We start from the raw sequence: 72,089 nt of genomic DNA on the forward strand, positions 1-72,089 counted from the left end.
TACTTTTTTTTAAGAAAATTTCGAGAATAGTTTCCCGATATAGTATGACTTTCGGCCGAAGGTTTTCTTCCCTAAATGTTGTTTAAAGCCATTCTTCTATCTCCCTCGGAAGGAAGAAGGCGGCTTCATTTTCCTCAGTAATTTGTGGCTGATGGGGAACATTCACCGGGACTCCTTGCACCACCCTTTACGGAGGCTCTTGGTGCATGGCGTACCACTCGGCCGGAATGATGACCTCGGGCACCACGTTCCATGCCCTTTGGGTTATTATAGGTAGCAAAGGCGGGGAGGCGAGAAGGTTTAACCTCTGGTGCAAGAGGTTTACCTCTGGGAGACAACCCTCCAGCCCCACTGTTAGATGGTTGATACGGTCGACCAATGCTTCCTCCACTCCCGTCATTTCATCAATAGCCTCCCTTAGGGCGTAAACATAGTTTACAAGAGAGTCTTCTGCCGTTGATGATCTCCTCCCTTGTCGGTTATTTCTTGAAGATGTTCTGCTTGTTCTGCTTGCCATTTTCTGAGAAAGAAACCGAAGAAAGCTAAATTTTTACGAAATAGTGCCTCGGACACGGCCCCGTGCTTGCTGAGCACGGCCCCGTGGCCACTTGTCTGCAGGATTTTAGGCAAAGGAGTCTTGGAGTTTTAAATTATTTTCATGATTTTCAGCTGGGTTTTAGCATAGATAATTTAAAACAAAGTTATACAACTAACTTTAAACAAGAATCCTTAGCATATAATCTTACAAACTCCACATAGAAGGTTGGAATCATGGAGTTTCCAAGCTTCCATGGAGGAAATGTTGAAAAAATTTGGAAGAAGAGGAAATGAATAAAAGTGGAAGGGACAAGATGGTCCTTGGGAACCTTCTTTTAGCACTTACCTAGGATGGTATGAGTGAAGATCCCAGGAATCTCTGTCTTTTTGTTGGTGCAGTCATCTGTCGTCTTCGTCTTATGTCGAGTCCGGGTTGCGTTGCGAATCTGATTAAGCATGATGTCATCATGTTTAATGATGACATCATACTTATGACATCATCATAATATGTCATCATCTTTGAAATAAGTAAACGACAACAATCAAATTGGTTTTGTAATTGTTAAAGTGACCATTTGATGATTGGACCATATGAGGGTCCCATGAAGTGCTTTCATTGAGAGGTCCAATGAAATGATTCCATTTGATGGTTCAATCAAGAGTTCACGTGAAGATAAAATCACAACAAAGAGGTTCGCTTTTACGGCAACTTGGAGGTTCGCTTTTGCGGTTAACAGGGAGGTTCGCTTTTTAGGAAGTTAAGGGTTCGCTTATATTGTCATACATGTGGTTCGCTTATGTGGTTTGTCACTTCGAGCGAACCGGCTTTAGTATAAATAGGTAGAATGTCATTTCATTTGTAACATTGTTCAAATCTAATACCGAGGAATTTCCTGAAGTATCATCTGATTTTTGGAACATGGAAGAGAAATTTTACAATGCTCTTGCTACACCGGTTGATACAGTTTCAGCTGCGTTATTGAAGAAATCATTTGATACATTTGTGGCTTTTGAAGATGAAACAACAAAGCAGACAATTGATAGATATTGTCATCTGGTATTGGAAATGGGTAGATTGGACATTAAGAAAGAGGATGATGAGTGGGTCGATAAGCTAGCTGAGGCTTTACCCCAACAGAAGTGGGGAACTTATCTGTTGATTGTAAAACACATGAGGAAGTCTCAAGATATGAATCTGGCACAGTTTATTCAGAAAGTTGAAGAGCATGAGTTGGATATCCAGAAAAAAGCAAAAGTTGAAGAAAGTTCAACAAAGGAAGCTGAAGGACAGAAAGCTGAAAAAGAATCTGATGAACCAGTGACTGAGAAAGAAGTTGAAAAATTAGTGGATGTCGAGAAACTTGTTGAAGTTGAAAAGATTGTCGAAACAGAAAAGATTGTCGAAGTCGAAAAGATAGTTGAAAAGGTGGTCGAAGTCACAAAGCCTTGTGAGGAATGTTCAGAATCTTGCAAAGAATGTGATGAGAAAGACAAAAAGATTACTGAGTTGGAGAAAATGAACGAAGATTTATTGTCTGATGTGAAGTATGTTAAAGAGTCATACGATGTACTGAACAGGACAGTTGACAGTTTGAAAAGAGCAAATGCAGAATTTGAAAAAGCAAATGACAAGATGAGTGCAACTTTGATGACAAAGCAAAGTGTCATTAATGATTATATCGAAGATTGTGCTAACTTGAAGAAGGAGTTGGAACTTGAGAAGATCGAGAGTGAAAGGATCAACCGATTACTTTTGAGTTATACTACTTGTGATTATCTGATTGATCGTGTTTATCCTAGTGTCGCAGGTCTTGAAGCTTTCAAGAAGAAAGAAAAAGAAGAGGATACTGGTAAGAAACCAAGTGTCAAGTATAACAGATGTCCGCCTCCTATCTTTGAGAGTTATTCCCTCAGGAAACCAAATGAGGAACAAGTAGACAAGGCTCTAAACATCAAATTAAAGTCTGAAATCACTGATGAATTACCAGACAATATTGATGTTACATTCACAGCGTCTGACACTGATCATGAGTCTGAGTTAGTCAAAAGAGTTGTCGATCAGGTGTTGGATATGGATGAAGAGTCAAAGTCAGAGTCTAAGTCAGATAGTTTGAGTTCGTCTGAGAAAAGTCCGAGTTCACCGGTTAAGAGGGTTTATAATAAAGAATTCTTGTTATCAAAGAATAATTTGAATGACGAAATGTTTAAGGTTGCTTATACCTTGAATAATTCGGACAAATTATTTTCTGATGAGGAATTCCCAATAAGAAGTGTCAAAACTGAAATGATTAAACAGGTTTTCAAATTAACCGAAATTAATATTTCTGAAATAAAAGATTTAAATCTTGCTGAAAAACCTAAAAAGTACACTTCAAGAGTTCAACAGAGATTGAACAAGAAAAAAGGTTATGATTATGGTTCAGGTTATCGAAAGAAACCAAACCATAATGGTAATCTCAAAAAGAAAGGTCTTGGTTTCAATTCTTCAGAAAATTATAAAAATCAGAAAACTTATAAACCAAAAACAAAATTTGTTTCAGGAGGAAGTTCAGAGGATGAACAGAAGAAACCATTCTGGAAGCAGTTGAATCAAGAGTTTCTTGCTGAAGTAAGGAAGAATGTGAGAAAATCTGCTCAAAGAGTTGACAGAAGAACCTGTTTCAAATGTCAAGAAGTTGGACACATAGCATGGAATTGCCCCAAGACCAACTACCAAAAACAGGGAGTTTCTTCTAACTCTGTTTTGAGAAAAACTTGTGTTGATAAGAAAGAACAACCTGTGAAAAATGTTAAAAAGTTTGAAAATTCTACTTCTGAGGAAGGAGAAAGTTCAAAACGTTTTTACAAAAGAAGAGGTGATTTAAGTAAACAAAAATGGGTTGTTAAATCTGAAGGTAATTCTGACAATGAATCTGATTCCATAAAATCAGAGGAGTCACTGGTTGATAAAAATATTGTGAATTCCGTTCTAGTGGTGAACGATGAGAATTTTCCGAAATTGTCAAAAGAAAATTTGATGAAGAAAGTTGGAAAGGTTGAGATCTCAAATCAATTCTTCGCTGATAAAGGAGAATTTGATGTTGAGAAGGCTTTCAACGGGAAAGTCAAGCACATTTGTGGGAAGATGGTTGATAAGAAGGTAAAGGGTGCTAAAGAATTTTATAAATCAAAATGTTGGTGGGACAGATGTGTTCCAAAGTCACCCAAGGCTGGTGAGGCCTGGGTGGACATTATGTTTGAGTAAAACACCGGACTTGCCGGAGATCCCAAGTTGGTAATCGTGGATCAGGAATCGGCATCTTTCATGTTTAATTAGGATGATTTGAAAGTGTTTGTAATTGTCAAAATTTTTACAGGTTAAAGGACTATGCCGGAGCTTCCAGGTTGGTAAGCGAGGAGCGGTATCGGCATCTTTCTTGAGGAATTTACTACGGTAATGTCAATCATGCAAATGGTAAAAAAGGTTTGTTTGTGTTTGTTTACAAGTGGTTAGTAGATTTGATTGTGCATAACTTGTGCATATGGTAAATCAAGGACATTAATTTGTACTTGCATTTTCCTACAAGTGATTGAGACAAGATGATGAACCGCATCCCCGAACTTAGTATTGATATACTTACAAGTGGTAAAATCAACCAAACTTATTTTCCGGAAAAATCATTTTGAATTAAAACAAACTTAAGTGTTTTGAAATCTAAATGAGAAAATAGTTTGTTGATAGGGGGAGTTCTGATTGTTTATGCCAAGTGAATGGCGAATTGATGCGATTTGATATCGGTTGTCATGTTTCTGTACAGTTTGTTTTCAATTTTCGTTAATGTGTTTGTATTTTAGGGGGAGTAGAAAATTTTCAGAAAATCCATCAGAAAATCCAAAAACATTAGAAAATTTGAAAAACACAAAAACATGATAAAAACCAAAAATGAGTTTGCTGTGTAAAAGAGGAAATGATAGTACATCAGCGGGCTATCACAACATGCTAAAGAATTGGAAAGTTTAAAAGTGATAAACAATCTTACTATGGATATGTCAGTAGGTTTTCGCACATTTAGTAAACTGTGACGAGATATAAACCTAAATTTCAAACTTGCTTGTTCTGTGGGTTAACTAAACTGCTTGGATATATAGGTAACCCCTGAAATCTTGTTTGAAAGGTCCCTTATTCTGAGATACTAGGTCTTTATGCTCAGTGATATCTGGGGTATTATCCCGGGACTTCTGCTGTATGAAAGTACTGACCTAGTCCCCGGATAATACTTTCTGCAAATGCTTGAAAAAGCGCCACCCTCAGCAAATCGATGAAACAATAAAATTGATAGTCATTGCTGTTGTAAAAAAGATCCTCTAAAGGGGACCCACCAAAAGTCGAGCCGTCATCTCTCTGCTGAACGGAAGTTCTGACCTGAGCTCTCACGGTTTCGCACCTAACCCCTTACAGATATCATCTGTGGTATATTCACCTGTAAGACTGAATATTGGGATCTGGATACGGGAGTATATTGAAGTAGTGGGACACACGGATAAGTTTAAGTGCTTTAAACATTAATATCGTATCTCGGATCAGTTGAACTTTGTGTGAAAATTTAAGTGGATCAGTATACTGACAATCTAGGTAAATTGTTTAGAACTTAAAATGAAATGAAGCTTAACGGTGTTGGTGATTTGTCTCATAAGCTGATATGATCCTCTTACACAAACTCACAAAAATATTGTCTGTAAATATTTCTTTACTGAATTTTATTTCTCTTATGTCAAAAATCCAAAAAGATTTTCAGTGTGTTTTAGCATAAATTTTTGAAAAATACAAAAAGATTTTCGACAACTGATATTGAAAAGTTGATTTTCAAAATTCTGAGTGCTAAACATGATGAACAGATGGTTTGGGAGAGTGTGTTGGTTTGAAAATAAAAATGATATATCTTCAAGTGGTTCTTCAAAGATTAACATTGTAAAATCATTCATTGATTGTATAATTTCTGCAAATGACTCATTAATTTTTTACAAGTTATCATCAGGAAATTTATTTTTGGGTAGAGGATGTGCAGGTTTCGAAGTGTTAGAAAACCAGGTTCCGATACCTGAAGACTTTGTGATTACAACATGCCAGACAGCGATCCCAGCATATCGAAAGGGGGAGTCTGAAGACATCTGAGTAGAGATTGTTCGTGGGGAGTCTGTTAATGATGATGTAAAGAGAAGAGAAAGATTTGAGGATGCTTACACTGTGAGAAAGACTGAAGTCGTTGAAGACTCGACACTTAAGACTCGTCAACATCTGAGGGGGAGTCTGTTGGTGCAGTCATCTGTCGTCTTCGTCTTATGTCGAGTCCGGGTTGCGTTGCGAATCTGATTAAGCATGATGTCATCATGTTTAATGATGACATCATACTTATGACATCATCATAATATGTCATCATCTTTGAAATAAGTAAACGACAAGAATCAAATTGGTTTTGTAATTGCTAAAGTGACCATTTGATGATTGGACCATATGAGGGTCCCATGAAGTGCTTTCATTGAGAGGTCCAATGAAATGATTCCATTTGATGGTTCAATCAAGAGTTCACGTGAAGATAAAATCACAACAAAGAGGTTCGCTTTTACGGCAACTTGGAGGTTCGCTTTTGCGGTTAACAGGGAGGTTCGCTTTTTAGGAAGTTAAGGGTTCGCTTATATTGTCATACATGTGGTTCGCTTATGTGGTGTGTCACTTCGAGCGATCCGGCTTTAGTATAAATAGGTAGAATGTCATTTCATTTGTAGCGATTCCAGATTTGATACCGAGGTATTTCCGGTGTTCCTTGTAATTGTAAACGCTGTAAAATCAATATACAAGAGGTTTAAAGTGTGATTCAAGCTGTGTACACGTCCGTTTCTTTGTTTCCGCCTCTGAAACGGATCTGAGCTCTTCCGAACGACTCGTTTAGGTCACAATCCGATCCTACACTTTTGAAGTGGTCAAAAATGAGTAGGGATCAGGCTGCATTTAAAGAAAACGACAGCGCACTGGACACGGCCCCGTGTTCGCTGAACACGGCCCCGTGTTCGCTGAACACGGCCCCGTGTGCAGAGGAAATTCTGACACATTTTGTCCGTATTCTGACAAAATCAGTAGAGAATCTTTAAGATGAGCACGGGGGCATGTTGACCTGGACACGGCCCCGTGTCTGGAAGCTGTCTTATGGAGTTTTGTTTCTTCTAAGGATCTCATTGCTATCGGGTGGTTCCTTACTGGTTGGAACAACCTCAAAGTGCCTAAGATACCTTAATTGTCCTAGACTAAGGCGAGAACGCAAGAGGTTGTCGGTGAGGGTAATTCCTATTTTCATTCTAGGTGGACAAGTCCAATCCTTTCCCGGGCTCTCGTTAAAGAAGGTGTATGCCGAATCGCTCAGGTCTATGTATGCACCGAACGAAGTCGATGAAGAGTCCTTCACGGCACAATCGGCACAGGGACGACTATCGTTCAAGTCTTTGCTAGGTATGAAGGTATTTTTGGGAGCAACGAGGTTGTCGAAATGCGATCCCAACATTTCTTCATGGTCAGTGTCTTGGGGTGGATCAATAAAATCCTTCCTAAGCTCTTTTGACCAATTTAAGATTAGCTCTTCTAGTTGAAATAACTCGTCAAGGAGCATTTCTCCTAGAATATCTGGCTGGGCGCATTCGAGGGAGAGATAGTGATTATTTTTACTTTCGCCCCTCTTAAGGTTATAAGGAATCGGTGGGTCTATGTAGTGGGGCCTATAATTTAGAAAGTAACATTTTACTTCTTCATGTTCGCCTCCACATAATTGACACCACGTACCATAAGAGTGCCGAAAGTAAAAGGAATTACTATCACTCATGTTTATGTCAGAAATTACCAACCGCCGGGATCTAACGGTTCTGTTTTCAGTAAGTGAATCTTGGGCACGGGGGCGTGTTGAGTGAGCACGGCCCCGTGTTCAGCTTACTGTCTGACTTAAAACAGGATTGCCAGTTCCAATTATTGAGCACGGGGGCGTGTTCAGCGGGCACGTCCCGTGCTGAGCTCTGCAGAAGCTGAAAAACTAAGAAAATCCTAAAAATTAAAAAGAAAAAATAAAAAGATGATTAGGCCGTTGATTTTAAGCTTTCTTAAAATCCTTGTGTCCCCCGCAACGGCGCCAAAAACTTGATGTGCGTGTAGTATAATATATTTTTGATGTATATTTTAAGCCCTTTTTACACTTTTAGCCAAGTTTTAAATTTATAAAACATGATATTTACTAACACTAAACACACATATGGGCAAGTGCACCCATCGTGGACGTAGTATAGTGTTGGTAAGATACCGAGGTCGTCCAAGGACACAAGAGCTTTTAGTACCAGTTTATCCTCAACGTCTAATCAAATCAAAATGTTAGAAAAGGTTTTTAAACTAAGAAAATAAAAACTAACTAAATGCTGAAAAATAAAAATAAAATAAAAACAGATAGACAAGATGAATCACTTGGATCCGACTCGTGTATTAGTATAACCTTTGATTATTTTCGCACTTTTGCACTTGTTTAAGAGATTATCTTAGTTATTGTAGTAGGCCCCTCTTTTGAAGGCGACGTTACCCTCAACCCAGTAGTTTGAGTCAGCAAGGATACAATCCTAAAGGGTTGGATTATTGGAAGATAATGAATTAAGTTATTAATGCAAATTATGGTAGGCCCCGCTTTTGGCGATGACGTTACCCTCGACTAAGTAGTCTGAGTCAGCAGGGATACAGTCCTAAATAGCCGGGTTATAGTATTAATAGTAGTTAACCTATGAGGGGGTCAAAGAGTTTGGATCCCCGCCATCCAATACCTATGGGCATTGAAGGAGATCCTACTAAATTTGACCCAGGTCCCTTGCAGGACCTCTAAACGCTGAACAAGGGCAAGACCCTTACCAAACCGTTCCCTTAACCCCCGACCAGGTAGCCAACATACCTCCATATAGACTGTGGAGATATGAATGGTGAAAACTCTAGTGCTTCCCTCATGAGTTGTTCGTTGACTTCAGGGTCGTAATGCTGAACTCGAAAGCTAGGTTCTTTTGTTTTATATAGACAGTAAAATAATGCCAAGACACCACGGACAAACGATAAGGAAAGATCACCTTCAACATAAGCAACTAGTTATTAAAGTCATTAATACAAAACCAAATAAAAAGTGCAAAAGATTAAAAATAAAACGTATTATACTAAACACTTGTCTTCACCAAGTGATGTAAGAGACTTAGGCAAACATGGCCTTGATTGTCAAGAACTCTTACGATCAATCTTGGATCCCGAGACGACTCACACACTCTATGATGGACAATGGATCATGGGGGTGGATGATGGTGTTATGGTGGTGGTGGGTGGTGGATGAAGTGTGAGAGAGGTGGTGTGCCAAGGGATGAGTTGCAATGAAACCAAGCACTCCTATTTATAGGCTGAACAGAAGGCTGGGCACGGCCCCGTGTCCGCTGGGCACGGCCCCGTGCCTGTCTGACACTCTCTCTCTTCATTAATTGTAATTCGCAATTACAATTAATGCGCCTGCTGTACTTTCGCCACGTCCCCGTGTCCGCTGGACACGGCCCCGTGGTGGGCAATAGAAGCTTCTATAGGTTTGTCTTTTCTGCTGCTTCTTGGGCACGGCCCAGTGCTGGCTGAGCACGGGGCATGTTCAGTCTTCTGCCTTCTCTATTTCGCTTGGGAGGATGCGGTTGAGGGGTCGGGCAATCCACTTATGTTCCTTTTCTTGTATTTATGTTAGATTTAGCTGTCTTTTTGCTTCTTTTGTGAATTTGAGCTCATTTAATCCTGAAAATACAAAAGGAAGACAAAAACACTCTTTTTCCAACATTAGTACTAAAAAAGGGTTAGTTTTATGCCTCATTTGATGTAATTTATATGTTGCATTTTACACACATCAACTCTCTTCGGTCTATTTCCCAGAAATGGCAAGCAGAACTAGCGGAACATCTTCATCAAGAAATAACCGACAGGGGAGGAGATCATCAACGGCAGAAGACTCTCTTGTAAACTATGTTTACGCCCTAAGAGAGGCTATTGATGAAATGACGGGGGTGGAAGAAGCATTGGTCGACCGTATCAACCATCTAACGGTGGGACTGGAGGGATGTCTCCAAGAGGTAAACCTCTTGCACCAGAGGTTAAACCTCCTCGCCTCTCCTCCTTTGGTTCCTATAATAACCCAAAGGGCGTGGAACGTGGTCCCCGAAGTCATCATACCCGCCGAGTGGTACGCCATACACCCAGAACCTCCGCAAGGGATAGTGCAAGGAGTCCCGGTGGTTGTTCCCCCTCCTCCACAAGATGTTGAGGAAAATGAACCCGCCTTCTTCCTCCCAAGGGAGATAGAGGAATGGCTTTAGCAACATTTAGGAAGAAAAACCATCAGCCGAGAGTCCTACTACATCGGGAAACTATTCCCGAAATTTTCCTAACAAACAGTAGAACTCTTTATGATAACTTTGTGTACCTCCTGACCTAATTAGTTAAGATTTTTCTTTTGTTTCTTTTTATTTTTCTTTTTTTTAGGAACGTTATGTAAGATCTCTCTATGATTTTAATGGAACGATGGCTTTAAGGTTTGAATGATGTTGTAATAAATAAAACACACTCATGGTGGTCAAGGATGACAAGAGAAACGAGAAACATGGCCCCATGCACAAAAACAAGGCCATCCGACAACAATTTCTCCATTACAGTAAGTTCAGCACGGGCCGTGCCCAGCCAACACGGCCCCGTGCTGAACACCCTGCAGACAAATGCCCAGTTCAGGTAACTGGACACGGGTCGTGTTCACCGAACACGCCCCCGTGTCCAGGCTTCTGTTTCTGTTCTTTAATTATTGTTAGTGGCACCTGAACACGGGGCCGTGCCCGGTCCCCACGGGGTCGTGTCCAGACTGCCAGTAACATAAATTTTTGCTTTTAAAACCATGTTACACATTCAATCAACCTAAAAATTTATTTTTGGGACACATTGAGGACAATGTGTAATTTAAGTGTGGAGGGATGCTAAAACCTTGAATTTTGCAAGTCCTAATAACAAGCCTTACACAAAACTCTATTGGAACCGCTAATCACCCCAAATTTTTTTCAAAAATTTTCATTTTTTTTACTTGTCTAAAGTTTAAGTTGGGAATTCTAAGACTAACAAGGTTATATTTTTACAAGTTTACAACCGATAGCGTCGTGATAAAAAGAACCAACATAAGAAAATTATGAAACGGCATGACAAGCTTAGTTAAAATTGGATTATATATACTTGATCACATAAAAACCCATTCCCACAAAAGTGAGTTTTAAGCCTTTATTGAGCATACAAATATACATCTTTACGCTAAATGCTCATTTTTCGTTTCTTGTGTGAATAGCCGCTTGGTTCTTACGACTCTAGAACTTGCCACGACAATTCATTCCCGGTCCTTACCAACTTAAATCCAAGTAAGTAAATGATGGAGGCATTAGGACTAACCCTTTTTCTTTCAAAGCCATTATTTTTATTTTTCTTTTCACCTACCCAAAAACTCCCCCTAGTTAGCCCCTTTGAGCCTAAACCTTTTCATTTCTTAACCCAAAAACCCTTTTTACCCATCAAAAACCCTTTTTATTTTTACCCTTTATTTTTAACAAGCTCGGTTTTCGTGTGACCAATATATATATATATATATATATATATATATATATATATATATATATATATATATATATATATATATATATATATATTTACAATGATGTTAGAAATAAACAAACAAAGCTCCTCAAACAAAAGCTTGTTTGAAGAAATACTTCATTTAAAATAAAAAGTCACAAAAACAAAATGTTTTACGAAAACCGACGCTTTTTACGACTTTCGCCCTTTTCTACTAACCACTAACCCAACTACCCACCTTTAGCCCAAACCTAACCCTTCACCCAAAAAGTCCTCTTGATATTTATAAAGGTATAAAGTTAAAAAGGAGGAGGATTGATTGCTTGGCAAGCTTATGGTAGGAATAAGTTCCATGCCGCTCTCGAATGATTCACTAAAAATACACCTTCGGCCGAGTGTGAGTGATTTCTCCCGTTAGGTATGTGAACTTGTATATAAATGGAATTTTAGAAAGGTATGTTATGCCTTAAAAAATAATTTACCTTATGAAAAGTTTTTAATAAATCATGACAAATAGGATTATAAATAAATAAAAACAAAACCCGATAAAGATCTTGGATTCCCGACACTCTATGACAAGCCAAAACCTTCTCTTCTACCCATTCCATTTGGGAGTGTAAGCAATATATTAAAGAGTTTTGCTTGAGGACAAGCAAAAGTTCAAGTGTGGGGATATTTGATGTATGTAAATGCAACAAATAAATTACATCAAATGGGGCATAAAACTAACCCTTTTTAAGTACTAATGTTGGAAAAAGTATGTTTTGTCTTCCTTTTGTATTTTCAGGATTAAATGAGCTCAAATTAACAAAAGAAGCAAAAAGACAACTAAATCTAGCATAAATACAAGAAAAGGAACAAAAGTGGATTGCCCGACCCCTCAACAGCATCTTCCCAAGCAAAACAGAGAAGGCATAAGACTGAACACGCCCCGTGCTCAGCGAGCACGGGGCCGTGCCCAAGAAGCAGCAGAAAAGACAAACCTGTAGAAGCTTCTATTGCTCACCACGGGGCCGTGCCCAAGAAGCAGCAGAAAAGACAAACCTGTAGAAGCTTCTATTGCTCACCACGGGGCCGTGCCCAGTGAACACGGGGCGTGCCCAGAGTACTGCAGGCGCATTAATTGTAATTGCGAATTACAATTAATGAAGAGAGAGAGTGTCAGACAGACACGGGGCCGTGCCCAGCGGACACGGGGCTGTGCCCAGGCCTCTGTTCAGCCTATAAATAGGAGTGCTTGGCTTCATTGCAACTCATCCCTTGGCACACCACCTCTCTCACACTTCATCCACCACCCACCACCATCACAACACCATCATCCACCACCATCCTCCATTGTCCATCATAGAGTGTGTGAGTCGTCTCGGGATCCAAGATTGATCGTAAGAGTTCTTGACAATCAAGGCCATGTTTGCCTAAGTCTCTTACATCACTTGGTGAAGACAAGTGTTTAGTATAATACTTTTTATTTTTAATCTTTTGCACTTTTTATTTGGTTTTGTATTAATGACTTTAATAACTAGTTGGTTATGTTGAAGGTGACTTTTCCTTATCGTTTGTCCGTGGTGTCTTGGCATTATTTTACTGTCTATATAAAATAAAAGATTTTCACCATTCATATCTCCACGGTCTATATGGAGGTATGTTGGCTACCTGGTCGGGGGTTAAGGGAACGGTTTGGTAAGGGTCTTGCCCTTGTTCAGCGTTTAGAGGTCCTGCAAGGGACCTTGGTCAAATTTAGTAGGATCTCCTTCAATACCCAAAGGTATTGGATGGCGGGGATCCAAACTCTTTGACCCCCTCATAAGTTAACTACTATTAATACTATAACCCGGCTATTTAGGACTGTATCCCTGCTGACTCAGACTACTTAGTCGAAGGTAACTTCACCTCCAAAAGAGGGGCCTACCATAATTTGCATTAATAACTTAATTCATTATCTTTCAATAATCCGACCCTTTAGGATTGTATCCTTGCTGACTCAAACTACTGGGTTGAGGGTAACGTCGCCTTCAAAAGAGGGGCCTACTACAATAACTAAGATAATCTCTTAAACAAGTGCAAAAGTGCGAAAATAATCAAAGGTTATACTAATACACGAGTCGGATCCAAGTGATTCATCTTGTCTATCTGTTTTTTTTATTTTATTTTTTTTAGCATTTAGTTAGTTTTATTTTCTTAGTTTAAAAATCTTTTTCTAACATTTTGATTTGATTAGACGTTGAGGATAAACCGGTACTAAAAGCTCTTGTGTCCTTGGACGACCTCGATATCTTACCAACACTATACTACGTCCACGATGGGTGCACTTGCCCATATGTGTGTTTAGTGTTAGTAAATATCGTGTTTTATAAATTTAAAACTTGGATAAAAAGTGTAAAAAGGGCTTAAAATATATACCAAAAATATATTACACTACACGCACATCAGTATCCTAATCTCTCCATCAAACCCAATGTTAATGCCTGGTTGACTTTGCTGTGTTTGCTCGTACTCGCCTGTATCACGTAGTATTTCTCTATATCATCTACGTTCATGTCTTCTCCAACCTCAGCATTTTTTCCCAGATTAACGGGAATTTCATCGACAACAGGCGTAGTTTTCGGCCCAATTCAACATCGGATTTCTTTTTCACATCAGGAGCAGCTTTCGCCCCAACTTTTTCAATCTGTTTTTTTTTTCGGTACACTTGACTCTGTAGATTTACCATGCGTTTTATTGGCTGCCTTCACAACAATCTTTTTCCTTTTCACCATTGCAATTTTGGTATTGGGTTTTATTTTTTTCGATACATCTTTCTGATCATCCTTCCCTTCACTTGCTTGAACCTTTTGTTCAGCCATCTTCACAGGGTTTGTGCCAGCTGATTCTCCATCACTTCTATTTTTTTCAAACGAATATCTTTAAACCGGATGCAGACCCTTTTCATTCTCTAACACTTGCTCAAACTGTACCGTGTCCAATTGATGCTAAGTGACTCGATATCATCCTGTGTGATATCTTCAATGAGATGAACTGATCTTGGCTCATCTTCCTTGAAATTCTTTTGGTCACCTATCAACGCCGCCTGTAAAGAAGGCGAACAACTGAAGTCAGTTTTTACTTGGTATATATAATGATTGTGTTTTAAGGATTTTTATATACATCAGGTTGTGTATTAACAGATCTTTTGCAATTTAACACTCTGAATGTGTTTTATGTTAGTGCCTATGTCACATTACATGACATTGTGTTTTATGATGTTCACATTACATCATAATGTGTTTTACAATAGGTTGTGTTTTAGTTTGGAGTTTAACAAATCCTTTGCAATTTAAAACTCTCTGAATGGGTTTTATGTTGTTGTATATGCCACATTACATAATATTGTGTGTTTAAGGGTTACCTTGTTTTTTTAAGGTGTATACTGTGACAACCCGAATACTTAAGGTTAGCACTTTTGGCGTGTATTTTTACGTTCAACTGCTTTTATATTACGATCATACGAGACCTAGTGGGTTACACTCGTACATCACTAAATATTTATGTGTGCTTGTTAACTAATCAAGAAACCGTTAAACGTATTATATGTGCTTGATTACTGGTGTTGCAATGGCGTGTTCATATGTACGTAATAGAGTAAATAAATGTTGTGAGCCTCATTTAGTTATACATTTGGGCCGGATTAGAACTCCCCACATGTAACTCACTTGTGTATTTCCTTAAAGCCCAAAACTTCCCTTAAAAGTCCAATGATCACCCAACCCGAATCGTCTAAGCGCAACTCACTTTGGGTCGCTGTCTCACTCCGGCCCAGTTGATTTGAAGCCCAAACGGATATAAACTCAAGGGAGATTCGGCCCACTTGTCCCCGATTATATACTAGGTTATACATAATTCTCATGTATTCCCCATATTAGTACAAGTATAACAAACCCTAAACCCCCTCCCACACGTGATCGACGGCAGTTTTGCTGACCAATCGAAGCCCTCTTTCTTAGTCTAGCAATCGACAGGTATGTATTATCTTTGATTGTGCCGATTATACATGTATGTGATGATTGTATGTGCATGTGTAGAGTGGAAACATGAGTTAGGGTATTATTGCAAATTGTGTTAATACATGATACTGCATTAAATTGTGTCCATGCATGATGAATGGCAAATAAATGGGTTTTTAATTTTGTTTGATTGGGCCGCCACATAATAGTCAACATTCACATGTCTGTAATGTATGACTTTGTAACTATGATCCGCACTTGTCACCAGTCATTCATGTTTAATTGTTCACATCTAATAATGGCTGCACATGGGAAGTCCATTTAAATTCAATTAAATTAGAATGTTCACTAAATTCACAAAAAGCCAAGCAAATCAATTATGATATATCAGTAGTTTATTGCGGTCCAATACATTTGAGGATGAGTGGGCTGACAAGTTGATATGATAACCTTTATTAAAAGTGGCGGCCATATGTTGAGTCTTGATCTAATCAAATAAAGTGGGTAACATAATATTATTGTCAGTGATAGAAGTATTAGGATGATTGTAACCTGCTGATATCTAGGAATTATAATCATATATGATATTGAATATCGTGTATGTTATTGAATATCTAGTGATCACATGTATTAATGAATGTGAAATTGATTTATTATATTAAAACTGTTATAACATGGCTTAGGATTGGAGGTTCATACATTTAGTAGCAATGTTTAGAATGGGCCGGGATGGGTGTATTGGGATCGCTAATAAGATACCGGCCCACAAACATCAAAGGAAACTCTAAACGCTTGGGCCAAACTAGCTGTTGGGCTGTGGTACATGTTAGGCTGCACTCCACATGCGTTGGGCTCAGCAAACAGGTCGCTTGGGCTCAGTAATAGGGGACTGGTTACATAACTGTTTGGGCTGGGTTGCATGAGTTTGGGCTGGGTGTAAAGGATTATGGTTGGCGCCTTGTAAATGTATGTCTGAAATACTTAAGTGTGTATATGATGTTGAGCTATGGATTCGGGTGTTGCTTGTTTAGATAAGTTGGTTCAAGGGGTTGCTCATGTACTCGTTTTAAGGGGCCGTTGGGTTGTGAACTGTTACCCGAGTTAAGGGCTTGTGTTAGATATGTATTATGATGTGAGTAATTATAATGTGATGAGTGATGATCCAAAGTCTAGTACATGCACTAGATCAAATAACAGGAATTGACGAATGCTTTCATGAGGCATGAATAACATTGTTGAACTGATGCAACTTGTACAATTTGTCTAAAATTGGTGCACTACTTGTGAAGCTTTTGACTTAAGTAAATATGGAACTGATTGTTATGTGAAATATCCTAGGACTTGGTTAACCACGGTTGTTATACGTGTAATTAATTCTACCGAGCAAATCAAAGGTGAGTTCATTACTTTTGAGCATGCGTCCCGGTGGTTGGGACAGTCAGTGGGTATCCCAGGGAGGGATAAGTCTTTTGGGTAAAAATTGGGATGTTGGATAATATTCTCACCCTATCATTCTTAAGTCCCATCTTTTGTTACCGGGGAGGTAACGGGGTATTAGTTGGTAGCGCTACTTAGGTTTGGCACCCTCACACCGTACCGGGGAGGACGGTTGTGAACTAATGACTCAGTCGGGCCCAGTGTTTTGATAGGAGCACTGGGGAACGGGCAAAACATACATCAGGAGCCGTCGTGTTCAGTATCGAGATATTATCAACATTACTTTTGGAATTAACTTCAATGGATTAACTACATACTTGGTAAACAACGTTTTTGTAAAAACTGTAAACTCACCAGCGTTGTCTGATACACTTGTTGCATGCTCGCAGGTCGTTAGATATTTTGGATTTGGGAACTTGTTGTCTGGAGTAGCTGGAGTGGTCATGGGTCGACTGAAGGGATCCCTGTGTTTGATTTCTTGATACTATACTTTGGTTTTGAAACAGTTTAACTTGCTTTACTATTTGCTTCCGCTGAACATATCGGTTTTCATTTAAACTAGTTGATGGTATTTTATTAATGATTGGGAACTTTATCTAGAAACTTGTATGGGTTCAATGTAAGTAGTGGCTCATTGTTGGTACATCACACGCCTAACAGGGACATTCCCTTGGTGGTATTTTGGGGGTGTGACATATACCTTGTGTTTTACATCAGACTCTGCCTTAACATGCATAAGTCTAAGTTGTGTGTTAAGATGTGTTTTAATGCCTAATCCAAGTGTGTGTTTAGAAAATTATGTAAGCATTCGGAACATACCACCAACAAAGGCATCGGCCCAAGAAAGCAGTCGTTTGGTGACCATGCTTCCACTGTTCTATCCAGACACCTGATCATGTATTCACACCATTTAAAACTCCTGATTTCCATCCCTCCAGGCTGGTAAAACCTCATATTAATTGATGTATTGGTAGTTGTCTCTCCTAGCAGTGTGTTGTAGAATAGCAAAAAGTTCAACACAAAAATTCTCCCGCTTGCATGTTGGGCCTGCATGTATGTCTTGAATTGAACAGGTGTCAAACGTGCAGGAGCATTTTCGAATTGGCCTTTCTATTCCATGACAACCTCATGGAAATCCGCCCTTGCTCTCTCAACCTCCTTTATTTCTACCTTCCCTCTCGGTACGCCGAAGATATCGTTCACCAATTCCTCCGTGATTTGAATGTGGTGGCTACCACAATTTAAGACTCGTGTTTTAGGGTCGTAGTTTTTACCAACCACCATCCCAGAGCTGATGAAATCTAACCCATTTTAAACCCAAGAATTGACCCGAAACCTATGTTTTTTACAACCGCCCGTCGATTTTCGTTCAAAGATTGTACCAGCTCCCCATGTGTTTAAGAGCGGGTCGCAATGTTAGTTTCCCATCTGAAAGTGGTAGGTAACTTTTGATCGTTGTTGACCTTCTACGGGTTTTTGAGTTTTCGCTAGACTGGGCAATTGGTTGGCTAGGATCCGACTTCGTTTTTTTCCACGGTGGGTTGTCAAAATCATCATCAGAATCTTCTATTGTGGCATTTGACAACACACCAACATATAAAGCGGATCAGCAAGTCAAACTTTATTATTAAATAAAATTAGGGTACAATTTCAATTTACCGTGTGCTACTTCATCAGGTTTCTTAACTGTTGGTATAACCGCAGCCTTCTTTTGGTTCGGTTCGATTCCAACTTTCTTGTCCTTCCGTTTCTTACCAGTATCGATACCCTTCTGATTCGGATCGGCTGCAAAAAAAACACATAAAAGTTGATGTTAGTATTGCATTGCGTTTACCACAACAAACATATGGTTTGTCGATTGCACTTCTAACTTACATATAGGCAATTCACGATTTTGGAGGGGTTCTGATTGTAACTCGGCATTTCTATCCATGATGTACGGAAAAAGATTTGCAATATCAGACATAAGTATGCCATCAGGCGGTGGTTGTCGACAGCCACTACGTTGTCTACTGTTTCAGCAGTTTTGACAGCTTTAACTGCTTATAAGAAAAAACCCAAGTGGTCAGACAACTAACTATACAAATAACCCCCCACCCCCACCCCCACAAGTAACCTCACCTTGTATAGGTGATAATTCTTCCATGTCTGATTCTTCCAACCTAATTAGTTTGTCAGGTTTGTTTCCGAGTTTTTTCGAAAGCCATTTTCCCTTTAATCTTTCACTCTTTCTCCGTCTTACTGAAAAACATTTTTTAAGCATTCATTTTTTTACTCAACCTTATTTTCAATACTAAAACACACACACGCCTTCTACATTGGTTTACAACTATAGCCGGTCATGGAAACCTCTTGTTAATTACACCCATTTTATAAAAACAATTAACCCACCCACATAAACACATTATAAAACACAGTTCTTAAGGGTTTTAGATGCACCCAAATCAAGTATGATTGTAAAACAGACCCAGATAAACACATCGTAAAACACGTTTACCTTAAACAAAGCTACAAGTCAGTATGATTGTAAAACACACCCACATAAACACATTATAAAACACATTTAACTTTGGGTTTCAAATGTGCCCAAATCCAGTACGATTGTAAAACACACCCACATAAACACATTTATCGCTATTTGCTAATATTTAAACCTACCATAAACATAAGTACAAAAACACATTTATCGCTATTGAACTTTAAACCTACCAACCTCTTTAAGTTGAAACACATACCTACAACTCCGGGGACTTTCGATCGGCTTCTGGTAATTGTTCTGGTGCTCTCCATCCTTTCCAAAGTTTCCTACCTTTTGAATCTCTTACCTACAACCAACAAATCCCGTCAATGTCAAACACCAATCACCAGTAATCGCCTTGTAAAACACGTAGCACAATGACAGCTTGATCTTACGTATATAGAACAAGGAAACTATCCTATCTTCATCCATGATTTTAAGTATCTTTGGTATGATTTTGGGGGTTTTCGAATGTGGGCTTAGAGAGAGAGGGAAATTCGCGTGGAAATAGGAGTTGAGATTGCCTGACGGTTATTTGATTGATTTTAAAACACGGTTGTAACACCCGTCTCATTTGTTTAGGATTTTAGCATAAATTACGCATTTTTTAAAAGAAACGCATAATTTCAAAAATTTACAAAACGATAAGGTTTCATAACGATAGTATCTTAGTTAACTAACTAACTAGTTTAAACATCGAAAACGTTAAGTTAAGTGTTTACAAAATGAACATATTCTACATCAAAGTTATATAAACGCGGAAGCTTCAAAACATTGTGTTCGGTTCCTGAATTCATGCTTAATCGCCATCCGAAGTGAGACCAACACCAGCTAATGTCAAAACCACGTTAAATGTAGTTTTGACAATGTTAAAACACGTATAATCAAGTTCTAAGGCCAATCAATGAAAACAAAACACAAATTCTGAGTTTTTGGTCTGTCGCACCCCGCGACAGATTCCATCTTGGCTTACGCGGGCCACGACAGACGTCGCGTGACGCGACCATGAAGCTGTTGTGGTGTCGCGTGACGCGAAACCCTATTTTCGACAGCAGGTTGCTTGGTTTTGTGCTGCAAATTCCCAGCTCTAAAATTTACCAAAATCCCAACTTTAAACATCCGTAACTTTCATTCTACAAGTCCTTTTTTCGTGATTCTTTTTCCTATGTGTCTGTAATTTAAATACGGACCCATTTATTATCATTACTTGCATAAAATCTCGTTTATAGGCTGATCGCCTAAGAATTCCCCCTTTATTTATTCGACCCGTTTGGTTATTTGTCAAACCATACAAAATTTACTCATAATGGTTTCTAAATAAAATTACCCTTTTACCTGGGCTTGTCAACATTGGTGTCACTACCATACCCAAAACTTATGCACACAATATGTCGAACAATTTCAATGAAAAACATTGTTACTAATCGACAAAATATGATGCTTTTCCTTTTGACCCGTATCATGGGATTCTTTTAAGAAAAGCTACGCTCTTGGCATGTCCGTTCAAAGGACTATGCTTTCATAATTCAAAATCAACTAGTGATTATCATATCACTTCAACGCTACCATTTTATCCATTATTTGACCCGTTTGGTTGTCTAATGGAATCCACCACTTCACGACACACCAAACTTATTTTAACCAATATTTGACCCGTTCTCTATGATACACCGAACGATTCTAACCGTTCATTTCAACCCGTATGGTTTATTCCCACCATACTTTAACCATTTACTTTGACCCATTTGGTTTGCCGAGTGAACTTCGTCACTTCCATGGCTTACGAAACATACTCTAATCATTAAATTGACCCGTTTGATCTATCGAGTGAACTTCGTCACTTCAATGACACATCAAACGTGCATATTACACCACGATACTATTCCAAGCTATAACTAAACATTTTTGCATAATGTAACGAAACTAATAGTTACGTACCTTTAAATAGCTCCTTTCAAACGCGTGTCTCCACCGGCTTGTCCACTTGACGATCCGGATTCCTTGCCTATAGAGTTCAACCAAATATTGTTTAGAACTCCTTTCACAACATATCATGCATAATTCATCTCATCATTCTAATATGCGTTTTTATTCAGAATTTTCAATATTTAGCCTTCTTTTAGGCATTTTAACAAACACCTAAAAGGCATTATTTTACTAAACCCACAACCAAGTCTCATGACTATTTATTTGGCCAAATTTTAACATCTAACACAAGTTCATATATCAAATTCCAAATCAACATTCTGGTTTTACTTCATATAGCTCAAACAACACTAGTTTGACAATCATGATTCTAGTGTTCATCATGGTTCTACAAACCCCATCAAGCACATATAATGGATGATCATAAAATTTCATAGTTTAAACACTAATTAAACAAACTAATAACTAGGGTTTACTCCTAGACATGATTTCATTACGATTTCATCCAAATAACAATCATGCAAACTCAGATTTCGAATCTCGTGTGTTCATCTAGAAATCAAGATGAAATCGAACCATAAAATTTTACATACCTTATGATCCCTTTACTGTGGTGATCACTAATCTATGCTCGGATTTCGGTTTGAGCTTGATTTGAGCCTTCAATTTGATCAAATTGTTAGAACTAGGGTTGAAGGTAGGTTTGGTCGCCCCCTCTGTGTTCTGTTCGATCCACACACACAAATGTGTGTTTGAAATTTCAATTTTGTTTTAATTAAAACTAGTTTAATTTTTAACATCTTTGGCCTCTCAACTATTAGTTTTATTTCATTTTTGGTGTTTTAAATAAACTCCCATATTACTACAAGATCTTTAACTAACAAGGTTATTTTATTTTTATTTTTTATTCCTAGTTAGTTTATTTTGTTTATTGCTAACATTGAATTTTATAATTGCAGGTTTATAATTTCGGGGTGTTACAAGTCCACCCCCCTTAAAAAGGGTTTCGTTCTCGAAACCTTCTTTAAGTAGTCCTTTGGTTTAGACCAAACTATCTTAGTTTTGTTTTTCAGGGCATTCTTTCTTTTCCAGTATAAAATTTTTCATTCGTATTGTCATGTGCGTCTTTTAGGCATATGTCCTCATGGACTGTAACCTTTTATCATTGATTTCCTATCTTTGTCGCCTATTTGACCGAGTTATCTCTTGACCACCCGGTCACTATGTCCGTCAGCATGTTTACTTCACGTTAATCCTACATTGCCAAACGCTTAACATTGGTTACAGCATTACTTTGACTATAAATTGCTTTACCGGCTAGGCTGATTAGTCACTAATTTACCTCATACCTCGTCATTCGGGTATACTATTTTGCTGTCATCTTATGCCCCGTTAGTTTAGGTTTACCCCTGTGACAACTGTGTTCTGAAGTCGTGGTTCAATATAAAACAATGTTGATTATTAATAAAACAATGTGCTTTGATGTTATTATATGTGTTTTTGTGCTATTATATGTGTATTTGTGTTTGGTGATTTTGCAATTTATTTAGATTCCAATTTCAAGCTCTAAATCGCTTTCTGGAAGGTTATACGCGCACGGATGCATAAATATAACCAGTTTAACGCAATGAACACTCCAGAATAGTGAAATAGGCTTAACATACCTTAAATAACCTCCACATAAATTAGAAATAAGTTTTGGATGGTTTGGTGTGTTGAAATCAAGTTTGTTCGATCGCAGGGACTATTTGTGTCAAACTGCGAAACTATACCGATTTGTATAGTAACGAACATTCCGGAACTTGATCATAAGTTAAACATACCCTAAATAACCTTTACATAGCTTAGAAATAGGCTTTGAGGGGTTCGGTATGCTGAAATAAACTTTATTGATCAATAGGGACTAAAAGCGTCAAAAAGTGCACAAGTTTGCATTTTCGCGCATATCTTACGTTCTGAATATATCCGGACATCCAAAAATTCATGTAATCATTAAAATATTATTTTTTAGTGTTTGCCATGATGAAATTCCATTCGTCGCTTAATTTGGATCGTTTTTGCGTTCGTTACGACTTTCGTCGTAATTAACCGAACAACGCAATCGTACGACCAAACAAGCCGACATCTGTGATATTTTTTAGCACATTTTAAGTTCCCTATACTTTAACTTCATTTTAGAGCCTTGAAATGAGGTTAAACGGGGCTTAAACGTGCCAAAACGTATCAAAAATCAAGTTTGGAGGTGCAGGGGCCTGTTCTGCCAATTGCTGAAACTTGCTGCCAGCACACAAGGTCCTTACGGACCGTATGGAGGTGCTTACGGTCCATAATCCCTCTCCAGCACAACAAACTTCATTTTTATAAACCCAGTTGTTCCCCATTGTTTTGCACATGGTTTTGGCCATTCTATGGGCTGGTTTGGAGGCTCCCATGGTATTCAAATCAGTGGGCTTGAGGTGTACGGTCTAGATCAAAGCTCGTTTCCTAATAAACGATCCTAACGGTTCTAGCATTCCTCTAAATACCCAACCCATTCACTTGCAAAACCCACACTTGATTTTCTGAGATATCTCTAAGTTGAGGTGCTAATCACTTCATACCTGAGATTACTTGGAAAATCAAAGCTTGCGGGGACCTTTTGTAAGTATTCTTTCGTGCTTTTCGTTCGTTTTTATCGTTAAAGTCAAACTGGATTTGACTTTCTGCTTTGACCAGTTTATGGTCAATGCGAAGTTCGTTAGAACTTCATAACGTGAGCGTAATCACGATGGTTATAGTCCCTAGTGACTATACCTACTGATTACCACGTTATCTAGGCTCAGTGACGAGTCGTAGTTTCGGCCAAAATGCGTATTCTCACGTATTTTGTAACCAAACTACTCTAGGATATCAAAACTGTTTGTTTTGATATCAAAACCTGTTTTCTAACTTAACTAAACATGTTCTAGCATGTTTAGCTCGTCACTTTTTAGATTAGTGCTTGTGTAGAGTCGTAAGTCAAGCGGACTAAACACCCGCTTAGACTTTTCAACACGACCCGTTTGGTCGATCATTAGGATCCGACCAAACATGTTTAGTGACCATAGTCGCATAGGGAATAACCTTCCGAGGTTATACCTTATGGTCACCTAGTTTAGGTAGTTGTATGATAAGTAGTTTATATGCCTTTGGTAAATTACCAAAATACCCTTTTCATACATAATTGGTAATTAAGCATATGTAACCTAAACTTTTGTCACATAACTGATTATGTAGCATAATTAAACATGTATGGGCGTATGATACTTGTCATAGGACTAGTTAGACATCTTGAACGCGGTTTTGCGCGCACGATGCGTTAAAGTAGCATAAGCTACTTTAATGGGTCGCGATGGGTCGAAAGCACTTAGGTTAGGTTTCAATTTAGGATGTAAGCTTTGTTAAACCATATCACATGAGTTCCAACACTCATTTGGTTTACAAGACTTCATTCTATCCGATCTTCCGATTTAGGCGTCTATTGTTTGACTAGTGGTTCGATTACTAGGTGCTACTTGATTTCTCTGGTTTGCTTGAGTTTATTGAAGTTCTATTGATTGAGGATACTTTGCACTACATGTGAGTACATATTTCCCCTATTTTACTGTTTTCAATTGTTTTGGGGTGATTCATATGTACGAAATGGTTTCAAAGTTTAAACGATGGTTTTTCAAAAACAATTAAGATGGTTTATACAAAACTAATAACGATTTCAATAAAGTGAACAAACTTGTTGGTTGTAGTTACATAACAAATGACATTCATTAGCATTGATCAAGCCGACCAGTATTAGGTTATGGTACCATAGGATATGACAAATCCCGTTACTTTACTACACCCATGGTTATGTGTGGGGGTTGTGGGTAGCGACTGAATCTGATATTTGTTAACCTACCCTTTGGTGGTTTTTTAACTCGAGAAGCGAGAAGCGAGGTGGTCGAGTCACAAAGGTTTGAATGTTGTTAGTGAGACAACCATAAATAGTTTATCACAAATTAAAACGAGGATGATTTAAACGATTTTTAAATGAGTTAATGATTTTGAAACGATTTTAACAAGTTAAACGATTTGGGTAAACGATTGGTTTTTGGTTAGTGTTTAGATAACAGGATGAGTGTAATGTGATGAAAGCATGGTGGATACGCCTCTGGTACTTCCTATATATAAGTGTTTTCAACATATTACATACCGTGGCGTTATTTAGTTCACTTGGGTAAACGATTTTGAAACGATGTCACACAACAATGTTTTTCTAAAAGATATAAACCATACAAGTTTTTAACAAGTTTTTACAAGATGTTTTACAAGTTGGTTTTCTAAAACAAATGTTTTTGGGTTAAGAAGCATGGCTATGGGATTTTACAAACTATAACCCACTTGATTTGAGTTGGTTAATTATGTTGCAATACACTTTTCAAAACAAGGTTTGTATTTTGACTCTTGTAGTCTAATAAAGTACTGCAACATATAAACGAGCCATGATTCCGATACTCTTATAAAACCTATGTACTCGCCAGAATTTCTTTGCTGACTAAGTTTTTACATATGTTTCAGGTGTTGGTGCTTGATTGATTTCTAGGATGCATGTGTTACGTAGGATCTGGACAAGGCCTTAGTGACATAATAACTATGATAGACGATATAAAACTTGTTTGTTCTATGTTAAGACAATGTAATGTTTAATATTATCAATAAAACGAAACTATTTTTGTATCCATGGTTGTGAAACGATAGCTTCTGTTACAACACTCCCCGACGTTTCCGCCATGGTTTGTTGTCCTACGTGGTCGGGGTGTGACAGAAGAAGTTGGTATCAGAGCCAATGGTTATAGGGAATTAGGTTATTAGTAATGCTTTGACCTAGACTATAACTTTAGGACCCTAACACAAGTTTACTTGTGTTTATATTTTAAAACAATACCGTCACCTACCCTTAGGTGATAACCACAATAAGTTCGAATCCGCTTTGAAAACTAATCATCTGTTCTAGGATGATTGATTACTAGGTTTTGAACGCTTTGTTATAAGGTTTTGAACCCTTTGAGTTTTCAAAATCTCGTCAAAGTTTGGGTCTAAATAGTGTGAACACGTGCGAACTGGAAGAGTGGGTGCCTATACCCTGGGTCTTCTGTCTAAGGCTAGAGTGTTCGTACAAATCCGCAGTATCGGACTAGTCACTCTTACCTGGGAACTCTTGGGGTGAGTGTCCACTTATAGGCGAGCATGTCTTCGGCGATACATTATTTTTGATCCATTTACTTTGATTAGTCTCTGCGTGTCGTTTGTTTGTTCGAGGTAACGAACAAATGATCGCCTTTCTTGTGTTTTGTCGATGTTTTCAATGCCTCTTTTGTTTTTCCAATGATCGATCCCGCTCGTGGACGAGCATTCAATCTAAATACAAACGAGGCTAGAGTTGACAACCTCGTTGTCAATGGTACCTTTGTTGTCAACGATACGTTTCTTGTTAACAATCGACCTGCATCTATTCTTTTTGATTCTGGAGCCGATAGAAGTTTTGTTTCTTTATCTTTTGAGCCTCTACTTGCGATACCTAGAATTAAACTGAGGAAACCCTTATCTGTCGAAGTTGCTACTGGTAAACCTCTTGTTCTCGATTTTGTTATTCGCGATTGTCAGTTGAACCTTGATAACCATCTTTTTCCTATTGACCTCACACTGATGCAACTTGGGAGCTTCGACATCATCGTTGGAATGGATTGGTTACCAAACATCATGCTGAGGTGGTTTGTTTCGATAAGATTGTTCGTATTCCTTTGTCTTCTGGCGATATTTTGGAAGTTCGTGGTGAGAAGCCTTCAGGTGGATTGAAGCTTATGTCATGTATGGAAGCCCAAAGGTATTTACGGAAAGGATATGTTGCTTTTCTAGCACATGTCACCGAGGAGAAAAGCAAGAGCAAGAGTATTCAGGATATTCCGATTGTTCGGGATTATCCAGAGGTGTTTCTTGATGAACTGCCTGGTTTGCCTCCAATTCGTCAAGTCCAGTTTCATATTGACCTTGTACCCAATGCCAACCTAATTGCAAAAGCGCCTTATCGACTTGCACCATCTGAGATGCAAGAATTATCAAAGCAGCTTCAACAGTTATCTGATAAAGGATTCATCCATCCAAGCTTTTCCCCTTGGGGAGCTCCTGTCCTCTTCGTGAAAAAGAAAGATGGATCTTTTCGAATGTGTATCGATTATCGTGAGCTTAATAAGCTTACCATCAAGAATCGATATCCCTACCTCGAATTGATGATCTCTTCGACCAGCTGCAAGGTGCTTCATGCTTTTCCAAGATCGACCTGCGTTTTGGGTATCATCAACTTCGTGTTCTCGAAGAAGATATTCCCAAAACTGCTTTCCGCACAAGATATGGGCATTATGAGTTCATTGTCATGCCTTTTGGTTTGACGAATGCTCCAGCTATCTTTATGGACTTAATTAATAGGGTATGTAAGCCTTATTTACATAAGTTCATTATTGTATTCATCGACGATATTCTTGTCTATTCGAAGTCTCGAGCCGAGCACGAGCAACACCTTCGCTTAACATTGGAACTCCTGAAGAAGGAACAACTTTTTGCTAAATTCTCCAAGTGTGAATTCTGGCTTAAAGAAGTTCAATTCTTGGGTCATATAGTCAATGAGCAGGGTATTCATGTGGATCCATCCAAGATTGTTGCTATTAGAGACTGGAATACACCAACAACACCTACAGAGATTCGATCTTTTCTTGGTCTTGCTGATTATTATTGTCGATTCATTTCAAATTTCTCGAAGATCGCGGTTCCACTCACTGCTTTGACTCAGAAGAATAAGCCTTTTGAGTGGGGACCCAAGTAAGAAGAAGCATTCCAAACGCTGAAACGGAAGCTTTGTGATGCTCCTGTTCTATCCTTGCCTGAGGGAAATGATGATTTCGTTGTCTATTGTGACACGTCGAATCTAGGACTTGGTTGCGTTCTTATGCAACGAGGTAAAGTGATAGCTTATGCGTCTAGATAGCTGAAAATTCATGAGAAGAACTACACAACTCATGATCTTGAGTTGGGAGCTGTGGTTTTCGCGCTTAAAATCTAGAGACACTACCTCTATGGAATGAAGTGTGTGGTTTTCACAGACCACAAAAGTCTCCAGCATATTCTTAATCAGAAAGAGCTAAACATGAGGCAACGAAGTTGGGTCGAACTCTTGAGCGATTACGATTGCGAGATTCGTTACCATCCTGGTAAGGCGAATGTTGTAGCCGATGCGCTTAGTCGAAAAGAGCAAGTCAAACTTCATCCTGTTCAAACACTATCTGATCTTCAAACTCGTGTTCTTCAAGCTCAGCAATTTTGTGTTTCACAAAATTTGATAGGTAATGAATTACCACGTCAACTTGAGCTTAAGCTCGAAGCAATCGGGTTTGCTCTACTTCAAGGATCGTTTGTGGATTCCAAAACAAGACGATGTTATTGTGTACATCTAAAGGTCATGATGTTATTTGGGTTGTTATCGATCGATTAACAAAATCAGCTCATTTTATTCCAATTCACGAGGATCTATCTACTGATAAACTTGCAAAGATTTATGTTGATGAGATTGTATCACGACATGGTGTTCCTTTGGATATCATTTCTGATCGTGATGCTCGATTATCATCTCATTTCTGGAAGACCATGCAATCTGCTTTGGGAACCCAACTGAATCTAAGCACTACTTATCATCCCCAAACAGATAGTCAATCTGAGCGAACGATTCAAACTTTGGAGGATATGATTAGAGCTACCTCCAGAGCTTGGGAATATTCACCCGACTATTCACGTGTCCAACTTGCGAAAGTGTTTAACTGATGCTGATCTTCACATTCCTCTCGACGAGATCCAAATCGATGAAACGATGCACTTTGTCGAGAAACCCATGGAGATAATGGACCGTGCAGTCAAACAGTTGAAGAACAAACGGATTCGATTAGTCAAAGTTCGCTGGGAATCCAAACGTGGTCCAGAGTTTACTTGGGAACGTGAGGACCAGATGAAGGCAAAATATCCGCATTTGTTTTCACAAGCTTCCTCTAGTTAAAATTTCGGGACGAAAATTCCTGAAGTAGGGGAGACTGTGACAACTGTGTTCTGAAGTCGTGGTTCAATATAAAACAATGTTGATTATTAATAAAACAATGTGCTTTGATGTTATTATATGTGTTTTTGTGCTATTATATGTGTATTTGTATTTAGTGATTTTGCAATTTATTTAGATTCCAATTTCAAGCTCTAAATCGCTTTCTGGAAGGTTATACGCGCACGGATGCGTAAATATAACCAGTTAAATGCAACAAACACTCCGGAATAGTGAAATAGGCTTAACATACCTTAAATAACCTCCACATAACTTAGAAATAAGTTTTGGATGGTTTGGTGTGTTGAAATCAAGTTTGTTCGATCACAGGGACTATTTGTGTCAAACTGCGAAACTATACCGATTTGTATAGTAACGAACATTCCGGAACTTGATTATAAGTTAAACATACCCTAAATAACCTTTACATAGCTTAGAAATAGGCTTTGAGGGGTTCGGTATGCTAAAATAAACTTTATTGATCAATAGGGACTAAAAGCGACAAAAAGTGCACAAGTTTGCATTTTCGCGCATATCTTACGTTCTGAATATATCCGGACATCCAAAAATTCATGTAATCATTAAAATATTATGTTTTAGTGTTTGGCATGATGAAATTCCATTCGTCACTTAATTTGGATCGTTTTTGTGTTCGCTACGACTTCCGTCGTAATTAACCGAACAACGCAATCGTACGACCAAACGAGCCGACATCCGTGATATTTTTTAGCACATTTTAAGTTCCCTATATTTTAAATTCATTTTAGAGCCTTGAAATGCGGTTAAACGGGGCTTAAACGTGCCAAAACGCAACAAAAATCAAGTTTGGATGTGCAGGGGCCTGTTCTGCCAATTGCTGAAACTTGCTGCCAGCACACAAGGTCCATACGAACCGTATGGAGGTGCTTACGGTCCGTAAGCCCTCTCCAGCACAGCAGACTTCATTTTTATAAACCCAGTTGTTCCCCATTGTTTTCCACATGGTTTTGGCCATTCTATGGGCTGGTTTGGAGGCTCCCATGGTATTCAAATTAGTGGTCTTGAGGTGTACGGTCTAGGTCGAAGCTCGTTTCCCAATAAACGATCTTAACGGTTCTAGCATTCCTATAAATACCCAACCCATTCACTTGCGAAACCCACACTTGATTTTCTAAGATATCTCTAAGTTGAGGTGCTAATCACTTCATACCTGAGATTACTTGGAAAATCAAAGCTTGCGAGGACCTTTTGTAAGTATTCTTTCGTGCTTTTCATTCGTTTTTATCATAAAAGTCAAACTGGGTTTGACTTTCTGCTTTGACCAGTTTATGGTCAATGCGAAGTTCGTTTGAACTTCATAACGTGAGCGTAATCACGATGGTTATAGTCCCTAGTGACTATACCTACTGATTACCACGTTATCTAGGCTCAGTGACGAGTCGTAGTTTCGGCCAAAATGCGTATTCTCACGTATTTTGTAACCAAACTACTCTAGGATATCAAAACCGTTTGTTTTGATATCAAAACCTGTTTTCTAACTTAACTAAACATGTTCTAGCATGTTTAGCTCGTCACTTTTTAGATTAGTGCTTGTGTAGAGTCGTAAGTCAAGCGGACTAAACACCCGCTTAGACTTTCAAACACGACCCATTTGGTCGATCATTAGGATCCGACCAAACATGTTTAGTGACCATAGTAGCATAGGGAATAACCTTCCGAGGTTATACTTTATGGGCACCTAGTTTAGGTAGTTGTATGATAAGTAGTTTATATGCCTTTGGTAAATTACCAAAATACCCTTTTCATATATAATTGGTAATTAAGCATATGTAACCTAAACTTTTGTCACATAACTGATTATGTAGCATAATTAAACATGTATGGGCATATGATACTTGTCATAGGACTAGTTAGACATCTTGAACGCGCTTTTGCGTGCACAACGCGTTAAAGTAGCATAAGCTACCTTAATTGTAACATCCCGAAAATACAAAACTCTTAAATTCTAATCATATTACTAATAAATTAGTAAAATAAAATAACTAGGGATGGGACTAACCTAGTTAGTTAATTACCTATGGGTAGTAAGAGTTAAAACATGAGAAAAACTAAAGTTGAGGGACCAATTGTGTTTAAATGTAAACTAAAAATACTAAAACATAACAATTAACTCACAACACCATTGTCTGGTGTTGTTGAGATTGACCAGGAGACAGGGGCAAACCCAAGCTCCCCTTCAAACCCTAGACTCCCTTAAATTAATCAAATTGAAGGTCAAGATCTGTCCCAAATCGAAACTCAAGCTGAGATTAGTAATCCTCATCACAAGAGGATTACAAGGTATGAAAAATTTGATGAAAACTCTCAACTTGAAATTCTCATGAAATTGAGAATTTCTGAAATTTATGGTTGCATGTTGGTTTTATGATGAATTAAGAACCCCATAGTGTCAAAGGACAAACCCTAGTCGATTACTTAATGAAATTGTGCTTATTTGTGTAAAATTCATAATCACCACCTAAAGTGATAAGTGGGTTTTGTGAAACTTGATAAACACTAGGATTAAAGTGGTTGTTCTAGTGTAATTGAAACTTTGTTAAGTGAATCCAGAATTATAAAATCAGGACTATATGACAAGCTATGAACTTGTTAGTGAATCATGTAAAATTCTGCCCATAAAGTGTTTGCATAAATGCCTCAAAGAATGCTTAAAACTGAGAATTTAAGTTAAAACGCATAATTACGATGTTTCAGCAAGTTATGCGATATGTGATTTAAAGAGAGTTCTAAATATGCCATACTTGAACTCTATAGGAAAGGACGCCGGAGCATCAAGCGGACAAGCCGGTGACAACTTGCGTTTGAAGGGTCCACTTTGAAGGTATGTAACTTAAATCGTTACATTGGGTAATTTAATAATTAGCATACGTGTAGTCGAATCTTAGAATAGAAGTTGAGCTGAATTAAAGCGATAATGTTCGCTATGTTGAATAATAGATAAAGAATTGGTTAGATCGCATTGGTAGTCATCAAAATGGAGGATTCCATAGATGAGCCAAACGGGTCGAATAATCAAATGATGTGAGGTTAATGCATTGTAGTATGATCATTCGGTCATCGTCATTGTTCGTGAAAGACACATTAGAATACGAGAAATCAGTGTGTTAATCGTTAGAATGAGAAATCTTGGAATCGGGTTTGGGCAAAATAACCAAATCAAACAAAACATGGATTTGCAGTGGCTACCGTAAATTACGGTATCCACCGTAATTTACGGTAGAGATCAAATGTTTACGGTGGTTTACCCCTGAATTACGCTGGACCAGAATGATAAAATGACTATCGTAACTTACGGTGGATACCGTAAGTTACGGTAGAGTCTGGAAACGTTGGCTAAGTTCTGTATATCATAGCAAATCGAATCTGTTTCTAATGTAGTTTCGATTAAACCATAATTCCATGAACTCTAATACTAATGTTTAATGTAAACATTTCAGTTTCTAGGTATTCAAGGATTACGGATGACGGTCAAGCAAGCTTTTGAAGAACCGAACACGAACTTTTGAAGCTTCCGCATAAATTAACTCTGTTTAAACAATGTTATGATGTAAACCGTTTGCTAGACAACTTATGGATGTTTTAATTAATCGGTAGATAACTAATGTTTGTTACCTTAGAACTTGGTTCTGGAAACTAAGGCTTTAACTTTAGACATCTTTTGTATAAAATCTTATGATTTATTACTAAATTCTAGTAGAAATTTTAAGGGTGTTACAAGTTGGTAATCAGAGCTTAAGGTTGTCAACAAGTGTTCGGTTCAAGCTTGATCGATCGTCCGGTAAGGAATTAACTTATTATGTTAGTAGATTATACCTTGTGTAAGAAAAGAGATGTGAATGGATGTGCATGGGAAGAGTGTGTTAATTCACTCAAACCCGGAAAGTGCACTAAAAGTGAACGGTTAAAGCAAGCTAGGAACTTGGCTAAACCGAAACAAATAAAGTTATGTTACAAATGAAATGTTTAACGTTTAATGTAAACATTTCAGTTTCAAGATGTCGGAAGGAAATGATGATGATCCGGTGCAGACAAGCACCGAACGAATGAAAGAGATTATTGCCGAAGAAGTTGGGAAGGCAATTGAAAGTGGTCTATCCGGGTTTATAGACAAAATACAAAACACGGTGTTATCATTAGTTGAAGAACGGGTCAAAAGGTTGGAAGATAGTGTCAACCTTATGAAAGATAAAACGGGAGAACTTAAAGGGTGCTCATATAAAGAATTTATGGCGTGCAAAGATGGATAAGTGACGTTGAAGGAGTGTTCGAACGAACCCACTGTGACGTAGGTGACTTTGTTGCTTACGGAATGGGTCAATTGAGAAATCAAGCCAAGGATTGGTGGGACAATAAAAAGAAGGAAATGGGAGCCGAAGCGGCAAGGGCCATGACTTGGGATGAGTTTAAGGAACTGTTCCTTAAACACCATAGTCCCAAAGCAGTTATCAACCGGATCAAAGGGGAATTTATCCAGTTAAGACAAAAGGGAGAATCAATTGATAAGATTACGGGCATCTTCATGGATAAGCTGAGATTTTGTGACAAGTTAGTCACCACTGAAGAGCAGAAGATATACTATTATTACAACATGCTGAGTGCTGAATACCGGGAGTTTATAACTCCCTCAAAATATGAAACTCTCACAGAAATCATCAACACCGCCCGGGAGCGGGAAATCGAGTTAAAGAAGCAAGTTGAGAGGGGTGAGCGAAGGGCACAAGATGTGAATCCAAGCCCTACAAAGAAAGCTAGAACTGCTGAATCGGGGAAGAAACTGGAGGCTAAAGGCGGGTCGCCAAGTTGCCAAGTATGTGGAAAGGGGCACAAAGGTGAGTGTCGCTTCAAAGACAAACCGTGTCCGGTATGTGGGAAGACGGGACACACTGTATTGCTATGTCCCAGAAAAGTTTCCGTTTGCTACAAATGTTATCAACCCGGCCACAAAAAGTCTGAATGTCCCGAGTTGGTTGGAAAGAGAGACACAAAAGAGTCTCCAACAGAAGCTCCCAAAGCGAAGGCTAGGTCCTTCCAACTTACCGCGGCTGAAGCAAAAACAGAACCCGATGTGGTCTCAGGTATATTCAGAATTAACTCAATTCCAGCACGTGTACTGTTTGATACGGGTGCGAATAAATCCTTCATTTCGCATGGATTTATTCGGCATCCTTCTTTTATATTAACAAAGTTATCTGTGCCCTTAGAAGTTGAAATAGGGGACAACAAAAGTTTTATAGTTTGTGATGTTTGTCGAGGCTGCAAATTAAGCATTGACGATGAAGAATACTTGATAGACCTAATCCCGATGTGAATGGCGGAATTTCAAGTAGTCGTTGGGATGGATTGGCTATCTCAGCACCACGCATTGGTCGTGTGTTTTCGTAAGGAGATAAAGTTAATATCTCTGAGCGGGAAGCACGTCACTATCTTGGTGAAAAAGGAGGCAACCCCATAGTATGCTCAATGTTGAAAGCTCACAAGCTTATGAAGCGAGGATGAAAGGCATTCATGATATACGCAAATGAACCCGAGAAAGAATCACGGAAGATTGAAGATGTACCGGTAGTACGAGACTATGAAGATGTGTTTCCGGAGGATTTGCCGGGGGTACCGCCTGAATGGGAAGTAGAGTTCGGGATCGAATTGATTCTGGGCGCAAAACCCGTAGCAAAAGCACCATACCGACTCGCACCATCGGAACTACAAGAGTTGATGTCCCAAATTCAAGACCTACTTGACAAGGGATTCATAAGGCCAAGTGTGTCTCCTTGGGGCGCACCGGTACTATTCGTGAAAAAGAAAGACGGAAGCATGCGCATGTGTATCGATTACCGGGAATTAAACAAAATCACGGTAAAGAATCGATACCCGCTTCCGAGGATAGATGATTTATTTGACCAATTACAAGGTGCGAACTGGTTTTCAAAAATTGACCTTAGATCGGGGTATCACCAACTAAAGGTCAAGGATGAAGATGTGCCGAAGACGGCTTTCCGCACGAGATACGGACATTACGAATTCCTCGTGATGTCATTTGGGCTAACAAATGCACCCGCGGCTTTCATGGACCTCATGAACCGGGTTTGCAAGCCAATGTTGGATAAGTCAGTCATCGTGTTTATCGATGATATTTTGGTGTATTCAAAAAGTGAAGCTGAACATGCACACCACTTACAAGAGGTGTTAGAAACACTTAGACGAGAAAGGTTGTATGCGAAATTCTCTAAGTGTGCCTTTTAGTTACGAGAGGTACAATTTCTTGGCCACATCATAAGTGCCGACGGAGTATTGGTGGATCCGTCAAAGATCGAGGCCGTGTCAAAATGGAATCCCCCGAAGAACCCTTCGGAAATTAGAAGCTTTTTGGGGCTTGCGGGATACTATAGGAGATTCATTCAAGATTTCTCCAAGATTGCGTCACCGCTAACAAAACTAACCCGGAAGGAAGAAAAGTTCATTTGGGGTGTAGATCAAGAAAGAGCGTTTCAAACGCTAAAAGAGAAGTTGACTCAAGCTCCGGTACTGGCATTGCCGGACGGGGTCGAAGACTTGGTGGTTTATTCGGATGCCTCACTATCGGACTCGGATGCGTTTTGATGCAACGGGGCAAAGTTATAGCTTATGCCTCGAGGCAATTGAAGATACACGAGAAGAAATATCCCACGCACGATCTCGAGTTGGCTGCGGTGGTATTTGCATTAAAAATATGGAGGCACTATTTATATGGGGTAAAGTGCACCATATTTACCGATCATAAGAGCTTAAAATACTTCTTCGATCAGAAGGAGTTAAATATGCGACAAAGGCGATGGTTAGAAACGGTGAAAGATTTCGACTGTGAAATACACTATCACCCCGGAAGGGCAAATGTGGTGGCGGATGCTCTGAGCAGAAAAGCGGACTATGTCCCAATACGAGTAAGATCGATGCAGCTTGTGGTGACCTCGGGTATACTTGAACGTATCCGAGAGGCGCTGTAACATCCGTCAAAAACAGATACTCGAAACCCGACTTGGAAACCGGATCCTAAACAAATAAATAAAATAGCGAATTTATCTTTCTTTTATTATTTTGTGGAATATATAAACACAAAACTCTTAGTCATGCAGTTTACTTTTTTATAAAAATAAATAAATAAATAAATAAAAATATAATAAGTAAAAAAAATAAAATGTTACCATGAGTCTTAATTAGATTGCTAGAAAGATAAAAAGTCTAGGGGCATTTATGCCAAAGCAATCAAACTTCAATAAACTCAATTAAACTCTACCGTTTCGTTTTGCTTGCCGGTGACCGAATTTTCTGCAACTCCTTTCAGTTTTAGTTCAACAAAATTAATTCCTTCTAATGATCATGATTACCCTTAAATCATATGCTTTTACACCATATAATTGGCCCAACGATTCTGAGTTTAAGAATGCTATAAAACCGAAATCATCAACTCTATGCTACACCCTTTGCACACTCACAACATAACTCGCTGAACTTACACCTTTGCCGGAGTTCGAGACGTTGCCGGAATCGAGTCGAGTCGGAGGTTCACAGCGGAACCACGTTCTTCGTTTCGGTATTTACTTCTTGCTCCTTTGTTCCTTTCGTTTGTTAAACCTTCTGTGACATCCTTTTTGGTATAAAAAAATATGTGTAACAGACGAAGAAACGACGCCGGAGTTTACAGAGACCACGACGGAGTCTCGTTTATGAACGTATGTAAACGAGGAACAAGTTTGCATCGAATCTGAACCTTCATTGTTTCGGTATACCTTTCTTACTTCTTCAATCCCCTCGTTAAATCTCTGTTAAAATACTATAATTCTTTTGATATTATAACCATGAAAACCCTGAAAGTTTGAAGACAAAAAGGAGGAACTTGATACTAGTCACTTTCGTTTTCTGTTGTAAACAAAGGTGGCTGGCACGATTATGTTAATCGGAGGTCGCGGGTTTGATCCCCGCCTCCGACACAACTACTGCACATTATATTTTTCTTCTTATTTTCTAAAATCACTGTGTCATTACTCAAATCCGTTTAAATGAAATCTGCACCGCCGTTACGTCAAAAAAAAACAGTTACGTTCCATTGATTGCTGTTAAATTCCTAAAGCACAAACACTTGGTGGTGGTAGGTTCGATCCCCCACTGGTCCATATTTCTTTGTTTGTTTTTTTTTTTTTTTCCTTTGTAAGACTATGTACAGTTTCTCTTTTAAAGGAAACTACATTACATTACAAATCAAATATTTTGGGATTAGTAAATTATATAATATGGTTTAATTTTAAACAACGATAACAGTTAGTTAGTGTATGAGTATAATAAGAAATGGAGTTCTAATACGATCTCTAAATTTATTTCGAATACAAATAATTGGTGATTTATTTTAAATTTTGTTTTTTTTTACATTAAACTTAAACATCTAAACAATTAGATTATAAAACCATAAATATTAGGATTATTATCTAATTTGTGGAAAAAATAACTAGGTTACTTATGTGACATTTTAAATCTCTAGGATAACCATCACGTTCACTCTCTTGGATTTTCCAATCTTACTCGTGCGTACTTACAAGAAATCGCAACGCAAACAATGTGAGTATACTCGATCCCTTTTTGTTTTAAACACTTTTGGGATGCAACATGTATTCTATATATCAAAAACACTTGACACTTGAAACTTATTTGAAACATACTCTATCCATTTAAACATGAAACATAAAACTTGTGATGCTTGAGACTTTTATGCTATGTGAACGTTTAATCCATGTGTGTAGTTCCGCCTTAACAATGGTAGCGCTATAGGGGTAATGCACCTCCCCGTTAGTCTTTGGGGTATTGTTAGGATGAGACATATAACCTCCCGTTAAACTTTGGGAAAGGCACTTAACGCATTGGAAACTTGGGCTATCACTTGGACTGCGTTAGCTAGCATGGGGAAACTTGTTATATGTTTTCGTGTTGGATATGAGTCTTTAAACGTATAAACTATTATGCTATGTATTAAAACTTGTATGCTCGCCAACATATTTTTGTTGATGTTATTTTAATACATGTTGCAGGTTAATAGACGAAGTGATCAAGAAAACAAGCTAAGATGAACCTAGAAACCCATCTAGAATAGACAATGTTTTGAACTATTTTTGATACAATGTTTGAATCTTGTATGACACTTTGGCATTTATGAAATTTGACTTAATCGATATTGTCACAATTAGTGTTATGATGCTTTTGAGCGATTTGTTCGTCTCATCCCGATGTTTCCGCCATCGGTTGGGGTGTGACAGGCGCAATCAGAAGCAGTGAAAGAGGAGAATTGGAAGAAAGAAAGAATAATCGGCCAGTTGAAAGATTTGTCGGGTGGAAATAACGGGTTGAAGACTCGATCCGGAAGGATATGGGTTCCAAATACTTGTGGGGTGAAGATGCTTCTACTCGATGAAGCTCATAAATCCCGATATTCAATTCATCCGGGTGCGACCAAGATGTACAATGATCTGAAACAAAACTATTGGTGGCCCGGCATGAAAAGAGATATTGTGAAATATGTGGAGAAGTGTTTGACCTGCTTGCAAGGCAAAGCGGAGCACCAGAAGCCATATGGTAAATTGCAACCATTGGACATCCCAGTTTGGAAATGGGAACAAATCACCATGGATTTGTTGACCAAATTGCCCAAAACCAACCGTGGGTTTGATGCTATATGGGTAGTCGTGGATAGATTGACGAAAAGTGCTCACTTCATTCCGATTCGTGAGACTTATACATCCGAGAAGATGTCAGAGGTATACACCAATGAAATCATAGCACGTCATGGGGTACCGATATCCATTGTGTCAGACAGAGATACTCGGTTTACCTCAAATTTTTGGCGTGAATTCCAAGAACAAATGGGAACTAAATTGTCCATTAGCACCGCTTACCATCCACAAACGGATGGGCAGGGTGAAAGAACAATACAAACGTTGGAGGATATGCTGCGGGCTTGCATTATTGACTTCGGGGGTAGTTGGGATGTCTATCTACCCTTGGTCGAATTTTCATATAACAATAGCTATCACGCGAGCATTAAAATGGCCCCGTATGAGATGTTATATGGTAGAAAGTGTCAAACTCCGGTATGTTGGGGAGAAGTGGGTCCACGAGGACTAGCACCTATGGATATAATCCGAAGCACTAATGAGAAAATTGAAGTGGTGCGAGCCCATCTGAAAGCAGCCCAAGATAGACAAAAGTCTTATACCGATAAAAGACGAAGACCGATTGAGTTCCAATTAGGTGATATGGTTATGCTAAAGGTTTCCCCATGGAAGGACGTTATCAGGTTTAGAAAAAGGGGAAAACTAAGCCCGAGGTTTATTAGGCCATTTAAAATCATCGAACGGGTTGGCAAGGTGGCTTATCGCCTACAATTGCCGGAAGAATTAAATGGGATACATGGCACGTTTCACGTGTCGCAGTTGCGAAAGTGTCTAGCGGACGAAACAGCTTATGTCCATTATGATGATATCGAGGTGGACAATAGCCTGAATTATGCAGTGAGACCGGTGGAGATTTTAGATCGAAAGATCAAACATCTGCGAAACAAACAAATCGATCAAGTCAAGGTCAAGTGGGAACATCGGAAAGGTTCGGACTGTTAGTGCAGAATGTCTATCACCTTCGTCAATCGGAACCGTAGCTGAAATAGAAGTAAGATAGGCTTTATGTTGTAATTAGTAGAGAAAAAGCAAGGTGGCATTATTGTAAATAAGAGGGAATCTCTTATAACCTTGTGCCTATAAATAGGAGCCTTAGGTTTAGAGTTTAGAACTTTTGCCACATTAGAGCTTGGAGAGCTAGGTGCTTAGAGAGAGAAACTAGAGAGAGAAAGTGGCAAAACGTGATTCACGGAGCGTGTAATCGTCAGATTATCAATAGAATCACAACACTAGTACATTCTCGTGTGTTCGGTCACACACGTTCACGGATTCCGCACGTCGAACGTGTCGTTACGCAATCGATTCAGAGCGAAAACCGGACCTACAAGTGGTATCAGAGCAGGTGCTCGGTTGCGAAGATCAAACGCACAGATTCGTACTGGATTTCATCAGAAACAGATTCGAATTTCATTCAGATTTGTCAGTTTTCTTCATTTTTACTTGTTCTTCACGTTTTTGACTGAATTTTGACAAATTGAACAGGTTTCTACGGTTGAAAATTGCTGATTTTCGGATATGTTGGGCGAAACTATCAGATCCACAAGCCTACAAATTTTCAGATCTAAATTCCAAGCCGTTTGAGAGAAATCTGAAATTTTGTGTTCGAAAAAGTTGAGACATGTTCACTGTTGATGTTGATGTTGAAGATGGATGTCAGCCGATCGGCTAGCCCAATCGATCGGCCGACATCTCTAACTGATTCATGGCAATATTGATAATAGCATTTAAAAAACGTTGACTAGTTGACCCTAGCCGATCGGCTAGCATCACCGTTATATTCAACCAATCGGACAGCGTACACCTTGTTCCATTTTGATAAAAGCCAACATAGTTCTGTGTGATAATAAATAACAACTGACAAATAAATCTTGTGGTCCTATAGAATTGAAGCTATGTGGAATTAAGGGGTCAAATTAGATGTTGTTTGAATCAGTTTTTTAATTCACGCAAACAAATGGAACACCACTGTTTCCCAGCCGATCGAACCAACCACTCGATCGGCTAGAAAAGCTTCCTGTTCGATCGAACCAGTCACTCGATCGGCTAGAAAGATTTCTGTTCGATCGAACCAATCACTCGATCGGCCAGCAACTTCGATCAAACGGCAGTCAAAGGTGAAACTTGGATCGGCTGGTGTAGCCGATCGAACAGCATTGTTTCTTGATCGGCTGGTGTAGCCGATCGAACAGAAACTCTTGTTCGATTCACCGTCTTATTCAACCAATCGATTAACAAACAATCATTTAAGTCAAACGTCTTTATGCATTAACAGTCAACTTCATTAAATGTGTGCATGTGATCTGATGTCATATTAGCGGTCCTATCTCAATTAAAATCATATTAGCGGTCCACTCACAAAATGAATTGAAAATCATGTATATCTTAGGTCAATGTGATTACATAAATGCTCACGTGTTTGTGTTTTTCAATTGAAATTGATTGCTATCTGACTGACCTCCATTTGCAATTGAATTAATCCTGCCGCAAATTAATTTGCATGTGTTTGTGTTTTTCATTCAGTTGAGAAAATAAGATTCGGTCCAATCATAGTCAAGTGCAGCCCAACTTGATAAGTTTTAACATTGTAAATTGCGGTTGTCTGCAATTTCTTGTTGAGGCCCTATCATATTGTAACAACCATCAAAAAGGCCCAATCAACAACTATCTTGCCGACCACTAACATTGTGGCCCTATTGAATAAGAGTTTTCAAAGACAGTTGTCGGATTCTTTAATACAAAAGGCCCAATCATCATGCACCGACCCATTAAAACTTAGCGGTTTAGTTAGATTTGCTTGTCGTGTAGTGATTGTCAGCCATCATCAAGAGTGTTGTCGACCATCATATTGGTTTGTTAGTTTGCATGTGACAATACAATTGGCCAATCGATTGGTTAAGTCTTGTCGCTTAGTGCCTACTAATTCTTGTTGTGTAGTGATTGTTGTGAAGTGTCTTCATTCGGCTAGCAACCTCGATAGGCCAGCATTGTCTTGGATCGGCTAGCAAGTTTCTTCAATCGAGTAGCCCACTCGATCGGCTAGCAATAGTGTTGTCTTGTTCGAGTAGCAAGTGATTTGGCTAGCATTCCTAACCGAACGGCTAGCATATTTGTGTAAAGCATTTCCAATCGGTTAGCTCAACCGATCGACCAACTTTCTCGTCAAAACGCCAACCGATCGAACAACAAGTTGACTTTTTGTTGACTCACTCGATCGAACAGCGTTTCTGTCCGATCGACCAGCATACTATCCGTTCGATCAACCTTTCGTCCGATTCAGTTGTTTGATATTTTTACTGATCGTTTGTTTTTGTGTTTGCAGGTGATTCGAGGAGTTTTTACAAGGTGCAAATTCCGAGAAGTAAAAATTGTGTGAGCTTTGAGCGAAAAATAATTTTTGAACCAAGTCAATTAACAAAGAAATTGTGATAAAAATGTTTGACGAACAGGAAAATATTAAACTTGAAAGATCAAACAATTGGTATAGTGGTTGTTATTTTGAGTCAAAGGAGGTTGTGGTTGAAAGATTTAAATATTTTATGCGTAGGAAACATGAGAAGTTTAATGATCTGGAAAAGCGATATGATGATTTACTTAAAGGTTTGAGAATGCATTACATAACGATATCAGACGCTGAACAGAAATCTAAGTTTGCAGATGCATTACCTTTAGAGTGGGATGAATTTGTGTGTAAGGTGAAAAAGGATTCTAGGTTCTCAAAATTTAGTCCAGATGATTTCATCAGAGAGCTTAGAACACAAAATTGTGAAATTGAGAAGAAAAAGAAAGAGTTGATAGTGGAATTAGAAAGAAACTTAGAAAATATAAATTTGGATGTGATTTTTGAAATAATGAAAAGAATTAGAAATGGTCTTGGTGTAAGAAGTAGGATGAAATATGATTACAAGAGAGGTTGTTTTTTAAATGAAGATTTGAATCCTGCTGATATGATTAAAATTTTTCTTGCAGGAACGTCAAAGATTGAAGAATCCAAGAAAGATAAAATTTCAAATTGTGAAGTTGTATGCTCAAAATGTGAAAAATCTGAAGCAGACAATGTTAAACTCTTGAAGGATGTGGAGAGTTTAACATTGGAAATCAAAAGCTTGAAAGATGAGAAAGAATCTGATAATAAACAGATTCTTGAAATGCGAGAAATTTTTGAGAAATTGAAGTCTGAAAATATCAAACTGTTGAATGGCGTGAACAGTTTGACATCAGAAAACAAAATTTTGAAAGAAAAAATTGAAAGTTTTGAAAATGAAAAATTAAAAATTGAAAAAGAATTTCAAAGTCAAATAAAGATTCTTGAAGATGGGAGATCTGTTTTTAGCAAGAACAATATTGAAAAGCAACAGGTAATAAATTCCCATCGTCAGACGATTATTCGACTTGAAAAGGAAGCTGAATGTGCTCAAAATAAAATTGACGAGCTTGAAAAGAAATTGAAAGGTTTTGTGATTTCTTCAGAATTAATGAATTACCCTTGTCCAAAACCGATCAATTCAGTTCCAATAAGTGACAATGTCATAAATTTTGACAAAGTCAAAATTGAAGATTGTGATGACAAATCTGATGATGAAAAAAGAAAAAGAAGAAAAACGAAAAACATTTTTGAAATTAAATGAAATGTTTAAAAATACTGTTTTACATTCTACTGAGAAAGGTGAATGCTCAACGCAAAAACCTGTAAAGAAGAATGTGGAACAGAAACAAAAAGATAAACAATCGAAAAATTTTCAAAAAGAAAATAAAAGCTCATCAGATCAATCATCCAATCACAATAAAAAATCACAAAAATTTAAAAATCAAAACTCAAAAATAGTTGGTAATAAGTGGTGCAGGTTTGACCACAGTGCTCAAAAGTCAAATCAAGTTTATGGGAAAAGATGGAATGAAGATTCTTCAGAAATAAATCTTCCTGATGATAGAAAAAGGAGAAGTCATGATTACCACAAGGCAAATCAATGTTATGATCTAAGTGTGTGGTATGAAAATAGTGTACGATATGAAAGTGAGAAGAGATATGATAACAGAGTGTGTTACTCTTGTGGCTATCAAGGACACATTGCTGTTAACTGCCAAAGTCAGTGGTTTGAGACGAGAAGATGCTTTAAATGCCAAATCAAAGGTCATATTGCCAGAGATTGCCCAAGGAGATCGATGGGAAGATTGAGGGGTGAATCTCAAAGAATGGCAAAGAAACCAGTCAATGTCAAGCCCAAAGAACAGAAGGTTCAAGAACCTAAAATTCAAGAAAAGAAAGTGAAGCTTTCACAAGGGCAGAAAGACAAACTGAGAAAGAAAAGGAAGAAGGCAAGAGAGTATCTCGAAAGGATCTTGTCCTCGAATACAACAAGAAAATCAGAAAAGAGTTCTGATAATCCAGTTTGCTCATCAAAGACTGACAAATCAAGCAAACTGAGTTCATCAGATACAAATCTGAGGACAGACGGGTTGAAAAGAAAAGAAAAAGTTCCTGGCAATGAATTTGTTTCTTCGGAAGCAAAGGAGCCACGTGTTGGCGATGAATCTGACTCATCAAAGTCAGACAAGCCACATTCAGGCAATGATTCTGGTTCGTCAAAACCAGAAGAGTCAAGATTTGAGGTAAAATTGTCAAAATCACCCAAGGCTGGTCAGGCTTGGGTGAATCTGTTTAAATGAAAAACATGACTTGCCAGAACTCCCAGGTTGGTAAGTGGGGAGTAGGAATCGGCATTTTTCTTGAGAAATTCACAGGTTGGTAACTGTGATATTTCGAATTACAAAAGACTAATTAAGGACATTAAGTTGTACTTGATTTTTCTTTTCGACAAGTGATTAAAGGAAAACAAAACTAATTTTCTGGAAAAACCATTTTGATTAAAACAAACTTAAGTGTTTTGAAATCATTTTGTGAAATAACCCCAAGTTTGTGAAAAGACAAACAAAACTAATTTTCTGGAAAAACCATTTTGATTAAAACAAACTTAAGTGTTTTGAAATCTAAATGGGAAAATAGTTTGTTGTCAGGGGGAGTTCTGATTGTTTAAGCCGAGTGAATGGCGAATTGAAGCGATTTGATATCAGTTTGTCAGGTTATTTGTACAGTCTATTGTTTTCAAATTTTCCCGGAAAATCAAAATTGAAACATATTTTGATTTTAGGGGGAGTAAGAAAATTTTTAGAAATTTTGAAAAAATTTGAAAATACAAAAACATGATAAAACCAGAAAATGCCATAAACATTAAAAAAAATTTCAAAATGAGTTTTGTTGAGAAAAGAGGAAATGATAGTACATCAGTGGACTATCACAGCACGCTAAAGAAATGAAATGTCAAAAGTGATAAACGGTCTCACTGATGATGTGTCGATAGGTTCTTACACAATTAGTAAAGTTTGTTCGGGATATAAATATAAAATATTCAAACTTGCTTATTTCATGGGGAACATTACTTGGATATATAGGTAACCCCTGAAATCTCGTTTGAAAGATTCTATAAGATATCAAACTTTCTTAGATTATGGGTAACATTTCACGGATATATGGGTAACCCCCGAAATCTCGTTTGAAAGGTTTCTCTTTCTGAAATACTAGGTTTGTTTATACTCAGTGATATCTGGGTTATTATCCCGGGACTTCTGCTGAATGGAAGTTCTGACCTAGTCCTCGGATAATACTTGCTGCAAATGCTTGAAACACAGCATAAGCCCTCAGCAAAATGAGACAATAAAATTGATCATTCTTGTTGTTGTAAAAAGATCCTCTAAAGGGGACACAAATCATGATCTCTCTACTGAACGGTAGTTCTGACCTGAGCTCTCATGATTTCAAATCTAACCCTTTACAGATATCATCTTAGTATACCTACCTGTAATTCTGAATATTGAGATCTGGATACGGGAGTATATTCTGAAATGGGACACTCAATTAAGTTTGTAAGATTGAATATTTGAATCTAGATACGGGAGTATATTCAAGAAGTGGGACACATGAATGAGTTTAAGTTCTTAATTCACATACTTAGTATCCTGATCAGATTGAAAATTGTGTGAAAACTTAAGAGGACAACTATATCGTCAATCTACGTGAATCGTTTAAAACTTAAAATGATTAAAGCTTAACGGTGCTAGTGATTTGTCTCATGAACTGATATGATCCTCTTACACAAACTCACAAAAATATTATCTGTATATATTTGTTTATTGCATTTCATTAAAAACAAAAACCCAAAAAGATTTTCGGAGTGTTTTAGCATAAAATTTTGAAAAATTCAAAAAGATTTTCGACAACTGATGATGAAGAGCTGATATTCAAAATTCAGAGTGCTAAACATGATGAACAGGGTTATTCATTTGAACTTGAAGTAACTTTTAATGAATGAATGATTTCTACCAGTAAGTTTCTTAAATCCAACAATTATAAAATTGTGAAACTTATGTTGAGGTAGAGGATGTGCAGGTTAACCAGGTTTCAAATCCTGAGCAGATGCAGAACAAAGCCAGGAATTAATCCTGAACTTGTGAATCAGTGAAAGCCAGACTACGATCCCGACAGCTGAGTCTAAGGGGGAGTCTGAAGACAAGCTCAACGCAAACGAAAGCGTGGATTCAAAGAGCCAGGTATCGTTCCTGGAAGAGCTTGTAATCGGAAAGCAGGTGTCGATCCCAAAAGCACAGAAGCTTGACGAAAGGGGGAGCCTGAAGAAAAAGAGTCTAAGCGAGAGGGGGAGCAACGGAAGCTCAAAAACAGATCCACGAGGATTCTTCTCGAGAAAGAGGGAGTCTATGGTTGCTAATACCGTCAAACCTTCAAGAAGACTCAGAGAGAGAGAGAGAGAAAGACAAGAAGCTACGAGTTTGACTACAGATTGACTGCGGCAATATCCAAGGGGGAGTCTGTTAGTGCAGAATGTCTATCGCCTTCGTCAATCGGAACCGTAGCTGAAATAGAAGTAAGATAGGCTTTATGTTGTAATTAGTAGAGAAAAGGCAAGGTGGCATTATTGTAAATAAGAGGGAATCTCTTATAACCTTGTGCCTATAAATAGGAGCCTTAGGTTTAGAGTTTAGAACTTTTGCCACATTAGAGCTTGGAGAGCTAGGTGCTTAGAGAGAGAAACTAGAGAGAGAAAGTGGCAAAACGTGATTCACGGAGCGTGTAATCGTCAGATTATCAATAGAATCACAACACTAATACATTCTCGTGTGTTCGGTCACGCACGTTCACGGATTCCGCACGTCGAACGTGTCATTACGCAATCGATTCGGAGCGAAAACCGGACCTACACGGACACTACATGGGAGTCCGAAGAAGAAATGAGACGTCTCTACCCTACATTGTTCGGTAGTACCTTGGTTTCGGGGACGAAACCCTTTTAAGGGGGGTGGACTTGTAACATCCCGAAAATACAAAACTCTGAAATTCCAATCATATTACTAATAAATTAGTAAAATAAAATAACTAGGGATGGGACTAACCTAGTTAGTTAATTACCTATGGGTAGTAAGAGTTAAAACATGAGAAAAACTAAAGTTGAGGGACCAACTGTGTTTAAATGTAAACTAAAAATACTAAAACATAACAATTAACTCACAACACCATTGTCTGGTGTTGTTGAGATCGACCAGGAGACAGGGGCGAACCCAAGCTCCCCTTCAAACCCTAGACTCCCTTAAATTAATCAAATTGAAGGTCAAGATCTGTCCCAAATCGAAACTCAAGCTGAGATTAGTAATCCTCATCACAAGAGGATTACAAGGTATGTAAAATTTGATGAAAACTCTCAACTTGAAATTCTCATGAAATTGAGAATTTCTGAAATTTATGGTTGCATGTTGGTTTTATGATGAATTAAGAACCTCATAGTGTCAAAGGACAAACCCTAGTCGATTACTTGATGAAATTGTGCTTATTTGTATAAAATTCATAATCACCACCTAAAGTGATAAGTGGGTTTTGTGAAACTTGATAAACACTAGGATTAGAGTGGTTGTTCTAGTGTAATTGAAACTTTGTTAAGTGAATCCAGAATTATAAAAGTTAATATTCAGGATTGATAGTTAGATTATTAAAAATCGGGACTATATGACAAGCTATGAACTTGTTAATGAATCATGTAAAATTCTGCCCATAAAGTGTTTGCATAAATGCCTCAAAGAAGGCTTAAAACTGAGAATTTAAGTTAAAACGCATAATTACGATGTTTCGGCAAGTTATGCGATATGTGATTTAAAGAGAGTTCTAAATATGCCATAATTGAACTCTATAGGAAAGGACGCCGGAGCATCAAGCGGACAAGCCGGTGACAACTTGCGTTTGAAGGGTCCACTTTGAAGGTATGTAACTTAAATCGTTACATTGGGTAATTTAATAATTAGCATACGTGTAGTCGAATCTTAGAATAGAAGTTGAGCTGAATTAAAGCGATAATGTTCGCTATGTTGAATAATAGATAAAGAATTGGTTAGATCGCATTGGTAGTCATCAAAATGGAGGATTCCATAGATGAGCCAAACGGGTCGAATAATCAAATGATGCGAGGTTAATGCATTGTAGTATGATCATTCGGTCATCGTCATTGTTCGTGAAAGACACATTAGAATACGAGAAATCAATGTGTTAATCGTTAGAATGAGAAATCTTGGAATCGGGTTTGGGCAAAATAACCAAATCAAACAAAACATGGATTTGCAGTGGCTACCGTAAATTACGGTATCCACCGTAATTTACGGTAGAGATCAAATGTTTACGGTGGTTTACCCCTGAGTTACGGTGGACCAGAATGATAAAATGACTATCGTAACTTACGGTGGATACCGTAAGTTACGGTAGAGTCTGGAAATGTTGGCTAAGTTCTGTATATCATAGCAAATCGAATCCGTTTCTAATGTAGTTTCGATTAAACCATAATTCCATGAACTCTAATACTAATGTTTAATGTAAACTTTTCAGTTTCTAGGTATTCAAGGATTACGGATGACGGTCAAGCAAGCTTTTGAAGAACCGAACACGAACTTTTGAAGCTTCCGCATAAATTAACTCTGTTTAAACAATGTTATGATGTAAACCGTTTGCTAGACAACATGTGGATGTTTTAATTAATCGGTAGATAACTAATGTTTGTTACCTTAGAACTTGGTTCTGGAAACTAAGGCTTTAACTTTAGACATCTTTTGTATAAAATCTTATGATTTATTACTAAATTCTAGTAGAAATTTTAAGGGTGTTACATTAATGGGTCGCGATGGGTCGAAAGCACTTGGTTAGGTTTCAATTTAGGATGTTAGCTTTGTTAAACCATATCACATGAGTTCCAACACTCATTTGGTTTACAAGACTTCATTCTATCCGATCTTCCGATTTAGGCGTCTATTGTTGACTAGTGGTTCGATTACTAGGTGCTACTTGATTTCTCTGGTTTGCTTGAGTTTATTGAAGTTCTATTGATTGAGGATACTTTGCACTACATGTGAGTACATAGTTCCCCTATTTTACTGTTTTCAATTGTTTTGGGGTGATTCATATGTACGAAATGGTTTCAAAGTTTAAACGATGGTTTTTCAAAAACAATTAAGATGGTTTATACAAAACTAATAACGATTTCAATAAAGTGAACAAACTTGTTGGTTGTAGTTACATAACAAATGAAATTCATTAGCATTGATCAAGCCGACCAGTATTAGGTTATGGTACCATAGGATCTGACAAATCCCGTTACTTTACTACACCCATGGTTATGTGTGGGGGTTGTGGGTAGCGACTGAATCTGATATTTGTTAACCTACCCTTTGGTGGTTTGTTAACTCGAGAAGCGAGAAGCGAGGTGGTCGAGTCACAAAGGTTTGAATGTTGTTAGCGAGACAACCATAAATTGTTATCACAAATTAAAACAAGGATGGTTTAAACGATTTTTAAACGAGTTAATGATTTTGAAACGATTTAACAAGTTAAACGATTTGGGTAAACGATTGGTTTTTGGTTAGTGTTTAGATAACGGGATGGGTGTAATGTGATGAAAGCATGGTGGATACACCGCTGGTACTTCCTATATATAAGTGTTTTCAACATATTACATACCGTGGTGTTATTTAGTTCACTTGGGTAAACGATTTTGAAACGATGTCACACAAAAATGTTTTTCTAAAAGATATAAACCATACGAGTTTTTACAAGATGTTTTACAAGTTGGTTTTCTAAAACAAATGTTTTTGGGTTAAGAAGCATGGCTATGGGATTTTACCAACTATAACCCACTTGATTTGAGTTGGTTAATTATGTTGCAATACACTTTTCAAAACAAGGTTTGTATTTTGACTCTTATAGTCTAATAAAGTACTACAACATATAAACGAGCCATGATTTCGATACTCTTATAAAACCTATGTACTCGCCAGCATTTCTTTGCTGACTAAGTTTTTACATATGTTTCAGGTGTTGATGCTTGATTGATTTCTAGGATGCATGCGTCATGTAGGATCTGGACAAGGCCTTAGTGACATAATAACTATGATAGACGATATAAAACTTGTTTGTTCTATGTTAAGACAATGTAATGTTTAATATTATCAATAAAACGAAACTATTTTTGTATCCATGGTTATGAAACGATAGCTTCTGTTACAACACTCCCCGACGTTTTCGCCACGGTTTGTTGTCCTACGTGGTCGGGGTGTGACAACCGCTTTGCCACAATCGGACTTATGTGAGTTTATAATCTCCTATCCCGTAACTTGCGCTACAACATGATTATATTCTATGTCACTTTTATGATTATGATCGCATCGCATCACGTCATGTTTAAGTTTTTTTTTCTTTTCTTTATCAAAATCTTCTTTCTGACGTATCGTCTTACACCTATCGGTGTTAAGACCTATATCCTTTATTATTAACTATTTTCTAATTTGTCTCACAATATTCATATTTGTTAAACATTGTTTCTTACTAAAACTAAATCTTAGTTTAACATCTATCTCTTAAACTCATGTCAATTACTTATATTCAGGAATTGACGACAAGAATTTATTCTTTTCCGCTATTATTGTACGCAGGGAATCGTAACTAGTCCTCGTGTTTTACCCCAAGTGACCCGTGGGTTCTTTTGCTTAGCCTCGTAGGTTATTTCTTTAGGCTTTCACCCCTTTTTGATTTATTTCTTTCTATTGCTGACACGTGGTTCATTTAATCCTTTAAACCCTTACATGGTTTATAATCCCGAGGGTTATGATGATTCCGTAGATCATCTTTTACTCGTGTCATTTTGTTTCGACACTTTTTAATTCATTTATTTTACTAATCCTTTATACAATCACACCTATCAATGTGATCACTGTTCTTCCCCATAAGGATTTTATTAATAACTTGTTACTTGGATAGTTACCCATAACCAAGTTTCTAAATCCTTATTTATTGATACTTCATTACTCACAGCAGCGAATAATATGTATTACCCATTTAGCTTATTTCTTGAGAATATTTCTGTCCGAGTATTAATTTCTCATTTTTGACCTTAATCCATTGTAATAATAACAAAATCCATTTACTTTGTTTTATTATTCCATATTGTTGTATGTAAATGATGTTTCAACAAACACCTAAAGGGCATTATTTTACTAAACCCACAACCAAGTCTCATGACTATTTATTTGGCCAAATTTTAACATCTAACACAAGTTCATATATCAAATTCCACATCAACATTCTGGTTTTACTTCATATAGCTCAAACAACACTAGTTTGACAATCATGATTTTAGTGTTCATCATGGTTCTACAAAACCCATCAAGCACATATAATGGATGATCATAAAATTTCATAGTTTACACACTAATTAAACAAACTAATGACTAGGGTTTACTCCTAGACATGATTTCATTATGATTTCATCCAAATAACAATCATGCAAACGCAGATTTCGAATCTCGTGTGTTCATCTAGAAATCAAGATGAAATCGAACCATGAAATTTTACATACCTTATGATCCCTTTACTGCGGTGATCACTAATCTATGCTTGGATTTCGATTTGAGCTTGATTTGAGCCTTCAATTTGATCAAATTGTTAGAACTAGGGTTGAAGGTAGGTTTGGTCGTCCCCTTTGTGTTCTGTTCGATCCACACACACAAATGTGCGTTTGAAATTTCAATTTTGTTTTAATTAAATCTAATTTAATTTTTAACACCTTTGGCCCCTCAACTATTAGTTTATTTTATTTTTGGTGTTTTAAATAAACTCCCATATTACTACAAGATCTTTAACTAACTAGGTTATTTTATTTATTTTTTTTATTCCTAGTTAGTTTATTTTGTTTATTGCTAACATCGAATTTTATAATCGCAGGTTTATAATTTCGGGGTGTTACAACGGTCATTGATAAAATTGCCCCTAATCTTTTAAAACAATTAATTAAATAAAGTCAAATATGACAAGATTGCTATTGATTTAATCTCATCCTTTAAACACACCCATTGGATGGCCCAGATCGCTTCCTAGACTTTCTAGGAAAAACACACTTTCCGCAGGATCCCCACTCTACATATATATAGGGAGAGGATCATGAGAAAACTACATATAAATGAGAAAACTAGAAAACTAACTAAAAAAGCAAAAAAAAAAAAAAAGCTAAAAAACATACCAAAAAAAAAAATTTACAATTTTTAATAAAAAAAATGCTAGTTTTTATGCCTAGAAAAAAAAATTTCAAAAAAAAAAAAATTGTTGTATTACACATGTGCAGTATATGTGATTATATGTGTACTACACATGTGCACTATATCCGTAATAGTGCACATGTGCAATACAACCAAAAAAATTTTTTTATTTTCTTTTTTTTTTTGAAAATTTTTTTCCATGCATAAAAAGCTACGATTTTTTTATAAAAATTTAAAAAAAAATGGCATGTTTTTTTTTGGCATTTTTAGTTAGTTTTTTGGTTTTCTCATTTAAACTAGTTTTCTCATGATCCATCCCCTATATATATATATATATATATATTGTCAAAAAAAACCCACTCACATGAACTCGTTGTTCAAATAAAACGCCATAAAAACACCCAATTCAGAAAAACGCCATGAAAAATACCCAGTTAAAAACGCCATAAAACACTCAGTTCAGAAAAACGCCATAAAAAACTCGGTTGAAAACGCCATAAAACACTCAATTCAGAAAACGCCATGAAAATACCTAGTTAAAACGCCATAAAAACACCTAGTTCAGAAAAACGCCATGAAAAAACTCAGTTGAAAACGCCATAAAACACTCAGTTCAGAAAAACGCCATGAAAATACCTAGTTAAAACGCCATAAAAACACCTAGTTCAGAAAAACATTGTTAAAAATATAGGCTTAGAAAACAAATGCAGTATGCAAGCAATGCAGAATAGAGCAGCAGCAGATGCTCTATTGTTTGATGCGCTAATCAGATAATAGATGCTCTAGTACTAGATGCTCTAATAGATGCTCTAGTACTAGATGCTCTAACAGATGCTCTAATATGTGGCTTGCGTTATTATGTGGGATGCGCTATTATGGAGCAAGTTCAGAAAAACGCCATGAAAATACATAGTCTAAAACGCCATAAAACACTCAGTTCAGAAAAACGCCATAAAACCCAGTTAATTTTTTTCGAAAAGTATATCAATAGTATACTCGTTGGAAAGATAAAAAAACGCTGAGTTTTATGGTGTATTTTTTTCGAAAAATAATCACGTATAAAAAAGTTATTGTCGTTTAAATATGATGGGGAAAATGGCATGTGATTAGCATGTGCACATTTGCTTGGATCTTCCTATTTTACCCCTCCTGGTAGTTCCAAGGCCCCTATTATTTACAAAAATGCCACCGCATCAATCTAAGCCACAAACCACTAAGATCTTGTGGCTGAGAATCGTTCTTACCGTTCTCAAACTTTGAGGCGTTCTCTCCTGATCCTGTTCCTATATATATATATATATATAGAGTTAGGATCCTGTAAAAAAGGCCCAAAGTGTGAGAAAGGTAAGAAAGAATCTCAACCATTAGATCTTTTGATCTAATGGTTGAAATCAGTACGGACCAAAATGTAAAATATTTATATTAATTTGGATTGAATTGAAATATCTAGGGGCAATTGTGTTTTTTTATCTTCATTTTGTAAATCAATTCAATCCAAAACCCCTGCAATTTCGTTCTCTCTCTATCATACGTTCCTAATTTCTCTCTTTCTCTCTCTTTCTTCTTCCATATTCAGAACATAATCCCTGCAAACATCACGAATCTGAAGATCAAACATCAATACGAAGATCAAACATCAATCGGAAGATCAAACATCAATCGGAAGCGGACCGGTAGTGGTTGGGTTCGACGACGGCGAGTGGTTGGGTTAGATGACGGCGGCGGTTGGGAACCATGAGATTTTACTGTCGGGTGGTTGTGTTCGACGACGGCGGTGGCGGACCGGCAGTGGTGGTGCCGGCAGCGGAGAAGAAGATGATACAAAGATGTAAGGATTATTGAATGGTGTTATTTTTTACTGAATGGTGTTATTTTTTACTGAATGGTGTTATCTTTTATGAATGGTGTTATTTTTTACTGAATGATGTTATTTTTTACTGAATGGTGTTATTCTTTTCTGAATGGTGTTATTTTGTTTCTGAATAGTGTTTTTTTCTTTTTCTGAATGGTGTTATATTTATTTACTGAATGGTGTTATATTCTTGTACTGAATGGTGTTATATTATTTACTGAATGATGTTGTTTTGTTTACTGAATGATGTTATTTTTTGTTTACTGGATGGTGTTTTTTGTTTCTGAATGGTGTTATTTTATTTCTGAATGGTGTTTTTTGTTTACTGAATGGTGTTATATTATTTTGTAAAAACACCATGAATTGAACTATGAATATTTTTAAAACACCATGTCATGTCATGAACATGCTCTGATTCTGTGAATGATGCAAAAAAATTAAAATGAATGATGTTATGGACGGTTATAATTCCTTAAATCAAGGATTTTCTCTCTCCAAATCCTTAAATCAAGGATTACCATTTTTGAATTTGTTAGTGCATTTACAATCATACCCTTTTCAATTAATTTAGATCTAATGGTTGAGATTCTTTCTTACCTTTCTCACACTTTTGGTCTTTTTTACAATAACTCCACCCTATATATATATATATATATATAGGGAAAGGTTAACGTACAAAACTGCTTAACCTACAAAACGTACGCGACGGCATCACAACAGGCGTAATTAACTTTATAACATGCGTGATTATATATTGAACAAAAAAGCCATGCGTGATTACCATACATGATTAGGTTTCCATGCGTAATAATGCACAATTTTGGTCCCATGCGTGATTAGGTTTCCATTTACAACTTGCGTGATTTTCAAATGCACTTGCGTAATTTGGTCGCGTACGTTTTGTACGATAAGCTGTAATGTACATTATACTTTCTCTCTCTCTCTCTCTCTCTCTCTCTATATATATATATATATATATATATATATATATGGTAATGTTCATGTGAGAACCACCTTTATTGCGAGAACCAATGTGAACACAACCTAAAATAGCTAAAAAAAACCTAAAAAAAACTAACCCCCAACCCCCCCCCCCCCAAAAAAAAAAAAAACTAAAACCCCCCTCCCCCACCCCCCAAAAACCTAACCCCCCCCCCCCCCAAGCTAAAATGCTAAAAACTAAACCCCTAAAAAATCTAAAAAAATGTTTTAATATTTTTTATGTTAAAATCGCTACTTTTAGTAGCCAAAAAAAATTTAATTTTGTGTGTTTTTTTAGCTATTTTTAGGCATTTTTGGTTGTGTTCACATTGGTTCTCGCGGTTCTCGCAATAAAGGGAGGTTCCTAACGGATCTTTGTCATATATATACATATATATATATATATATACAGAGAAAGTATAATGTACAAAACGCCTTAACGTACATTAACGTACGTGACAACATATATAACTTGCGTGATTTTTTTTATCAACTTTTACGTGCGTGATTTGTATCCCATGCGTGATTATAGGGCTCCCATCCGTGATTTTGTACCCCCATGCGTGATTATCACACAACCAACTGATCCATGCGTTATTAAGCCCTGATCTGATGGTTATGCCTGTCGCGTACGTGAAGTACGATAAGGTGTTTTGTATGTTAACCCCTCTCTATATATACATATAGAGGAAGGTTCATTGCGGAACATTAAAAAAGTGGGGAACATCAGGGAACCTACTCAAACGAACTCAGATTGGACTCATTCCAGCGGCGTTAGAACCGGCTCGTCGAACCCTAACTAGGATCTCTTAACCCTAAATCCTTACTCCTAAACTCTAAACCCTAAAGCTAAAAAATAAGGCTAAAACTTAAGCTAAACCCTAAACCCTAAAGGCTAAACCTAAAGCTAAACCCTAAACCCTAAAGCTAAACCCTAAACCGAAACCCTAAAAGCCAAACCCTAATATATTTAGGGTTTAGGGGTTATGATTTAGGGTTTAGGGTTAAGAGATCCTAGTTAGGGTTCGGCGAGCCGGTTCCAACGCCGCTGGAATGAGTCCAATCGGAGTTCGTTTGAGTCGGTTCCCCACTGTTCCTAACTTTTTTAGTGTTCCCCAATGAACCTCACACTATATATATATAATTCTTGAGAGTGAAGGTAATATTGCCATATGGCATTCTTTGGAATGTTTTATTAGAAAATAGATATATATATATATAGGGTTGGGCTATATAGAAAACCCTAAATATTTAAGAAACCCAGAAAACTCAAAGCTCCCGACTTTTTTTTTTTTTTTTGAAAAAAATAACACATGTAATATACATGTTTTTAAGAGTTTTGGGCCAAAAAAATAAAAAAAGCGCCGAAGGGTTTTTAAAAAAAAAAAGAAAACAAATTTCAGCAACTTTCAGCATTTTTGTCTAACACATGTTAGGCAACCGGACATTGCTGAAATTTGTTTATTTTTTTAAAAAAAATCCCTTCGGCGCTTTTTTGTTTTTTTTGTCCCAAAACACTTTAAAACATGTATATTACATGTGTTATTTTTTTCAAAAAAAAAATGTTGGGAGGTTGGGTAAAAATGGGGGAGATTTGAGTTTCCAGAGTTTCCTAAGAATTTAAGGGTTTTCTGTCTAGCATTCCCCTATATATATATATATATATATATATATATATATATATATATATATATATATATATATATATATATATATATATATATATATAGGGCTTGGCTATACAAGAAACCCCATCTTTTTTTAAAAACTATGCAAACCCAATACCATCCATTGATTATGTTTCATCACACTTGATCAATGGCTCTCATAATTTTGGTAACAATTAGATTTAAAAGAAATGTAATAATACACATTAGTCAACTAGAAGGGCATTTTGGGTAGTAAATTCCTTCTCTTTCCACTGTCTAGTCCTATCATCTTTAATGCACCTCTCTTTCTCTCTCTTCATATCCAATTCAAATTCACAATCTCAGCTCTCTCAATTCCCTCTTTCCCATGACTTTCCCTTCTCTCTACACAACACTTACAACCTGCAAGCCTAAAGAGAGAGTGAGAGCCGTGAGAGAGAGTACCAGAGAAATCGAAAGAGAAAGAGAGGTCCAGAGAAATCGAAAGAGAGAGAGAAAACTGGTGGGTTTCCAGCCACCCACGGCAGCAGCAGCGCTGTGGCGGTGGTGTTGTTGACCGTTATGGTTGGGGCAGGGGAGGCGGTAGATGCACGATGAGTGAGGCACGATGGTGGTTGGTGGAAGGTGGTGGCTGGTTCATTCTGGGTTGTTGGTAGTTGATAGCGGCGACAGTGGGTGGTTGTAGAAGGTGGTGGAGGGTGGGTGGTTGGTGGCGCCGGAGTTTGAAACGTCATCGGAGTCAAGGTCTAGTAATGGTTAATGTTCTCTCTCTCTCTCTCCTCTGTCTTCAATCAAGATCTAGTAATGGTTAATGTTCATGTATTTTAAATAAATCGAAAACTTTAGGATGAGATTTTTGAACGGGATTTTTTGTTGGTTTGGTTGTTTGTTTGGGGATTTTTATCTTAACAATAATTGTTTTTTTTGTTGGTTTGGTTGCTGGTTTAGCCTTTTGATCTGAACAGTAAGTGTTTTTTTTTTGTTGGGTTGTTTGATTTACAGAAACATACCCATAACATGTGTTAAGCACCTGTTAGAACAATATATAACGTGTGTTGATTTACAGAAACAGATCCATAAAGATATTCAATTGACAAGCTGGATGGATGCGGGGATATTGAATAAGTCAAATCTTTTGGGAAAGAAGTTTTCGTTCGTTTATAACATGTGTTAGTGGTTCATGCTGTAACATATCCATAAAGAAGTTTTCATGCTGTAACAAGTTTTCGTTCATTTATAACATGTTTAGCACATTTTGGAATGTATAACATGTGTTAAGCCTCTATTATAATCTTTTTGTAACCTGACATGTATTTATGTATAAGCTAGTGGTTTACAAAACACCATGATGTGTATATACTGATCTAACATGTGTTACAATTTGTCTGTTCGGAACATGTAATTGATTAACATGTGCCAAGGGTGAAAACATTCGACGGGGGGGATGAGTTTAATGGTGAGCTTAGTTAATATCGTAATCTTGTTGTAACCCCACTTGTATACATATGATAACATGTAAGCATCCATTATAACCCGACTTGTATTCATGTATATCAAAAGTGGTTTGCAAAAACACCATGATGTGCGTATACTGATCGTAACACGTGTACAAGTTAATATGGAACATACAAGTTAATATTGTAACACCGTATACCTGGGATAAGATGTGTTAAGCCTCTGTTATAATCTTGGTTTAACCCAACATTGTGTCATGTATAAGCTAGTGGTTTCTAAAATACTATTAACTTGTATAATCTTGGAACATACAAGTTAATATTGTAACACCGTAACCCGACTTGTATTCATGTATATGAAAGTCACATCCTTTGGGAAAGAAATCTTCGTTCATTTATAACATGTGTTGGTGGTTCAAGCTGTAACAGAACACCATGATGTAACCTGACATGTGTTCATGTATAACATGTGTTAAGCCCCTGTTAGAATGATATATAACGTGGGAAAGAACTCTTCGTTCGTTTATAACATGTGTTTGTTTTGCACATTTTGGAATGTATAACATGTGTTAAGCCTCTGTTATAATCTTTTTGTAACCTGACATATATTCATGTATAAGCTAGGGGTTTATAAAACACCATGATGTGTATATACTGGTCTAACATGTGTTACAATTTGTCTGTTCGGAACATGTAATTGCTTAACATGTGACAAGGGTGAAAACAGTCGACGGGGGCGATGAGTTTAATGGTGAGCTTAGTTAATATCGTAATCTTGTCTTAACCCCACTTGTATACATATGATAACATGTAAGCATCCATTATAACCCGACTTGTATTCATGTATATGAAAGTGGTTTGCAAGTTAATATGTGTACAAGTTAATATGGAACATACAAGTTAATATTGTATAACGTGTGTTAAGACTTCCAGAATGGATGCTTAAACTCCAATAGTAACTTAATAACATAGTATACCTGATATAACGTGTGTTAAGCCTCTTTTATAACGTGTGTTAAGACTTCCAGAATGTGTTAAGTCCATACCGTTTAATAAGAGTCTCACATTACATATTACTAGTAAACGAAAATACATAGCACTAAGAAAATGGCGGAGCTTCCTTTGAAAATCTGCCTTAGCTTTTCAGCGGCTACCGTTGCTGCCTTAGCTTTTCAGCGGCTACCCTTGCTTTATTGTTTGGGTCGGTCTTGAAACGGTTTGTAAACATGTGGGTGTGCATATGCCAGGGAAGTTATAAAAATGTGTTTTCATGTCACACGTAACACGTGTTACGTTGTACATGGGTTTCATGTCACATGTAACACATGCATGTCCGAGAAGTTGAAACTATAACACGTGTTAGTTGTGTTGTGCTGCAACATAAACATGGTCATGATCCTTGAGTATCTGATCCACGTTTGACGATACCAACGGTCCCGAGAATTGGATCTTATATCCCTTGTATCCATCACCGTCCTAATAAACAAAAAGATAAGATAACCGTTAAGTCGTTAACCAGACATAAATATTAACACATTCACAGCCAGAAAATCTTTTTTCTCAAATAACATCACAAAAACAGTTACTATGGTTTAGCTGTGAAACAGGAGTTCAGACTATAACACGTGTTACGTTGGTTGTGCTGTAAGACAAACTTGGCTTATCTGTGAAACAGGAGTTCAGACTATAACACGTGTTACGTTGGTTGTCCTGTAAGACAAACTTGGCTTTTCGTTTCTAAAAACAGATGTGCCGATTATTAGACGTCTAAAAATAAAAAATGACAACCATAGATCTATTCAGATCAAAAGCCCAAAACAAAGCAACCTAACCAACAAAAAACAGTTACTATACAGATCAAAAAGCACCAAACAAGGCAACCAAACCAACAAAAAAACAGTTACTGTTCAGATCAAAATCCCCAAACCAACAAACACATTTTTTAACACAAAAATAACTAATCCATGGATCAAAATCAAACGAGTTTGAAACCAAAACAAGTAATCCATGAATCAAAATCAAAATTTATAAACACCAGGAGAATGAAAACCAAACTAAAATCAATAGTATTGAAATTTATTACCTATAAACGTCATTTTTTTATTTTTTGAAACAATAATCAATGGTATTGAAAAATAATTAATCTTTTGGCAACATTCTTAATTCTGGAAAAAATAAAACCAATTGTGAAGAACGAAAATCAAAGTAAATGACAATTAAAAATCAAAACCAACTTATTATTGACAGGATCATGATTCTTCGACAGTATCTTGGTTCTTCGATTTCTTTTAAGAAATTAACATGTAAACTTGAATTAGGGGTGTAAAAAAGAAAAAAAAAACTCGAACCCATAAAAAAAGGATGAAAAACCTTGATCATTCTTGTCCTCGTCAGTAGGGAACTCGTTGTGAATGACGTTCCCGTCAGTGGGGATCTTTAAATGGAGGTTTTGAAATGGTGGATCTTGAAACCGAAATGAAGTTCATGGAAATGGATCTTGGGTAGAACTTGAAACAGATATGAAGTTAATGGAAAATAGAGGTTTTGAAAGAGTGGATCTTGAAACACAGAGATGAAGTTAATGAAAAAATGGAGGTTTTGAATGGTGGATCTTGGGTTTTGAAAGTAGATTTGGATGTGATGGGTATTAATTATTGTCAAATCAAATAGGGGAATATATCTAAGATAGATGTGAAAATACCATAATACCCTCAAGGACAAAAAGAATATGATATTTACTATGGACACGTGGCAAAATCTAGACCATGCATTGGGTTTGCAAAGTTTTCTAAAATTCAAGGGTTTCTTATAGAGCATTATCATATATATATATATATATATATATATATATATATATATAGAGAGAGAGAGAGAGAGAGAGAGAGAAAGTATAATGTACATTATGGCTTAACCTACATTAACCTACGCGACCAAATACATAACGTGCGTAATTATTTTTTTTTACCATCATAACGTGCGTGATTATACTCCCCATGCGTGATTATCACCTCCCATGCGTGATTATCACCAAATAACTGATCCCAAGCGTGATTATCACCTCCATGCGTGATTATAGCCCTCATCCAACGGTTACCATTGTCGCGTACGTAAAGTATGATAAGGGCTTTTGTATGTTAACCTTTCTATATATATATATATATATATATATATATATATATATATATATATAGGGGAAAGATAAATCGAAAACCCATGTGAGTTGAGAAAACCCAAATAAACCCTATGTAACATTTTTATTTTTTTCTAAAAAAAATAGGGAATGTAATATAAATGTACACGGACTTATTTATGAAAAAAAAATGTAAAAAACGCTTACTATTTTTTTTTAAATGTTGAAAATTTGTATGTTACATTTTTTTGGACATATATATTATGTAACCTGAAATTTTGTAACATTTTTTAAAAAAAAACTACTTGGTGTTTTTTTGTGTTTCTTTTTTAAAAATGTTCAAATATATGTATATTACATTTCCTATTTTTTTAGAAATATTTCTTGAGTTTACATGGTTTTTTTACAAAGGTTTTCTGAGTTTTCTCAACTTAAGTGGGTTTTCGATTTATCCTTCCTCTATATATATATATATATATATATATATATAGGTTTAGGATCCTGTACAAAGTGCTTAATTTGTAAGAAGTGTAAGAAATATTCCTGGAATGACAAGTGTCCATCCTCTTAATTAATTCAAAAGGGTAGTTTTGTAATTGTACATTTTGTCATTTAATTCAAATATCAGCGAATTATATGGTAACCAGCGAATTATATGGTAACCGTCATCAATCTCCAAAAAATCAACGAATTTCTTCATACTTTATCATAAATAGATCTATAATCAGATTCATGGCGTGGTGTTTTAAAACAACTGGATAAATTGACTATGATGTTGGTCATGGTGTTTTATATAGAAGGTTGCTGGGGATTCCAGATAAAACACCATGACTTGAATCATGGCGTGGTGTTTTATCTGTTGACATTGTTCATGGCATAGTGTTTTAAACATCTGGAGACAAAACACCACGCCATGAACAATGTCTCCAGATAAAACACCACGGCATGAATAATGTCTCCAGATAAAACACCACACCATGAACAATGTCTCCAGATAAAACACCACGATATGAACAATGTCTCCAGATAAAACACCACGCCATGAATAATGTCTCATGATAAAACACCATGACTTGAATCATAGATGTTTTAAAACACCACACTATGAACAAGGTCTCCAGATAAAACACCATGACTTGAATCCTAGTCTTGGTGTTTTAAAATCTGGGAATGTTTTGTATTTATAAAACACTACGCCACGAACAATGTCTCCAGATAAAACACCACGCCATCAACAATGTCTCCAGATAAAACACCATGACTTGAATCTGCGATTACGTTTTAAAAATCTGGGAATGTTTTAAAGTATGAAGAAATTCGCTGATTTTTTTTTGGAGATTGATGGCGGTTACATATAATTCGCTGATTTTTAGGAGTTTGATGGTTGTGTTTGAAACGGTTACCATATTTGAAAGAATGGAAAAGACACTATTGCCCTTCAATTTTACAAAAGCCCCTTCTAATTAAAACACAATTTACATTTTAATACCCTTTTGATCTCAACCATTAGATCAAAGATCCAATGGTTTAAAACACTTCTTACACTTCTTACACTTTGGACACTTTTTACCATATCCCTACCCTATATATATATATATATATATATATATATATATAGGATTAGGTTCAAGAGTGAACACTAGTGTAGCTTGCGAACTGAGTGAACTAATCCTGGCCATACACGTGTGTAGATCAATGGTTATGATTTAATGTTGAAATACACTAGTGTATTTTACGATTTGATGATGAGATCCTGGCCATACACGTGTGTAGATCAATGGCCAGAATTTGTTCACTCAGTTCGCAAATACACTAGTGTTCACTCTAGAATCTCACCCTATATATATATATATATATATATATATATATATATATATATATATATATATATATATATATATATATATATAATTATAATTGTATGTGTCTATGTATATACTATAATTAATTTATTATTATTTTTTATTTAAAGGTAAAAAAGAAAATTAAAAACATAGGGGTGTATATATATTATTTATAATTATTTTTATTTAAAGATAAAATAATAAAAATAGAAATAAAAACATAACATATAAATGGGTATATTGTCAAAAGTCGTACATAAGGTTTGGGAATTGCCAAAATTGTCCATAAGTTAACAATACATTTTAACGGAGTTAGTGATTTGGATAGAAATGACAACAAAAATGAAATGTCAGGGGTACAGTTACCAAAAATTCTTATTTTGGATGGAATAAATAAAAGTACCTAAACCTCAGGGATGATTTTAGCGATTTATTCTTTTTTTAATTAAAAAAATTGATATGTTACGTAATTAACATTGCAGGGGTGAGCAATAACTCAATCGTTAACCGAATCGGAATAAAAAACAGACAAAAATGAACCGAAATCAACCAAAAACTGAATTAACTGAAAGTTGAATTAACCAAAAACCGGTTATCAGTTTTTTTTATCCTCGTTTAACCAAAATTATCCAGACCTAACTGAACCATTCATATTTTTCTAGCCCAGGTTTTTGTACTTCCGTTTCATGTATTCTAACCAAAAAAAATAGTGCAAGTTAGGTTTGACTATTAACCGAAATTAAACGAACCGAACTAAGTTCCATCAATCTAACCGAATAAACCGTACTAATTAACCAAATATCGATTGTTTAATGAAATAGGCCAACCGAAGACTTCAATTTCAGCTTCGCTTGAGGATAATAACCGAACCGACGGGACCATGCACACCCTGACAATATCTGTGTTTCCTACCTTATCACGCAGGCACTCTTCTTGTATAAATTAATGAGCCTAACCTAAGGTCAAGGGTAACTCTTTGCGTGTTTTTCCCTTAACGAAGCAAGGGTGGAAGCCGTATTCAGAATGAATGGTACAATGCCCAACTTTTTATCTAATGGGTTAGGGCTCATGCATGTTTGAGTGAATAGTGGCACCATTTCTCAAAAGGCAATATTGTTATATGTGGTGGCGGACCCATAAATTATTTGTTGGGGGTGTGGATGAGTAGTTCAAACATATTTACAGTGGGTGCGGTCAAGTTTTTTTTGCCTAAAAAATACACAAAAAAATTTTTTCAAAGTGTGCGCCCAACCACCCTGGGCTTCACCTAGATCCACCACTGGTGGTTATGTGAACCTTTTTTCGTTAGTCTACAAGGACATGCCACAAGATCTGGAAAGGCGTTTCGTTCGTTTTTGAAGATGCAGCACCACAGCACCAATAGAGGTGTTTTTGGGGTGTGCTTTTGCATATGACGTAGCACTTGACCCACACAACACAAAAACATCACTTTTCTCTCCCCTCTTCTCTCTCCTAATCACGTTGACAAATGTGTTTTTAGGTGTTTATTTGCAAGAACAAAACCATCATCTCTCACATCGACATCATCTTTTCTATCCTCCACCTCACCCTATCTCTAATCTCTCCTCCATAAACACCAAAAAAATGCCTTATTGTGAATATTTTGCTTTTCATGCTCCGCCTAAAGACGCCTTGGCGGGAATGGTTACGCCACTTGTCAGTCAGGTCCCTCATCTTCTGGACTTGATGCGCCACCACTACATTGGACTTGTACCTCACCAAATCCAATCTTTATATTTTTGAGGAAAAGTCGTGTTTGAATTGAACTAGTAAGAAATAGTATTTTGTTCGTCATTATAGTTTTTTACCATACCAATGTTCTTTACCAAATCACAATGCCAGGGTTTAAGCTCATAAAATCAACCAAGCCCGAGCTTTGACTGGGCCCAAACTAAGCTTTTCAGCAAGCCCGGGCTTGGCTATGCATAAATACAAGCTACTAGCCACACACATCATTCTCAAATATAGAAAAGACATCTCACTTTGTATAGTTTCACAAAATACACAATCTTCACATGCAAAGATACACCATCTTTACGGTAGTATTTGCGAGCGTCTCACAAACCCTATTTTTCTCTTCTGTTAAAAAATTATTTGGCTTATGGAGTAAAGCTTACCTCATCTTCTCGAAAACTTGGACCACATGTAAACCAAAAAGAGACAAAAAAGGGCAAAGAGTACAACATGCAAAACATGGCTTGAACCAGACTGTATAATACTCTTGTTTAATTTCCTCATGTTGTTCTTCACTCCTGCTTGAGCTTTTATAAGTGTCATTTGCTGCAAATTTGAAATTAATCACACAACATAAATAAATGATAGAAGTATACAATTGTGAAAATGCATCATACAAACTCGTTTAAGTGTAGGGCTCATATCATACCAGCTGATTGATAAACTCATTCTGAAATTTAGCTTCTGACTCGATCTCAGAGGCTACCTATAGCACAACAATAAAATGAGCATACGTGGAGATATAAAAACAATATCAGAAATACATGTTTGATTAGAATCTATTAGCAGACATGTATGTGCAGCAGAAAAAAAAAAAAAAGATAAATGGATTGAAGAAAAAGAAACACAGGCTCAATAATTCAACAAATAAATTGAACAAAAGCGAAACAAACACCATTAATTGATGTTATAAAAACACATGTCCAACACCAGTCATCGATAAATTTGTTTTTGACTAACAACTTCATGTTTTTATGTAGTTATCCTAGAGTTAATTACACGCTGTGTTTAAAAAAGCGAGCTTTAAGCGTGAAGCGCTGAAGCGTTTGAAACAACGCTTTTTTTGGTCTGAAGCGTTACAATACGTGAAGCGCTATGAAGCGAGCTTTAAGCACGAAGCGATGATGGTTTGAAGCGACGCTTCAGCCCAATTAGGTCACATTTGGGCCATTTTTTAGGCCCAACAGTCTTTAAATAGGATTTAAATGAGGCCTACTTCTTTACCCTAATATCAGCCGCTGTCTTTTTAACATAATCAGCCGCTGTCTTCCTCTATCTCCTTCTATTCTCTCTGCAACTTGATTTCTGTTTAGAAATCATAATGGCCTCAGGATCAAACAGCACTACTGCTGCCTCGGAAAAGTCCTTCTCATCTGGTGACCCGAGTAGAATAGGTCATACTGATGTGTACAATATTTTTTTTTTATTTTTTAACTATGTTTTTTATGTGTTGATTGTGTTTTTTAATCATGTTTTTGGGTTTGTTATTGATTAACAAGTAGAATAGGTCATATTGATGTAATGATGTGTACAATATTTTTTTTTTATTTTGAGCGCATCGTATACGTGAAGCTCTCGCTTCGCGCTTGAAGCTTCGCTTAAAGCCTTAAAGCTTTTGGAACCAAAACGCTTCGGAGCGCTTCGCGCTTTTTTAAACCAAGATTACACGAATGATCAGTGTGGTAAGGTAATATACTGTGGTTTTGATTCTTTCTTGTGAGAAATTGCATATACGGAACTAACACGTTTGGTCCTATTCACTGGCATCAGTAATATCTGTTAAAATTTTCAATATGACTTTATAACCTCAATGTTAAAAAGCAAAATGTAAGTAAAATAACAAATAACCTCAATTTATCAAGTATTGTATTAAAATATTCACCGGACTTCTCATATCTTTAAAGAAAAAAAAACATTCTGGATATGATTAAAAATATCATTGGTGCAACCTGTGATATGCACGTTAGTTTAACTATTCTAAAAGTATCATCGTAATGATAATAAAATTCCTAAACTTTTCTTTAATTGCGTGCAAATAATAATTTTGTTTCAATCTCTGTTAGAAGTTAGAACTAAAATGGATTATGGTCCCACTGGCCCAACACTATGGTCTTACTTTAGTTCAAAAGGTTAGAAGATTACAAGGGTTGTATAATACGAAAAAAAAACCCGCAAAATTTCAAAATGAGATGCTTACATTCTTTAGCTGTCTAACTTGCTTTCGGAGGCCACCGATCTCATCATCCAGGTCAGCATGCATTGGATCAATGCGTAGTTGGATTTCATCAGAACCAGCCCCTTGTCTGGTGCTAAGCCCTTCTCTGTGAACAATTTTGAAGTTATAAATATAGTAATAAACGCAGATGGGTATTAAACTCACAAAAGTTACACAGTTTTCATTAGTTATTAAAAAAAAAAGCATTACGAGAACATGGAAAGGTCAAAAGTAAAATAGTTCAGGTCCAGTCACAAACGACTCATATAATGTTTGTCACTTATCTTCCTTTTATAGGCAGTGAAGCTTGCAGCTATTAGATTATTGACAAAAAAAACTTCAAAAATAATTAGTGAAACAAATACCTTGATCTATATGGAGCAGCACCATAGAAGCCACCACCTCTGTTAGAACTGGACGCCATTGAACAAGTAGATTTGAGAAGTTGTGCTTACAGAAAACCCTAGACAAATAATTGAACAGAACATCAGAGTACAGATATTGCTAATAATCCAAACAATGAACCTAGTAATAAGCTGATCATCGCAATACTAAAGCTAAATAACATTCCGGACCTAAACTACACCCACACAAAAAATCTTAATAATTGATTTGCACTTTACAATACCAATTATCCTATTTTATAAATATATACAAACTCAGTATGGCTACAAAATAGCTTCCACATACAAGTTTATTAGAATAAACAATGTCCTAATCAAACTGATTTTGTCTTTCATTCTTTCTCGTTCCATGAGTCTTGTTTAATAGTTTTCCTAATTTTTGTATAAAACTCAAAACTGCTCATGTAGTGTCAATACAAGTCTGCTCGGTTAACCATCGGATCTCCCCTGATCCTCAACAGACTCGTCGCTAATTGAATCGATTGTAGAAATGAAAGACAAAATGTTCACGTCATCTTTTGTACCCAGTGGCCTAAAAGTAAAGATGGGACGAATAAGGGTGCAAGCGAGCCGAGCCCAAGCTTGCCCAGGCTTGAGCTTGAGCTCGTTTAACTTATTAAAGCTCGAGCTCGGCTCGATTCGAGCTTTGTTTCTAAAGCTCGAGCTTGGCTCGTAGAGTCGTAGGTAATTTTTCAAGCTTGGGCTCGGCTCGTTTATCATTTCCTAATTAATTTATATTAATTATAATTATTATTATTTAATATATAAGCTAGTTTTTTTTTTCATAAATTTGTAAATGTTAATCATTAGTATTTGAATATATACTATAACTGATATATTAATAGAAAATATATATAGACAATAGGCTGGTTTAGGCTCGCGAGCTGGCTCGAGCTCAATAAGCGAAGCTCGGGCTCAGGCTCGTTTATTAAACGAGCTTGTTTTTTAGGCTCGGGCTCGGGCTCGTTTATTAAACGAGCTTGTTTTTTAGGCTCGGACTCGGCTCGTTCAGTCGTTTGAGCTTTTTTTCGAGCCGATCTCGAGTAGCTCGACTCGTTTGCACCCCTAGGGACGAAGTAGTAATAACAGTCCAAAACAATTGTCCTCGTATACATTCTAGAAGAAACAATATTAGCCTGTATAACATTTTCTACAAGGTAAAGCAATCGCTATAAAAGTTAAAGTAGTAAACATTTAAAACATAATGATAATATGAAGTTAAAGGGTACTCAAATAAACTTTCTTTTTATCTTTAGCATGATGTGAATGTATCTATGGTATGGGAGAAGGGACGTCCCCGAAAATCTTTAAAAATCTGTAGGCCTGGGCAAAGAGAAAATACGGGCCCCTAAAATACAAACTTTTTCCCCTTTGTGCTGAGGAGCTTTACCCTTATACAATTTGTTCTTGATTTGGGTGAATTAGCTTACTCTAATCCCCCATTCATTTCAAGTTCTTAAGTTGAGTAAGAATCTCTCAATCCTCTTTGATGATTAGGTTACTGTGACCATTCTCTACCTCAAACCCTGAATTCCCAAATCATAACAAACAGCACACACGCCTACTTTATACAAATACAATCACAAACAACATAGATAATCAATCAAAAAGGATAAACAGTAACTGTAATGATCGTTGATTCCAGATCAACTAGAGAATAATCTAAAAATTATCGCGCTAAAGTTATCTAGGGTTCCAGAATTCCATAAAACCGAATCATCGTGAACAGATGTTCTAGAAATTAATCCAAATAAGCATACAATTCTACAACGGAAGATTGAATTCTTACCGATTGAAACCGTAATTCGTATTAGTCGCTGAGATTGTAGAAAAATAAAAGAGTCAAAATCGGGTGACTGCTTCGATAATTTTGAGAGAAAATGGAAACTGCCGATTTGAGTAATCGGATTTGTTATTTGTACAAATGACGTTCACGGTGGGTTTCCATGACGCTTCGGGTATATTTAGAAATGTTTAATCGTTAACTTAACGGGTCATTCTCTTTTTCTTTTTTTTTTTTTTTTTAACTACGTAACACAAAGTCGAGCCGAGCCGTTCAGGTATATTTGAAGTTAAGTCGGCTAACTCATGGCCAACCCAAGCTCAAGTATTGAGGCTTGAGCCTTAGGCCACCAAAACTATAGGGCCTTCGGATATTTTATTAAAAATTATATATTATATGGGTATGGGCTTGTTAGGACGGAAGAGAAGGCCAAAGGCCGTTGCATACAATGTTTTAAAAACCGGTTTTTAAGTCATACTGAGTTGTGCTCTAAAATGGTTTAACCGGTTGAACCGGGTTGTATCGGGCGGTTGAACCGTGTTACCAATTAACACTATAAATTCCATAAAATACATATTCATCTCAAAGAACAATCCAATCTCAACTAGGATTTATGTACCTAATCATAGTTTTATCTAAAAACAACTATTTTTATTATAAACTATTAAGCATTTTAATAATATTTTTATTAGTTATAAACAATATTGCATTGTATGAGGTGAGTAACAATTTCAGCAACAACGAAATACTGGAATAGAAGACACTAGGTTAATTACCGGAAATATGGAAGATCAATATTACCTTAATATTGTATTTTATTAAAATTAAGAAATCAAATCTTAAGATTATGCAAACCGGTTCAATGGTTTGAACCGGTAGAACCGGATTTACCGCTGGTACATAAGACATACCGTATTTGGGTTTTACCGGCCTTTATCGTACTAGACTCATGTCTGATATGCGATTTAACCGGTATAACCGGCCGGTTCATACCGGTATTTAAAACATTGGTTGCGTATTTGCAACAGAAAACATGGTAGGTTAGGGCGGAAGAGAAACAGTCGCTGATAATTGCAGCCGTTGGCAATACGGGGAAGAGAAACAGTCGGCCAATCGCTACATGCCTTATGCCTACATCATTCTTGTCGAAAGTAACCAAGACTTGATCCCTTCATTCTCTTTCAGATTCATAATATTGTACAATTGATCTTCTTCCCATTGTGGTTTTGATAAATTATTCATTTTGATCGCATATTTCATCTGGGTTAATTTCTTTTTGAATCATATCATCGATTCTTCAACTTCCGATCCAATCAAGATCTTGGGTTTCTTTTAAAATTGTAGGATTTTTTCAAGATTTTAATCAAATTGGTGTGAATCTGTTTCAGTTTTCTTGAATTTTATTATTTTAACTTGTGATGTGAATCTTGAACTTTTAGGGCATGTTTGGCTAAGGGGCTGTTTGGCAACATCTGAATCAATAAGTGCTGAATGAATAAGAGGTCTGAATGGGTAAGAGGGTCTGAACCAGTAAGTGCTGAACCAATAAAATGTTGTTTGGTTGCACATCTGAATGATGTGTAAAATGACATTTTTACCCTGAACAAAACTATTTGGCAATCATCTTCAAATACACCTCTGCTTTATTGCACCTTTAACTCACAACTTTATGACCGTTCAAAAAAAAAAAACCTCATAACTTTATGGCAATCTCTCTCAAGAAAAATGCATCTCTCTCACTTTCCCATCTTCAACCTCTCTTCTTCTCTCTCTAAAAACTCTCTGCTTCTCTCTCTAAAAAGATCAAAGTATATCAAGACTCCTTATCAACGCCGGAAACAACCACCACCGTCACCGGAACTCTTCCGCCGGAAATAAACAGCCTCTCTCACTCGTTCATGTGTATTGTGTTTTCATACGATGTTAATCATGTTATAGATCTTTTGATTCGTTGTTCGCCAGTGGTCACCGCCGTTGATAATGGTAATGATCAACGGTCGGTGGTCGATGAAGGAGACGGTGGTGGGTATGATGGTTCTCGGTGGTCGGTAAATTAGGAGAGAAAGGAGGTGAATGAAGAGGGTATTTGCTGGAAAGTTTGTAAATAAGAGGTTAGTCAGACTCCTTACCATGTATGACCGGGTCAGAGGTAAATAAGAGGCTGGATAAGTTTTAAGAGGCATGAAACAAACAATCTGAAATCTGACTCAGTCAGACATAGGGTGTTAAGAGGCTATTCAGATGCAAACAAACAGCCCCTAAGCTTTTCAAACCAACTTATTGGTTTATTGACTTATCAAAAAGCCAATAAGGAGTTTTGAGTGTTTGGCAAATGGAAAAGTGCTTTTTAAAATGAATTTTTGATATGAAGGAAAAGGAGTTTTTGAAAAGTTAAGAGATTATGACTTCTTGATCAGCTTATAGCTTTTCAAACAACAAATTACCAATATACCCCTTATTTTTTAACACC

At 36.9% G+C, this 72,089-nt stretch overlaps 2 protein-coding genes across 2 annotated transcripts; one reads left to right on the top strand and one right to left on the bottom strand.

The window, feature by feature from the left end:
• Positions 1 to 33,543: 33,543 nt before the first annotated feature.
• Positions 33,544 to 36,935, top strand: LOC118485592. The gene is made up of 2 exons (XM_035981888.1): positions 33,544 to 34,309; positions 36,883 to 36,935. Exons 1-2 carry the CDS (start codon positions 33,544 to 33,546, stop codon positions 36,933 to 36,935), a joined length of 819 nt encoding a protein of 272 aa, XP_035837781.1.
• Positions 36,936 to 65,327: 28,392 nt separating this feature from the next.
• Positions 65,328 to 69,797, bottom strand: LOC110920584 (bet1-like protein At4g14600). The gene is made up of 5 exons (XM_022164748.2): positions 69,626 to 69,797; positions 67,798 to 67,895; positions 67,415 to 67,538; positions 65,867 to 65,923; positions 65,328 to 65,763 (listed from the first exon to the last, which is right to left on the bottom strand). Exons 2-5 carry the CDS (start codon positions 67,854 to 67,856, stop codon positions 65,602 to 65,604), a joined length of 402 nt encoding a protein of 133 aa, XP_022020440.1. The 5' UTR covers positions 67,857 to 67,895; positions 69,626 to 69,797; the 3' UTR covers positions 65,328 to 65,601.
• Between the last annotated feature and the right edge of the window lie 2,292 nt (positions 69,798 to 72,089).

The sequence above is a fragment of the Helianthus annuus genome, chromosome 2 (genome assembly GCF_002127325.2).
Source record: "Helianthus annuus cultivar XRQ/B chromosome 2, HanXRQr2.0-SUNRISE, whole genome shotgun sequence".
Classification (NCBI taxonomy): Eukaryota; Viridiplantae; Streptophyta; class Magnoliopsida; order Asterales; family Asteraceae; genus Helianthus; species Helianthus annuus.

Excerpts from the sequence above, each read along its gene's own strand:
- LOC118485592 (XM_035981888.1), top strand. The coding sequence starts at position 33,544 with ATGGGTCAATTGAGAAATCAAGCCAAGGATTGGTGGGACAATAAAAAG. Across the intron at positions 34,310-36,882 it reads AGAACCCGATGTGGTCTCAG|ACGAAGAAACGACGCCGGAG; the intron begins GTATATTCAGAA and ends TATGTGTAACAG.
- LOC110920584 (XM_022164748.2), bottom strand. The coding sequence starts at position 67,856 with ATGGCGTCCAGTTCTAACAGAGGTGGTGGCTTCTATGGTGCTGCTCCA. Across the intron at positions 67,539-67,797 it reads GCTGCTCCATATAGATCAAG|AGAAGGGCTTAGCACCAGAC; the intron begins GTATTTGTTTCA and ends AATTGTTCACAG. Across the intron at positions 65,764-65,866 it reads ATGAGTTTATCAATCAGCTG|CAAATGACACTTATAAAAGC; the intron begins GTATGATATGAG and ends TCAAATTTGCAG.